The sequence below is a fragment of the Helianthus annuus genome, chromosome 3 (genome assembly GCF_002127325.2).
Source record: "Helianthus annuus cultivar XRQ/B chromosome 3, HanXRQr2.0-SUNRISE, whole genome shotgun sequence".
Taxonomy (NCBI): domain Eukaryota; kingdom Viridiplantae; phylum Streptophyta; class Magnoliopsida; order Asterales; family Asteraceae; genus Helianthus; species Helianthus annuus.
In genome coordinates, this window is record NC_035435.2 from 18,251,894 (window position 1) to 18,323,982 (window position 72,089).

The 72,089-nt window shown below is 37.6% G+C and overlaps 2 protein-coding genes and 3 long non-coding RNA genes across 25 annotated transcripts; all 5 read left to right on the forward strand.

Moving 5' to 3' along the window:
- Positions 1–32,061: 32,061 nt before the first annotated feature.
- Positions 32,062–32,544, forward strand: LOC118490372. Its single transcript, XM_035987972.1, has 2 exons — positions 32,062–32,215; positions 32,312–32,544. Exons 1-2 carry the CDS (start codon positions 32,062–32,064, stop codon positions 32,542–32,544), a joined length of 387 nt encoding a protein of 128 aa, XP_035843865.1.
- Positions 32,545–41,725: 9,181 nt separating this feature from the next.
- LOC110927558 lies at positions 41,726–41,946 on the forward strand. The gene is made up of 2 exons (XR_002585720.2): positions 41,726–41,803; positions 41,878–41,946. It is a non-coding gene; the product is annotated as an uncharacterized LOC110927558 (long non-coding RNA).
- Positions 41,947–42,850: 904 nt separating this feature from the next.
- LOC110927556 lies at positions 42,851–44,269 on the forward strand. The gene is made up of 2 exons (XM_035987437.1): positions 42,851–43,786; positions 43,874–44,269. The coding sequence occupies exons 1-2, from the start codon at positions 43,631–43,633 to the stop codon at positions 44,138–44,140; spliced, it is 423 nt and encodes a 140-aa protein (XP_035843330.1). The 5' UTR covers positions 42,851–43,630; the 3' UTR covers positions 44,141–44,269.
- A 4,788-nt stretch (positions 44,270–49,057) lies between these two features.
- Positions 49,058–57,506, forward strand: LOC110928714. 21 transcript variants are annotated; one of them, XR_004888352.1, is made up of 17 exons: positions 49,061–49,765; positions 49,904–49,976; positions 50,319–50,358; positions 50,491–50,588; positions 51,281–51,482; positions 51,890–51,979; positions 52,551–52,665; positions 52,795–53,830; positions 54,334–54,504; positions 55,048–55,156; positions 55,233–55,354; positions 55,436–55,560; positions 55,636–55,770; positions 55,838–55,916; positions 57,027–57,185; positions 57,268–57,422; positions 57,492–57,506. It is a non-coding gene; the product is annotated as an uncharacterized LOC110928714 (long non-coding RNA). The 21 variants fall into 21 exon arrangements; XR_004888351.1 differs by having other exon boundaries at positions 50,319–50,588; XR_004888350.1 differs by lacking the exon at positions 51,890–51,979 and having other exon boundaries at positions 50,319–50,401.
- Positions 57,507–57,661: 155 nt separating this feature from the next.
- On the forward strand, positions 57,662–58,289 carry LOC110928715. Its single transcript, XR_002586603.2, has 2 exons — positions 57,662–57,790; positions 58,023–58,289. It is a non-coding gene; the product is annotated as an uncharacterized LOC110928715 (long non-coding RNA).
- Positions 58,290–72,089: the final 13,800 nt, after the last annotated feature.

Here is a 72,089-nt window from a genome sequence, read left to right on the forward strand (position 1 = left end):
TCGGATGTATCTACGGAAGAACTATGTGGCCTTTTTAGCACATGTTACAGCAGATAAAGGCAAGGGTAAGTCTATTTCAGATATTCCTGTCGTTCGGGATTATTCTGAAGTTTTTCCTGAAGAGTTACCTGGACTACCTCCAGCACGCCAAGTCGAGTTCCGTATTGATCTCGTATCTGGTGCAAATCCCATTACCAGAGCTCCATATCACCTTGCACCGTCCGAGATGCAAGAGTTGTCTAAACAGCTGCAGGAACTTTCTGACAAAGGTTTCATCCGTCCTAGCTTTTCACCTTGGGGTGCTCCCGTTCTTTTTGTCAAGAAGAAGGATGGATCTTTTAGGATGTGTATCGATTACCGTGAGCTTAACAAGCTTACCATCAAGAATCGATATCCCCTACCTCGCATTGATGATCTCTTTGATCAATTGCAAGGCGCTTCTTACTTTTCAAATATTGATCTGCGATCTGGATATCATCAACTCCGTGTGCATGAAGAAGATATTCCCAAGACGGCATTCCGTACTCGTTATGGACATTATGAGTTCACAGTCATGCCATTCGGTTTGACTAATGCTCCTGCTATTTTCATGGACTTGATGAATAGGGTCTGCAAACCTTATTTGGATAAGTTCATCATCGTTTTCATTGATGACATTTTGATATATTCTAAGACGCGAGCTGATCATGAACAACATCTTCGTCTTACATTGGAACTCCTAAGGAAAGAGCAACTTTTCGCCAAATTCTCCAAGTGTGAATTCTGGCTTAAGGAAGTTCAATTCTTAGGACATATTGTCAACGAACAAGGTATTCATGTAGATCCCTCCAAGATCAGTGCGATTAAGGATTGGGATACGCCTACTACTCCTACTGAAGTTCGTTCTTTTCTTGGTCTAGCGGGTTATTACCGCCGCTTCATTGAGAACTTCTCAAAGATTGCAGTTCCTCTAACTGCTCTAACTCAGAAGAACAAGCCCTTTGATTGGGGAGTCAAACAAGAGGAAGCGTTTCTAACTTTGAAACAAAAGCTTTGCGACGCGCCTGTCCTAACATTGCCTGAGGGCAATGATGATTTCGTCGTTTATTGCGATGCATCTAAATTGGGTCTTGGCTGCGTCCTGATGCAAAGAAACAAAGTCATAGCATACGCATCGAGACAGTTGAAGATACATGAGAAGAACTACACCACTCATGATCTTGAGTTGGGTGCAGTTGTATTCGTTCTTAAAATCTGGAGACACTATTTGTACGGTACAAAATGTGTGGTTTTCACAGACCACAAAAGTCTTCAACATATCTTCAATCAGAAAGAGCTCAACATGAGGCAGCGACGCTGGGTTGAACTTCTAAACGACTACGACTGCGAGATTCGCTACCATCCTGGTAAGGCGAATGTCGTGGTCGATGCTTTGAGTCGCAAGGAACGTACTAAGCTTCATTGTGTACGTGTTCAATCTGTTATTCAAGCTCAAACCGATATCCAAGCCCGTATATCTCAGGCTCAACAAGCTCGTGTTTCACAAGGTTTAATGGATAAGGAATTTCCTTATCACATAACTCCTGCTCTAGAGCTGAAGGACAATGGATCATATTATTTCATGGACCGCTTGTGGGTCCCAAGCCAAGATAATCTTCGTACCTTGCTTATGGATGAAGCCCATAAGTCTCGTTATTCTATTCATCCTGGCTCAGATAAGATGTATAAGGATCTTCGTATTCAGTATTGGTGGCCTGGTATGAAGAAAGACATTGCCTTATATGTATCCAAATGCCTTACTTGTCTTAAGGTTAAGGCTGAACATCAGCGTCCTTCCGGATTATTGGAGCAACCAGAGATCCCAGTTTGGAAATGGGAAAACATTACTATGGATCTCATTACCAAACTTCCGCGCACAAAGAAAGGTCACGATGCCATCTGGGTAGTCGTTGATCGTCTTACCAAGTCAGCACATTTCTTGCCAATCCGTGAGGATTTTTCGGCTGACAAACTTGCTCAAATCTATGTAGATAAAATTGTAGCTCGACATGGTGTTCCTTTGAACATCATTTCTGACAGGGATGCTCGTTTCACTTCTCATTTTTGGAGAACCATGCAATCTGCTATGGGGTCTCAACTTAATCTGAGCACAGCTTATCATCCGCAAACGGATGGCCAATCTGAAAGAACAATCCAGACACTGGAGGATATGCTTAGAGCTTGTGTGATCGATTTTGGTGGTAGTTGGGATTCACATCTTCCGTTGATTGAATTCTCCTACAACAACAGTTATCACTCCAGCATCAACATGGCTCCTTTCGAGGCTCTCTATGGTCGAAAATGTCGTTCACCAGTCTGCTGGAATGAGATCGGCGAGGCTCAACTTACTGGACCTGCCCTCATTTTAGAGACAACAGATAAGGTAAAGAAAGTTCGTGATAACCTTCAGACAGCTAGAAGCCGTCAAAAGCGTTACGCGGACCTAAAACGCAAACCCTTGGATTTTCAAGTCGGTGATCGTGTATTACTTAAGGTCTCACCTTGGAAAGGTGTGATCAGATTTGGAAAGAAAGGAAAACTTGCACCTAGATACGTTGGACCATTCAAGATCGTCGAAAGAATCGGTAAGGTAGCCTACAGACTTGAGTTACCTCCTGAACTTGGAAATGTTCATCCAACCTTTCACGTGTCCAATCTCAAGAGGTGTTTAGCTGATGAAAACCTCCACATACCGCTTGACGAAATTCGTGTTGATAAAACACTGAAATTTGTTGAGAAACCGGTGGAAATCATGGAACGTGAAGTTAAGTGGCTGAAACGCAAGCGCATTCCTTTGGTCAAGGTTCGCTGGGAATCTAAACGTGGACCCGAGTTTACTTGGGAACGTGAAGATCAAATGAAGGCAAAATATCCGCATCTTTTTCCACGAGTTTCCTCTAAATAAATTTCGGGACGAAATTTCCACAAGTAGGGGAGACTGTAACATTTGTGCTTGTAATCATTATGAACAGTTCTATTATCAATAAAACAATGTTATCTGATCCCAATGTTTGTTTGGTTGTGTTTTACATTTTTCATGTTTTGACTTTTGCTCAATTTCAAACTCTACATCGATTTCTGGAGAATTATACGCAAACTGGTGCGTAAACGTACTCAGTTTAATGCGACAAATACTCCGGAACATCAACATATACTCAACATACCTTAAATAACCCTTACATAACTTAGAAATAAGTTTTGAAGGCTTTGGTATGGCAAAAACAAGTTAATTCGCTTACAGGGACTAAACTTGACAAACTGCGAAAGTACGCCAATTTGAACTGTAACAAACATTCCGGAACATGTCTATAAGTTAAACATACCATAAATATCCTTTACATAGCTTAGAAATAGGCTTTGAGGGGTTTGGTATGCTAAAACAAACTTTTGGATCATTCAGGGGCTAAAAGTGTCAAAAAGTGCACAAGTTTGCACTTTTGCGCATAACTTACGTTCTGAATACATCCGGACATCCAAAAATTTATGTAAGCATCCTTATATTATGCCTTAGTGTATGGCATGAGAAAAATCCATTCGTCGCGCAATTTGGATCGTCTTTCGCGCTTATGCGCATTCCGTCGTAATTAACCGAACATCGCGACCGTACGGCCAAACGAACCGACATCCGGGATATTTTTGAGCACATTTTAAGTTCCCTATACTTTAACTTCATTTTAGAGCTTTGAAATGGGGTTAACGGGGCTTAAACGTGCCAAAAATGCATCAAATACCAAGTTTTGGAGCTGCAGGGACCAAAACTGTAAATCTGCCAAACTAAGGGCTTACGGACCGTAAGCCACAACCCATACGGTCCGTAAAGCATCCCCAGTACAGCAGATTCAGCTTTAAATGCAGTTGCCTCTTCATGAAGTGAAAGGGCAATCTTGCCCTTGTCTCTTCCAGCCAATTAGGGGCAAGATCTGTTGTACCACAATAATTCGACAAGTGTACGGGCGAGATCGTGGCACGTTATTCAAGAAACGATTCTAACGGTTCTACTTTTCCTATAAATACCCCCCCCCCTTGGTGTAAAACTCACAAGAATCTTATCTAAAAGCTCTAAGTTGAAGTATTGCTTCATACCTGAGTTTCTTTGATCAAGATTAGCTTTCGGGGATCCTTTGTAAGTGTTCCTTCGTTGTTTTATCGCTTTTCGAGTCCGAAAGTCGAACTATGTTTGACTTTCTGCATTAACCAGTTTATGGTCGATGCGAAGTTCATTGGAACTTCATAACGTGAGCGTGATCACGATGGTTATAGTCCGTAGTGACTATACCTACTGATTACCACGTTATCTAGGCTCAGTGACGAGTCGTAGTTTCGGCCAAAATGCGCATTCTTGCGTATTTTGTAACCAAACTACTCGTGAGCATCAAAGCCGTTTGTTTTGATGCCAAACCGGTTTTCTAAACTTAGTTAAGCATGTTCTAACATGCTTAGCTCGTCACTTTTAGTTTAGTGCATATATAGGGTCGTAAGGTAAGCGATCTAAACCATCGCTTATACTTTCGAACCCAACCCATTTGGTCGATCATTAGGATCCGACCAAACACATTAGGTGACCATAGCTATAACCTTCCGAGGTTATACCTTGTGGTCACGATGTTAGGCGTTCCAGACGCGTTCTACGCGAACGACGCGTAAGGTAGCATAAGCTACCTAAACGGGCCGTAATGGGTCGCAAGCACTTAGGTTAGGTTTCATTTTAGTATGTAGGCTTTGTTAAACCATATTTCACGAGTCTCCATACTCGTTTGGTTTACGAACCCGCATACTATCCGATCCTTCCGATTTTGGTCCGGTATATTAATATAGCTACCTATTAGGTGCCGTTTGATATCCCGTGATCTCTAGCATTGTGAGATTATTACACAAGGAATTCAAAGCAATCTCAGGTGAGTACATAGAACCCCATCTTTTACTGTTTTCCAAACTGTTTTGGGGTGAATCAAATGTGCCTATCTGTTACTTTCATGCTTTCCATGTTTTCACATCATATGCCTGCTATGTTGTTAGTACATTATAGTACACGATTTCATTACATTTCATGCTATGTATGCCCATTGTGTGCGTACTTAGTACATTGATTTACATTACATTTCTGTTGCATATATTTACTCAGCATATGGACACATTGATTTACATGAACATTTCTGTTGACACATTGATTTACATGAACATTTCTGTTGCATATGTTTACTCAGCATATGGACACATTGATTTACATGAACATTTCTGCTGCATATGTTTACTCAGCATATGGGCACATTGATTTACATGAACATTTCTGCTTCGTATGTTTACTTAGCATACTTAGTACAATCGTTTACATCACATGCCTTCATTTTGTTATGACATTTGGTTTGTTTAACATGGGACAATACATTCATTAACATTAGCTACGCCGTTCGTTAGTAGGTAGTGGTACCATAGGAATTGACAACTCCCGTTCCTGAAGTCATGGGTTTGATAGGATTGTAAGGAATGACCGAATTCGATATACATAACTTAGATAAACCTTTAATTTGTGTAAGGGTTTATCGCCACAGTCTCAAGGCTTGGATGTATGCATATTTCACAATACCGCATAAATGTTAATATCAATAGAGCATGCATTTTTCCACAGAACATAACGTTGATTTAAACCACGTTTTACTTCAACGACTTGTTTTGTGCATTTTACATATGGTTTAAGTTGATACATTTCGCTTACCGTACATGATACATTCTGGGATACACATTACATGATTTACATTGAACATAGACATTTCGACATGGATTACACAATAACACTTGACCTTTGGTTTATACATGAACAATTTACATGGTGGTTGGTTTGGGTAAATGATTTGAGTAACGTGGCGTATGTAATATGATACAGACATGGTGGATACGCCGCTGGTACTTCCTATATATAAATGTTTGTACAGTATTACATATCGTGGCGTTATCTAAATCATTTCAGTTTAGACATATAACATTTTATACAAATAACATACCTTTCATAAAACATTGTCTTACAAAACAACTTATCTTATTCAACTCATTTTACTAGGTTATTCATTTAACCTTACGTTCATCTATACATATCATCTGATATTATCGTTTTTCAAATGGTTTACAAAGCAAGACAAATTACAAGGTTCATAACTGACTGTTATTAAACATTTCTTTAAACTCAAGTCATGAATCCCACTTTCACAAAACCTATGTATCTCACAGGCATTTTTATGCTGACGTGCCTATTTTCACATGTGTTTTCAGGTGCTATCGTGTAGGATGACAATGGTGACACTAGGGCGGACCTGTGCCTTAGAAATTAAAAATGAAGATAGACTAGTCTAATTATGTTATGAACTTTGTATTTCCTGTTTTAAAACGATGTAACACTCATGTTTAATAAATAAAATGTAACTTTAATTTCCATGGTTATGAAACAATTAATTCTGTCCCAACACTCCCCGGCGTTTCCGCCGTGGTTGCATGTTATACGCGGCCGGGGTGTGACAAGTAGAGTTTTAATGATGACATTTGATGAGTTTTATTAGAGTTTAAGTCTATAGTTATTGAGACTCTTAACTCTTCATATGGTGAAACTCTTGAGTAGAGTTTTATTGTTAGCATTTGATGAGTTTTAATGATGACATTAATGCTTTAATTTGGTCATGTTTTGTATATATAAAATGACTTAAATTTTCTAACACGTGGGTTAGAAAATGTGTATCACGAATACGAGGTTATAGATTGTTCATAATGAACATAAATGTATTATGTAAACATTTAATTGCCTCTGTGTGCATTAAAAATGATGAGAAATGGTTTATTTTATAAACTATATCTTTGAAAAACGTTTTATGTAAATGTTCGATTCTATAATGTGCTTGTTATAACATTTTTTTTTCTAACATGCGTGTTAGAAAATGTTTAGTACATGTGTAGTAAGACTAAACAATAAAAAAACCATTTGATATTTTGGGTTTGATCTATGTTTTCATAACCCTAATTGATATTATTAATATTGTATATTGCAAAACTAAGAAACTGATTTGAATTATTTTTAAAACAAAGTTTTGCATAACATTAATAATTCAAATGGTTCGCTACTCTTACTAGAAGTAGCATATGGTGAACAAAGTAACAGCCTGGTGGATGTTATTTGGTGAAAAACAACTTGGTGTTGTTGTGAACAAATTTAATTGTTCAAGTTTATTAATTTAATGTAGTATTTGTAACAACTTGGTGTTGTTTTGAGCATAATTGTCCAAGTTTAAAGTTTCAAGATGAAATGAGGAACTTGTACTTACAAGTGCATGGAGTCTTATTGAGGGAGTACCCCAAGACATGCCATGGGACAATATTGTTGAGAAGATTTCGGTCAGATTATAAAGTGTTGAAGATAAAAAGCACTTTGCTATTTGATGTCTACATATTGTCTATGCTTCCGTTTAAATTTCAAAAGAGATTGGCACTGATGATTTAGTTTCCAATGTATTTTATTGTTTTGTGTTCAATATATTCGGATAACACATTCAATTTTTTACAAAGAAATAAATCACTAATGGTTGTGACGTATAAATTATTTTTGTGGAAAATAATTATAACGTCGGTTATACATTGTTTAAAAGAATATGGTTTTAAACGGATAGTATATGAAAATACTTGGACATAAACAACTTGAGAGTTGTTACATTGACTAAAAGTCAAAGACGAAACATCAAATGTATAACCACATCCTGAATGAGTAATGAAAGAACGTAGTGAGTGTATTGAGATGAAATACACTAACGACATTCATGTCGCATACTTCATTAGAAGTCATTGAAAAATTCACAAGTGTGAATTCTAACATATGAAAGTAAAAGTACTACATGTTATTGTATACCTTTAATAAATATTGCGAGATTTATAAGTAGATGGGTCTACCACTTGATTATTGTTAGACCTATATGGAGATTTTACCTTCATTTGGGAGAGCATCCTAAATATACATATCTCCTAATGAATAACAATAGATGTGTGCAAATCACTTAAGGCAAAATTATGAATGCCATGTTGTTGAGTGTCGATCTAGTTGACTCTATCTCACACATAAAAGTGATTGTATACGAGAAACATTTATCTTGTTAGTGATGAATGTGTTCACTAAGTGACTTGGATTAAGACTTATGTTTAAGTACTTATGAGTCAATGGTAGATTGTTAGAGATCAAAGGTAAACAAGTTATGTTCCTTAAATGAATGATGAAATTTGTGAGACCTTCCTAAATATTGATGTTTTAGGATTATGACTAAGTCTCATTATTTTGTCTTAACAAGGGATGAATGTTGCAAAGTGATATTATGATATCCTTATGGCTGTGAAGAATCAGAATGATGCATCTTCTGTTCACATGCTAAAGTATTGTAGTCTAAAGCATGCTAGACTAGTACTTGGTTAATTATGGGTCTTGAAGGAGACTAATTAACTCTAAACATTCAAATGTGTATGAACACAAAAAGAATTTGTGTACAGACAAAATTAAGGGAGAATTTTCATTCATTATAAGGAAAAGACATGTAACTTTTGAAAAGTTTGTTCGAAAAGCTAATGAGGAGAACTCATTGTCTAAGCTTATTCTAGATGTTAAATTAGAATTATTCTAAGTTGGTGACAAACACTTGACAATGGCATGTGTTGCTTTGGTCAACTCGGAATACAATATGAGTTGAATTCACACAATGAGGTTGATCCTGTTCAATCATATGTGTATAAATGTCATCATAAGTGAAGTTACGGAAATGTTGATCAAATGGCAAGAAATGTGGGGGAGGATCCATTTAGAAACAACCTTATAAGGGTATGTAGAAATGGTTTTCATTACCCCATTTGGATGATATCCTATAACACTTAAATGTGGGGGTGTCTTGCATTTGTATCATAAAAGTTTGGCAATAAGGATTTTGTAATCCAGTCTAACATTGCAAACAGACGACTATGTGGAGGACACAAAGGTCGATGTGTATAATGGAGATGTGTTTGCCTTAAATGATAAGCGTATCTTACAAAGACATATATTATAACCAGATTCAGATGGCCACTGAGGTTATAGTCTTAGAAGTTGATAATAGGCAAAATTAACTTACGAGTTAAGAACACATCATGACAACTGATCTCAAATACGCAAAGTTATTTGTTAATGTTATGAATCCAACAACCTGAGGATTTATTAGAGATCAAGTTGTGGAATGAGACTGAAGCCCATGGAAAAAGGGTATGTGAAGGACACCTAACTTAGTTGACTGGAGATCCCAAGATCTAAGTTCAATAGGACAACTAACTCATATGCCTAAAGGTGGTCACCGTGGGGGCATAAATGATATACATAAGCTAGTATATATGGTTATACATACCCCCAAAGTATAAAAGGGTGTTTAAATACGTCCTAGTCTATTCCTATGATATTCAGTGACAAAGAGTGAGGCTAAGCATAATATGTGGTAAATGATTTCGCTAAATCATGATAACCACAATGCTTTTAATGATCTAAGGAGAATCACCTATGTTAGAGAGAAGTGGGGTCACTTCGAATGGAATTGGGGGCACAATTCCTAGAGCTCTCGCAGAACCAGGAAAGTGTTCCACGACCATTATTGAACACGACTATGAGGAGATGACCCGGCGAGGGAGAGTCTTGTGTGAAGTGTATTGTCGTCTACACAAACGGCAGACGAGTTCAAAGACATCGAGATCTACTCAGAGCTAGTGGGCTAAGTGCATTTCATGAGCGAAGGTTCAAAGGGTAACACCTACCTATCGTATGCAAAACTCAACTGTCGAGGTTACATTGGAAATTTTAAGTGTTTTGAACGATCTCCATTCATGTGGGGGATTGTTGGAAATTTGGTGAATGGATATTTAATATATTTATAATTTAATGAAATTATAAATATTAATTAGAATCTTCATGTGGTAAATAAAAGAGAAACTCTTAAGTAGAGCTTCTTAATGACATTTAATTAGTTTTATTAGAGTTTTTAAGTCTCTAATTAAGTGAATAATTAAGTGACTAATTAAGTGAAACCTTTCACTAATCCTTAAGTCTTGTACAAATAGTAGGCTATGTGCTTTCTTTTGTTACATCAAGAATATGGTATAGCTTGATACATGAAGAATACTAGAAGTAGGATGAACACTTGAAGACCAACTAGAGAGATGAGTACTCTCTACTTGTTTACCACCACATGAGTTCAAACACTACAATTACCGGATGTAACCTTGGGCCCGTGAGCCATCTCCGGCAGTACAGACTGCTTCGGCTGTTGTACCCTGGGAGACAAACGCGTTATCTTTAGTAGAGGCGTGAAATCTGTTTTAAGGGAAGCGTGTTGAACACGTGCCTCAACCAAAATCGTCAACGTTTTAGTGTGCTCTTTGTTGCAGTCAAGGAGTATTTTTCAAGACTCAAGATGATGAATACTCGAGTTTAGGATGCTATCAAGTGCGCGTGAAGGACCCACCAGAGATGCTGCTTGAATCAAGATTGGTATATATAATTATATTTTATATTCTTTTTATTTAGTTTTTACAACCGGTATTGTACTATGATATTTCCTACGAATAACGAGAGTCTCGTTATTATATATTTTGTAATTATTTTTTATAAAAGGTGAACCTAATTCTTACAGTATCTATGCACACTGTGTAGGTCCCTAGAGGAGGATCTAGATCACCTAATCCTTGTTGTTTAACACAAAACCAAGCGCGGAATCCTTGATTATATGCAAATCAAGCCCAAGAACACAATCAATACACAAAGAAAATCACTTCAAACATTCATATATTGATTCCAGCAGAGTTACAGTACAATATTCAACAAAAATGCTCAAAACTCTCTGGGTGTGCTCTCTGAGGAAAACATAGGAAGATCACTGGTATTTATAGTCACACCAGTGATTTACAATCGAAACATGACCCCTAGACATCGAATCATATCGAAATAGAGCAAGCTACATCGAAATACAATTAATTATATGAGGCCACATCGAAACATGGTGAAACAAATCCAAACCCATCGAAACAGCATATATGGTTATTTCGATATGTATCAAATGAACAAAACAAGCTTATTTCGATGATGTCCTTTTATCCTGTTTCGGTGTCCACATAATCTTTCTATTTCGATAACACCCAAACAACACTAACTGTTATATTAACTTGTCACAGGAGGAAGTCACACTTAATATAACTTACAAAATAGTCAACACTTAACCATTTCGTAAACATTACGGGTTCTAGATTGACGCACAAAATAAGTAAAGAATAATACAAGCTACAGACACAAAGTGCACCAACACACTGGCGTGAATAATCCGTGTAGTAGGATATGTGATAGTTCGTATTTGAGAAAACATTGTTTCTGTGTCATAACTGAACCTGATCCAAACTCATTAGCTGTAATAGTTTATTTCGTTTGTTTAGTGATTTCTATGTTGCTATTTTTGCAGATCTACAAGTTTTTAAACTTGCAAATAATGCAATTGTGCATTGATCTTTTTTTAAACACATGTGTTTATTTTCTTAATTGCGTAGGAATGACAGTCTTGAAAGTAGCGGAGCTTGACCAAAAGTTCCGGCGGGTGGAGGGGGGGAGTTATGGGAGATATGTTTCGGGTCGGAAATTTGGTTCTCAAACAATAATAACTTAAAATAAAACTACATAATCTTCATTCATTCAAATGAGGCGTTCTTACACGTAAAAAAGCTAAATATTGTTTAACAAAAATAAAGACCAAATATTTATAATGATGCGAGATAAATGTTAAGTATCTGGACGAATAATTACAACTCAGCCCAACGATTTTTAAGATAAATGGTAAGTATCTTTAAGATAAAAAATAACCCTCAACTTTGATTTATATATAAAGTAGTGACAAACTTTACTTAAAGTTTATAAACAATTATAAAACTTACTAATAGCCCGTTCTTCACATTTTTTTAACTCAATACAAAAATATGTATAAATATTTTTGACAATAAACTTGGTAGAGACAGGGGATTTTTAGGCAAAATAAATGGCAGGGACATAACCTATACAATTTAAAAAAAATTGACGAAAAACCGAAAATGTTACACTTCTAACCGAAACATTCGGATAGGGGGGGTGCACCCCTAACGTGTGTCAGATTGTACGGATTTTTATCGTATTTTTAGTACCTTTTGACCCTTTTTATCAAGCTTTAAATTTATAAAGCACGATGTAAAACTATCACTCTCTACAACACGCTAGGGCAAATGCACCCATAGTTGGCATAATATAGTGATGGTAAGATACCGAGGCCGTCCAACGACACAGGAGCTTTTAATACCGGAATATCGTCGACGTCTAATCTAGCGAAATATAGAGAAAAATTTTATTTTTGTTTTTTAAATAAATAAAAATGAAGAAATAAAATAAATAAAACAGATAGACAGGATAGAATCACTTGGATCCGACTCGTCATTTATGTATCCTTTGAAGATTTCCTCGCATTGGGTTTTTTAAGAGATTATCTTAGTTATTGTGGCATGTCCCTCTTTGGGAGGCAACGCTACCCTCAGCTATATTGGTCTGGGTCAGTAGGGATACAGTCCCGTAAGGCCGGATTATTGAAAGATAATTAAGTAAGTTATTAATGCAAAATTTGTCATGTCCCTCTTTTGGAGGCAAGCTACCCTCGGCCATATTGGTCTGAGTCAGCAGGGATACAGTCCTCCAAGGCTGGTTTAAAGTTTTAATAGTAGTTAATTTTATAAGGGATTATAAGTCGTTCTTACTTCCCCCGATTTGATGCTATCTGGCTCAAGTGAAGTCCTAATAAGCTTGAATCAGGTCATCGCATGATCTATGTGACAATCCTCACTAAACCAGGTATCCGTACGACTTAATTAACTATTAATTGTTGCCTAATTACTGTGCTTAACTGAGATTTCTGATAAACTGCTACTTGATTGTTGATACTTGTACATATCTGCATCATACTTTGATTTTTCTGTCACTACATTATTTACTGAACTCTAGTGACAAACATGATGCACAAAAGCACAGTAGCATTTGGACGGATAACCTATTGAATATGCTGATATAGCCAGCATCAGGCAGACACTGCCTCTAAAGGCCTGAATGAGCCAGAAATATTTTACTACACCCATAGTGTGTGTAGGGATACAAGGGTTGTATAACTGCGTCTCTAGGAATAAGATACAGAGATTGGATGTGCCTAAAACGTACTCTAAGCACAAAACACAGCACTTTTATCAACACACTAGCTTCTAGCTAATTAATAAAGTGCCAAAACATGGGGAAATATTCCTGACACTTTGCAGAATAAATTGTGTCGCTAAAAATATTAATTACGACGCTTAAAGGATTACTTAAGCACTTTAACGGATTACTATCCAACCGAACAACCGGACTATACCCGGAACATAAAAATATTGCCAGAAATATTGTTAGCCTTTTTTCTGAGCCAGTTAGGGTCCCTGATTACCCTAACACCCGCTTTATAACGCGTCATGCAACTAACGGGGTTAACCTCTAAAAGTAACCAACTTTATGTAACTGAGCACTAACTGAACAATCGAGATCCAACCGAGTACCCCCCCCCCTTTTTTTGGGCCGGTTCCATCCTAATGGAACTAGGAGTACAAACTTTTGATTATTATATTAGATTTCGTGGATATCTAGAGAGCTTGAAATCCGTTGGACGATGAACCAAATTTTGTCTATAAAATCAACCTTGAGCACAAGGGATTTACACACACAAAACACCAACTCACTCTCACTCTCTCTTGCTCCCTATTCTCGGCCGAGAGCTCCTCACATCCATCCATCCATTTCGGTTTTGATCTTGCCATTCCAAGCTTATACAAGTGCCGAGGATCACGTACAAGGAAGCTTGAAGCAAGCGGAAGTTGAAGGACCTCGTTCATTTGCTTTTATCCATGCCATTTTCGCCAAAAATCTTCCCTAGCCCCGAGCTAGAGGTATAACATTTAAAACTCACTCTTGATCGTATCTAAAGTGGTTAATATGATTTTTAACGGTTAAAAGTTGGAATCATGCGTTTTGAATCTTTAAAGACTACTAAAACTAGAATATTGTTGGTTAAAAGCTTATAACGCGTGTAAAAGTCGTAGTATTCGAATATGTTGATTATTGAGGCCCGATCTACGATGTGGTGGCTCTTATCATCGTTTAACCCGACTTTGTTAAGATCACGAATCTTGACATACGCTTGTTTCTATCGGTACAAGGGTTAAAAGGTGAAACTCCACCACACGAGAAACATGAACTTGTGTAAAAGTATTTTGACTTGTAAAATAGTACTTAAAACGAGCCGGTCTACGTATGTACAAGTGGTATATTCGTAGAACCAAGTGTCGAGAAAATCATGTTTTATAAAAGTTGGATGACATGTTAATAAATATGATTTTTACAAACTACAAGTGTATAAACACTTGTGAAACAAAAGATCCGACAAAATAACAATTTTTACAAAAGTTGTCGGGAAGTTGTAAAGAATGATTTGTTCCAAAAACGGGGTTTTTACAAGACTAAACTATTTTATACATAGATCCACTAAATATAAGGTGATCTACACTATGACTTTCGGAAAAACTACAAGTTCATGTAATAATGCGATTTTACATATTAGTCTACAAGTTTAATGTATTGAAACTGGTTTGAAGTATCGGAAATTGATTGGTTGATTTAAAGAAGTGTTGAAGAGATTTTGTAAAAGAAAATGATACGCTTGAAAGCGTGGCCACCTCCAGTTACAGGGGAAACTCTGGCGAAATTTTTCTAAAATCTAGCACTTAGAATTATTTACAAGTGTTAAACTATTTTGAGATGTTTTCAAAATACATTTCGCCATGACTTTATTTATTAAATAATCGGAGGTGGGATTTTCACAAAAACTAAACGTGATAAATATTTATTCGATAAATATATTTTTCACCACACTGTTTATGATTATTTTGTGAAAATATATAAATATTATTTTTAGAGTAAAAATAATATTTACAAACTTTGTCGAACCCAAAATAATACCAACGCCTACACGACAAACATATAAGTTACAACGGTAATTACTATTACCACTAAATCGCCAAAACGTAACTTACGCCTTATCCGGAAATATTCATAAATACGGATATTGTCAACGTATTATTTTGGAAATTATTATGTGAAGAGAAAATATATTATTTTTGAGAAAAATAATTATATTTTGGAATGAGAAATAAAATATATTAAGTGAGACTTAATAATATAAATGCACATGTATTAATTCCCCCATCCTTGGGAAGGAGACTTATTACCAATTATGTACAAGGAACAGTTGTCTAACTGTTTCCCGAAAATTAAACTATAAAGCTAAAGCACGGCCATCCGTCTAATAGAATTAGCACATGTAGGTCGTTGCACAGCTTTCGGACATTTGGAGTGCTTGATTTAGCTACGCACTGACTGTGAGTTCTTGTCCCTCTTTTCTCTTAACTGTTTTCAGTTTATAAACTGCGGGGGTGAAATACATGTTACTATGATTATGAATATGTTTATACATGGTATGGTTAGCGTAAGGAGGTTTGTTACTTAGATCATGTGAGTGGGTAGGCGGAAACTTGAGGCCATTAATCCTCATAGTAGGACCGAGGGACAGGAGCGGTAGATCTATCTGGGTGTAGCGAGCCCAGCCCCAGGTCCATCTGAACGGACCTCGGGGTGACTTAGTGCCCGACGCATAAATCCGCTAGGTTTGAGTCATCCCTACTTGCACTTCACACATATCAATGGCCTTGCAAACCATTGGTGATCTCTTTTTCCTTATTTGCTACATACCAGGTTTTTGATAAAGATAAAGGTTTATTTACTCACTATCGCATTAACTCGCTCAACATTATTGTTGATTTTTCAACTTACATGTATTTCAGGAAACTAACGATCTGGCGCGGTATGGCTTGTTTTCCGCTGCATTAGGCCCGAGGTCATCCAGGGTTCGAGGCTTGTGACTCTTTCCTGGACAAGTCACAGTCCCTGAACCATGTTTACTTTAGGTTTGCATTTGTAATGTTTAGACAAGTTATGATGGTTGGGTGTTAACCCATTAAGACAATGTTTTACCATTTTATTATCAATGGATGATCTTGCATATTTTTAATTCATATAGCTTGTTATGATTAAGCTATGGTATTAAGAAGTCACACCAAATTAACCACGCTTCCGCAAAACCAGGGTGTGACAATCTATACACTGAACGAGGCAAGAATTTTATGTCACACCCCAACCGATGGCGGAATCATCGGGGCGTGGCACTGAGCGAAATAGATTGTTCATGAGAATCCATAACAACTATTTATGACAATATTTATAAGGTTTAATATCCCATACTGTGACAACCGTCACTTTTCCGTACATTCCGTACACTAAATGAACAGTGATCTGTGCCTTAATGAACATACATGATCTAGTTTACAAGAGAAATAAGTTTCTGAATTCCATACAAGTGAATTCATGTACGTTTTATACTACAAAATATTGCTTTATGCAAAAACGAGAGCGTTGCGTCAAAAATATTAGTAAACTCACCGGTAAGACACACTGTGTCAACGGAACTGCAGAAAGCAGTCAGACAATAAAATTGGAGCCTAGGTGTAGGTCCAATAACAAGAATACATTAAAACCCAAGAGTACATACAAGGGTTTAATATATATGCTATATGAAAGCAAAAATAAGCACTAAAAAGCACCCGAAACACACTTTAAGAGCATAACTAATTGCGACAAAACTGCGAAATGAACGTTGATGGCCGCCCGGATAATATTTAATCCCACAAATATTCTGTTATGATTAAAATTTTATTTTAATCAGGTTCGTGTTGAAAAATAAATTAAAACGCTTAAAAACGTTATTTTTCAAGTTTAAGCACGTACCGTGTGTTCCTACGCGACACAGTGCTTACACTGCAAAACGCAGACAACGCAGAAAACCTAGGAATATTCCAGGAATATGCTAGGAATATGCTAAGAATATTCCAGGAATATGCTAGGAATATGCTAGGAATATTCCAAGAATATGCTAGGAATATTCCAAGAATATGCTAGGAATATGCTAAGAATATTCCAGGAATATGCTAGGAATATGCTAGGAATATTCCAAAGAATATGCTAGGAATATGCTAGGAATATTCCAGGAATATGCCAGGAATATGCCAGGAATATGCTAGGAATATTCCAGGAATATGCCAGGAATATGCTAGGAATATTCCAGGAATATGCCAGGAATATGCTAGGAATATGCCATATGGAATGTCTATAAATACCTTGAGATGGCACACTAGACAATTCACCACCCAACACCACAAAACTACTCTCTCCTCTCCCTCAAAAAACTTTCGGCCGAACACCCCTTGATCGTCCATCATATTTTTCGATTTTGTTCTTCACATTCCAACATCATACAAGTGTCAAGTGTCACGCATAAGAAGGCTTGGTGCACTCGGATCTCGAAGGACCTCTTTCTCTAGCTTTTATCCACCACATTCGCGTCTAGATACTTCCCTAGCCTCGAGCTAGTGGTATGTTGCTTAAAACACATTCTTGAGCTATTTTGAAGTGGTTAATGTGATGTGTAATGATTAAAACTCGAAATCTTACAAAATGGTGCATTAAAGTCTACTAAAAACATGAAAAATGATGGTTAAAAGCTCACTAGTTGTGTAAATGTTGTAGTAATTGAAATTTGTGATTATTTAGGCCCGATCTACGTTGTGGTAGCTCGGATCATCATTTAACCCTGTTTGGTTAAGATCATGGATCTTGACATAAGCTTGTTTGAAATGGTGCAAGGGTTAAAAGGTGAAACTCTACCACACAAGAAACATGAACTTGTGTAAAAGTATTTTTACTTATGAAATAGTGTCTAAAACTAGCCGATCTATGTGTCCACAAGTGGTATTTTCAAAAGACCAAGCGTCAAAAGAAATCACATGTTCTAATCCGGATCTTACACAAACAAAAGTGATTTTTTGTGATCAAACAAGTGTGCGAACACTAGTGTAACAAAAGTTTTAACAAAGAAATAATTTTCGTAAAAACCGACTAGAAGTTGTGGAAATTCATATTCTTTAAAAATAAAGTTTTTTTTTTAAGAAATTAAACTTATTTTTAAAGATAACAAGACTTACTAAATGTGCTAGTAAATTACTACACATTTTTGTAAATATGCAAGTTCATGAAATGGGGAAAATTAGTGATTGTTGTTGATGATTATTGTTGATAATTGTTGTTGATGATTATTGTTGATAATTGTTGTTGATGATTATTGTTGATAATTGTTGTTGATAATTGTTGACGATTTAAAATAAAATAAACACATGTTTTGAAAACATGGGAAACCTCCATTTTTAGGGGAAACTCTGTCAAAATTTTTATAAATTTTGACACTTAGAAAAATATAAGTTTTTGAAGAACTTATTCCCTAAAAATGTATTTAAAGGTATTACCAAGGTTTCCCTAATTTTTGGTGATAAGAAATGAGGATTTCTTCAAAAATAAAAGTGGATATAAATATGTATATTTTTGAGAGAAAAATATATATTATTTTATCACCAACTTTTGTGCTAAGTGTATATAGTATGTGTTATACGTGCTAGCGTATTGAGACGTAAAGATACACTAAATACTCATGAGGAGTATAAACATGAAAATACACATACAACATGCTTAGACACATACAAGAGGATATATTTATGAAAATATATTACTTGGACAAAATACATAATTCGGGTGCAAAATACAAGATACGTATATTTATTTTTGAGAAAATGATATAAGACAAATAGTTAAAAATATAAATATTTTTAACACAAGAACACAAATACAAAAGATAGTGACTTGCACTTGTGCGATACAAGTCTAGTGACTAACGTTAATAAAACGCGTTTAGGTCACGACGCTAGATAAGCAACTCCGGTGAAGTTTACGACGCAGGAACGCAAAGTTGTGAGTTCATGCTCCCCCTTTTCTTTAACTGTTTTTGGTTTTATAACTCTCGGGGGTGAAATACATGTTACAAATATTATAATTTTTTTACAAGTAGTAAAAATACAAGAAGCACTCTTGGTGAGAACGAGTACCGAGTGCAATACGAATCGAGAATACAAAAATACGAGAAGCACACTTGGTGAGAACGAGAACCAAGTATGATGTGCTTTAAGAAATGCCTAGAAATTACTAGATCATGTGAGCATAGACTTAATACTAAAAATGCCATAAAGTCTTGGTGAAAACTAGTACCAAGCCATTAAAACATTCAGTAATTAGGGACGAGGGTTAGATCTAACGGGTACGGCCGAGCCCCACTCATGGTCCTTATGTGACCTCTTGAGTGCTTCGGTGTCCCAGTCGAGGTAAATCGACACAGTCGAGGTAAATCCACACAGTCGAGGGTAATCGACACAGTCAAGGGAAATTGACACAGTCGAGGTTAATCGACACAGTCGAGGGTAATCGACATAGTTAAAGGAGCCAACACTAATGCTCCATAAGTCCTCACATGCCTTAAAGGAGCCAACACTAATGCTCCATATGTCCTCACATGCCGAAATGTCTTTGTACAAACATTCAATTAGTACGTGGTGTACACAAGAAAACTTGATTTTTGCAAGAATACTTTATTTATACAAGATACATACCATGTTTTCATACTCGGTATGCAAAACGCATGAACTCGCTCAACTTTATGTTGATGTTTTCCAAAATTACATGTATTTCAGGTGACAGGATGGATCTTGGGCGCAAGTGTTGTAACTAGAAGTAGACTACAAGTTTAGATGTCATCCACTTTTGTTGAATTGTAACCTAGATGAAGGTTGTGTTTTAAAACTTAAATGACAAGTGTTTGTGATCCTCAAAATTTTCCGAATGGATGAACATCGTTTTAAATCATGTAGTTGTTTATTATGATCGAATGCAATCATAACAAGCTAGTCACACATCATACGCTTCCGCAAAAGACAGGGTGTGACAGTTTGGTATCAGAGCCTCGATTGTAGTGAACTAGGATTCCTTCTCGAGTCTAGACTACAATCACTAAAGTGCTTTCACAAAAACATTTTACAAAATGGTTTTCATTGCATTCACGAAAGCGCTAAGATCCACGAGTCAGACACTTTTCAAAGAAAAGACAAGGCAAGGACATTAGTGAGGAATACCCATAGAGTAAGGTGCCAACCAAGGCATAGTCTACAAAAGTTAGACTTGACAAAATGACCCCCCCCAAAACGAGAGTTATACGTGGTATCATGCATTAAGTTACTTGATTATGCTAAGTAGCATATTTGTTATTTGTATTCATGCATACGAATAAGTGTACGGAATGATTATTGACGTGAATAAAATTCTTTCGACTCCGACTCCTATTACGGTACGTGACTCGCACGATGAAGCTATCGACCTCGCGTCCTTTGCAAAGCTCGTGGCTGGGAGTGATTACCAGACAAGACTCTGAGCTTACTTCCGTAGGAGATGGCTGCTCTTCCCTCTCGAACGTGAAGATGCCAAACTACGGTGGTGATGACGAGGCAGAGGCGGCGACCTTGAACGAACTCTTAATCAACGGGACGAGATCCCTCCGGATTATGTGAAGCAAAACTGACAACATACTTGACTAGAAAAGGAAGATGAAGTATTCATCACGAAGGTGCCCCTCCAACTACTAGGAATTCTCTCCATTCCTATTCCATCTAATCATCGTGCCTATACGCGCATAACAGTAACGAATGTTAGCGCATGGACCTCCGCAATGGTCCTTTCCATGGCAAGGAGTGTAAGGACAGTAGTGTCCCCTCCTAGATCAATCATCTGCTTGGACGAGAGAAAATTGGGGTAACTGTGCAAGACAATTTATTATTACGGGGGCCCACGTAATAACGACTTGTAGTGCACAGAAATCCTGGTGGACTCTACGGGTCGAGCTAATGAAAACCACACCAAATTCAATGTATAGGTGTCCTCACCTTCATCTGGTAGAACATCACATAGATCAGTGCTTTAGCACGTAAGAAAGTAGGAAGCCTGTCTCAGCCTACTTCGTGACTGACACTTCTACCTGCGTACGAGACGTTTGAGGAAAACGACATTTAAGCAAGTGAAGATGAGAAACATTCAAGAGATTCAGCGACTTTGCACTCTCTATCACCCATACACGAGCAACCCCCTCTAAGGGAAAATGTACGCCCCAGTAAAGCCAAAAACCTAAGAAAACCAATGTAGCGGGAAATAACTGAAACCTAAATGACCGAGGCAATGTAACCTCAAGTTCGTTTTAAGCCAAGTTGGCAAGCCTAAGTGAAGGCTCAGTAACTGTTTTCCCGCTCATACATTGAGTATTTATGTATACATGTGAAATTGGGTGATTACATAATGGCTTATGGTGCTATGTACCTCATAGACACCTGGAATGTTGCCTAACCTACTTCATACCGTTTTGGCAGAAGGGAATGCCGCCCAGGCGAGACACCAACACCAGTACGCTACCAAGAACAGAAGCCAAGCTGCAAGAATGCATCTCGCAGGCAATTGCACGACATGAAGCCCTCCGCTCTAAGCACATCAATGGCACGACTGAGAATAACCCTCCAACTGGCTGCACCTATAAACAGTTCCTGGACTGCAAGCCTTTGAATTTTGATGGCACAGGAGGTGCCGTTGCATTTGTTCGTTGGACAGAAAAGACGGACTCAGTTCTAAGAATGAGTAACTGTTCACCCCAACAAAGCGTTACCTATATCTCAGGGTTATTTCTGGATGGCGCACTCTCATGGTGGAACCTTCAGGTTCAGACCCTTGGTGCAGATGCTGCTTATGCACTGAGCTGGGACGAGCTCAAGGTAATGATGGAAAAGAAATACTGTTCTAGGACTGAAATCCAGAAGCTTGAGGTGGAGTTCTGGAATTTGAAAATGGACGGACCGAAGATTCCTGAATACGTCCAGCGATCTCACGACTTGTCTAGGGTCGTCCCCTACCTAGTCAAACCGGAATTCAAGAGGATAGAACGATTCATTTGGGGACTTGCACCCCAGATTAGGGGCATGGTTACTACCTCAAAACCCTCAACCATCGCAGAGGCTATCGATACGAGTGTCACCCTTACTGAAGAGGCTCTACGTGCGGGAAAATTTTCGGAATCTGAGGATAACAAGAAAGAGACTCATGTGGAGTCGTCAAGCAACAAGAAGAGGAAGTCCTCAAACCTAAAGACGAGCACCCAACTCAACTATGGAAGCTCTAAAGCAAACAAAAGAAAGAAAGTGAATTCGCCACATGGCAGGAGCACTGATGGAGCCATTAATAGGGCAGGTGGTAATGTTTACTCGGGGACTAAGCCGAGGTGCAGAGAATGCACTTTTCACCATAAAGGTCGATGTCTGAAGCCTAGGTGTGGAAAGTGTGGAAAAGAAGGGCACAACAGGGACGCCTGTTGGGCGAAGGACCCAGATGGAAGAAATAAGAGAATACCCGGTTGCTACAAATGTGGTGAAGCAGGGCACTTTAGGAAAGATTGCCCAAAGAAGAAACAAGCAAGGAAGGGTTTTCACGATCGAAACTCGTGAACCACGCTAGGATCCAGATGCGGTTCCGGGTACGTTCCCTATTAACCACCCTTATGCATCTATTTCTAATACTGGCATCAACCTTAACCTTGCATGCTTAGAACTTAAGAAACTTCTTGGCCTAGTCTCAAGTAAGATAGACGTCCCGTATTCTTTAGAAATGGGCATATAGAAGGATAGCTTAAACAGTCGAAGCGATTAAGGATCGTGATTAGGCACTCAGAGGGCCGTAACCTTCTGTTACCATTGACTCGTGAGGTCATAATAATCAGCATGGATCGGAAATCCAAGTATGCAGCTGAAGTCGTCAATACGAGAAAATCAGACGCATCCCTCGTGCGAATGATGAAACCCAACTTTACTGTAATAGGCGCAAGGATGCTAGACCCCATAAGGCGGCAGATCTACGACATCCTTCATTGGTCGAAGAGGCATAGAAATGCCTCTGAGTAGACTGCAGAACCTGGGAACATCCCCGCGATGGAAGAAGTTCTAGTAGCCTTTTCAAAAGACTTGCCAGAAATGCCCCTTCGCAGCGTCAAGAGAAGTTTAGGATAAACCACGTGCCAAGAGCAGCACCAGTGTCGAATAATGTCTTACCGACTAACTTCGTCCGTAAAGCATGAGCTCCGGACGTAACTGCAAGAGCTACCAGACAGAGGAAGTTAAGGACATGACGCCTTTAGTTAGGGATATGAGGAGAAAGTTGGCAGTTCCATTTTGCGTAAATTCCTGAGAATTGAGAATCAGAATCCTTTGCCAACGACTGGCAACATAAACAAACAAAATCATAAGATCCTAGTTGCCACCCAAGGATCAACTTGAGGACAGGATGTCCATGACTGTGTATACCAGAAGGAAGTGTCCCTGAAACGACCTTTAGGACTCGCTTTGGAAGTTACGAGTTCCTTGTCGTACCATTTGGCCTAACACATGCATCGACAATATTCATGGACCTCATGAAATCGAACGTGTAAGCCATACCTAGATAAGCCATATACTTATTGACTACATTCTCATATGGCCAATGACCAAGGAAGGTCGTGAGCAACAACTGCAATTTACCTTGCAACTCTTAGAGAAAGAACAGTTAAGCGCTATGATGACGAAAAGCGGATTTCGAATTCGCAAAGTGAGAACTTTCAGATCCATGATGGATAAGAACGAGATTCATGCCAACCCTGCAACCAAGAGCTAAGGAGCTAGAGTTGCAATTATGTGACGCCTCTCGACAAAGTCTCGATTGTACGCCGATGCAACAAGACCACGACATTACATACGTGGCACATTGATTAAGGAATCAGGAGAAGAACCCTTGAGATAGGTACAGTCATTGCGCGCAGCAAACTGGGCGTTATTACCTGAAAGAAAACGTTGCACGATCTTTACTGATCGCAAGGGATTGCAGCACACCGATGATCGTAAGAACTCGAATATGAACTGAGCTGTTGAACGATGCAGACTGTATGAACAAGATGCGTGCTTGTGTGATAAACTTTGATAAAAAGTTGGAACACTCACTTACCCTTAGTAGAGTCTTCCTACAACAGTATTTATCACGCCGCCGTCTAAACCGCTTTGTGTAAAGCTTTAGATGGAACGTAATGAGTCAATTCCCGTTGTGTTGAACGGAGACCGGGAATAATGGATCAACTGGCCGAGATGGTCCAGGAAAAATCTAGAGGCAAGGTCGTTCATATATGTGATTATATCAAGACAGCCCGCAGAACACAGAAAGATTACGCCGATGAGAGGCAGAAATCGTAAGAATTTGAGACAAGAAGCACGACTAAATTGAGAGCCGCGCCTAGAAAGGGCGTAGTGTGAATTGGAAAACGAAAAGATTGAATCCCCGGTGTAGGGATCAGAACCATTGTTCACAAGATGAAGCTTCCAGAAAAAGATCAGTAGTGATCGCGACACATTCATGTGTCTAGTCTTTAGAGGAGTCTGACGCAAGGAACAGTCATAGTTCCCACAAATAAGATTCAAGTCAATGATATACTATACAACCTGTTGAGGTTTCGGACCAAGAGTCCACAAAATGCAGAAAAGACATGATTGATTTACTTGAGCATGATAAAATACATGACATGAGAACACAAAGACGTGTTTCAAATATAAGTGACCATATTGGTTTCACAACTCCCCTGCGACCGATGGCATCGCTTGAATTTCGGGACGAAATTCTTTTAACGGGGGGAGACTGTGACAACCGTCACTTTTCCGTACATTCCGTACACTAAATGAACAGTGATCTGTGCCTTAATGAACATACATGATCTAGTTTACAAGAGAAATAAGTTTCTGAATTCCATACAAGTGAATTCATGTACGTTTTATACTACAAAATATTGCTTTATGCAAAAACGAGAGCGTTGCGTCAAAAATATTAGTAAACTCACCGGTAAGACACACTGTGTCAACGGAACTGCAGAAAGCAGTCAGACAATAAAATTGGAGCCTAGGTGTAGGTCAAATAACAAGAATACATTAAAACCCAAGAGTACATACAAGGGTTTAATATATATGCTATATGAAAGCAAAAATAAGCACTAAAAAGCACCCGAAACACACTTTAAGAGCAGAACTAATTGCGACAAAACTGCGAAACGAACGTTGATGGCCGCCCGGATAATATTTAATCCCACAAATATTCTGTTATGATTAAAATTTTATTTTAATCAGGTTCGTGTTGAAAAATAAATTAAAACGCTTAAAAACGTTATTTTTCAAGTTTAAGCACGTACCGTGTGTTCCTACGCGACACAGTGCTTACACTGCAAAACGCAGACAACGCAGAAAACCTAGGAATATTCCAGGAATATGCTAGGAATATGCTAAGAATATTCCAGGAATATGCTAGGAATATGCTAGGAATATTCCAAGAATATGCTAGGAATATTCCAAGAATATGCTAGGAATATGCTAAGAATATTCCAGGAATATGCTAGGAATATGCTAGGAATATTCCAAAGAATATGCTAGGAATATGCTAGGAATATTCCAGGAATATGCCAGGAATATGCCAGGAATATGCTAGGAATATTCCAGGAATATGCCAGGAATATGCTAGGAATATTCCAGGAATATGCCAGGAATATGCTAGGAATATGCCATATGGAATGTCTATAAATACCTTGAGATGGCACACTAGACAATTCACCACCCAACACCACAAAACTACTCTCTCCTCTCCCTCAAAAAACTTTCGGCCGAACACCCCTTGATCGTCCATCATATTTTTCGATTTTGTTCTTCACATTCCAACATCATACAAGTGTCAAGTGTCACGCATAAGAAGGCTTGGTGCACTCGGATCTCGAAGGACCTCTTTCTCTAGCTTTTATCCACCACATTCGCGTCTAGATACTTCCCTAGCCTCGAGCTAGTGGTATGTTGCTTAAAACACATTCTTGAGCTATTTTGAAGTGGTTAATGTGATGTGTAATGATTAAAACTCGAAATCTTACAAAATGGTGCATTAAAGTCTACTAAAAACATGAAAAATGATGGTTAAAAGCTCACTAGTTGTGTAAATGTTGTAGTAATTGAAATTTGTGATTATTTAGGCCCGATCTACGTTGTGGTAGCTCGGATCATCATTTAACCCTGTTTGGTTAAGATCATGGATCTTGACATAAGCTTGTTTGAAATGGTGCAAGGGTTAAAAGGTGAAACTCTACCACACAAGAAACATGAACTTGTGTAAAAGTATTTTTACTTATGAAATAGTGTCTAAAACTAGCCGATCTATGTGTCCACAAGTGGTATTTTCAAAAGACCAAGCGTCAAAAGAAATCACATGTTCTAATCCGGATCTTACACAAACAAAAGTGATTTTTTGTGATCAAACAAGTGTGCGAACACTAGTGTAACAAAAGTTTTAACAAAGAAATAATTTTCGTAAAAACCGACTAGAAGTTGTGGAACTTCATATTCTTTAAAAATAAAGTTTTTTTTTTAAGAAATTAAACTTATTTTTAAAGATAACAAGACTTACTAAATGTGCTAGTAAATTACTACACATTTTTGTAAATATGCAAGTTCATGAAATGGGGAAAATCAGTGATTGTTGTTGATGATTATTGTTGATAATTGTTGTTGATGATTATTGTTGATAATTGTTGTTGATGATTATTGTTGATAATTGTTGTTGATAATTGTTGACGATTTAAAATAAAATAAACACATGTTTTGAAAACATGGGAAACCTCCATTTTTAGGGGAAACTCTGTCAAAATTTTTATAAATTTTGACACTTAGAAAAATATAAGTTTTTGAAGAACTTATTCCCTAAAAATGTATTTAAAGGTATTACCAAGGTTTCCCTAATTTTTGGTGATAAGAAATGAGGATTTCTTCAAAAATAAAAGTGGATATAAATATGTATATTTTTGAGAGAAAAATATATATTATTTTATCACCAACTTTTGTGCTAAGTGTATATAGTATGTGTTATACGTGCTAGCGTATTGAGACGTAAAGATACACTAAATACTCATGAGGAGTATAAACATGAAAATACACATACAACATGCTTAGACACATACAAGAGGATATATTTATGAAAATATATTACTTGGACAAAATACATAATTCGGGTGCAAAATACAAGATACGTATATTTATTTTTGAGAAAATGATATAAGACAAATAGTTAAAAATATAAATATTTTTAACACAAGAACACAAATACAAAAGATAGTGACTTGCACTTGTGCGATACAAGTCTAGTGACTAACGTTAATAAAACGCGTTTAGGTCACGACGCTAGATAAGCAACTCCGGTGAAGTTTACGACGCAGGAACGCAAAGTTGTGAGTTCATGCTCCCCCTTTTCTTTAACTGTTTTTGGTTTTATAACTCTCGGGGGTGAAATACATGTTACAAATATTATAATTTTTTTACAAGTAGTAAAAATACAAGAAGCACTCTTGGTGAGAACGAGTACCGAGTGCAATACGAATCGAGAATACAAAAATACGAGAAGCACACTTGGTGAGAACGAGAACCAAGTATGATGTGCTTTAAGAAATGCCTAGAAATTACTAGATCATGTGAGCATAGACTTAATACTAAAAATGCCATAAAGTCTTGGTGAAAACTAGTACCAAGCCATTAAAACATTCAGTAATTAGGGACGAGGGTTAGATCTAACGGGTACGGCCGAGCCCCACTCATGGTCCTTATGTGACCTCTTGAGTGCTTCGGTGTCCCAGTCGAGGTAAATCGACACAGTCGAGGTAAATCCACACAGTCGAGGGTAATCGACACAGTCAAGGGAAATTGACACAGTCGAGGTTAATCGACACAGTCGAGGGTAATCGACATAGTTAAAGGAGCCAATACTAATGCTCCATAAGTCCTCACATGCCTTAAAGGAGCCAACACTAATGCTCCATATGTCCTCACATGCCGAAATGTCTTTGTACAAACATTCAATTAGTACGTGGTATACACAAGAAAACTTGATTTTTGCAAGAATACTTTATTTATACAAGATACATACCATGTTTTCATACTCGGTATGCAAAACGCATGAACTCGCTCAACTTTATGTTGATGTTTTCCAAAATTACATGTATTTCAGGTGACAGGATGGATCTTGGGCGCAAGTGTTGTAACTAGAAGTAGACTACAAGTTTAGATGTCATCCACTTTTGTTGAATTGTAACCTAGATGAAGGTTGTGTTTTAAAACTTAAATGACAAGTGTTTGTGATCCTCAAAATTTTCCGAATGGATGAACATCGTTTTAAATTATGTAGTTGTTTATTATGATCGAATGCAATCATAACAAGCTAGTCACACATCATACGCTTCCGCAAAAGACAGGGTGTGACACATACTATTAAACAAATAATGCAAAACAGTCATTACGGATATTCAGTCTCAAAAACAAATTCCACTCCGACAACTCAGATTTTATTTGGTGAGTTTCTAGACTTCCTAACTTGTTTGCAGCATAACATCCAATCAACCTGTCATATACGTAAAATAAAGTCAATACATAAAGTAAAGGTGAGTACACAAGTTTGCATAGATATAGTATGAAAATTGTTTACGCATAACCAGCATGTAACATGTAACACGTAACGGGCGAAGCATGTAACTACCAACAATGGTACAACCTAACCACGTGACTGCGATGTAGAGCATGCGCGGCACATGTTCACCGAAGTAAACACGTGAAGTAAAGTAATGTGATCCTTAGCAACCCCTGTTCACAACAGGTGCTGAGTCCAAACTATACTACTATCGTTGCTAAAGGCGGACTAGTGTAACACTGTGTAAGCGTAGTAATAAGCATTCAACAAATCACATATAGCTAGGGGTGCAAACGAGCCGAGCGGCTCGTGAGCTACTCGAGATCGGCTCGAGAAAAAGCTCAAAACGAGCCGAGCCTTATCGAGCCCGAGCCGAGCTTGAGCCTAAAATAGAGCTCGTTTGTTTATCGAGCCCGAGCCCGAGCCTTAGTGTAAACGAGCCGAGTCGAGCCGAGCTTATATAAACTCGTTTACATGCCGACCTCGAACCTAAAAATAAGCTTATTTAGTAAACGATCCCGAGCCTGAGCTTCACTTATCGAGCTCGCGAGCCTAAAAAGTCTACTATTTATATTATTTTTCCTTAATATATTAATTAATAGATAATAAACGAGCTGAGCCCGAGCCGAGCTCGAGCTTGAGAAAATACCAACGAGCCGAGCTCGAGCTTTGAAAATAAAGCTCGAATCGAGCCGAGCTCGAGCTCGAGCTCGGGCTTGGCTCGGCTCGTTTGCACCTCTACATATAGCATACGGGAGCGGTTAACGTTTATAAAGTGTTTGTGTTGTGTGTTGTGTTTTGATAGAGAAAGTATGTAACACCCAAAAGTGCGTTAAACGAAAATGGGTTCGAGTATACTCACAGAGCGTGTACTAATCAAGAAACACGATCCTCAATGGATTGAAGGGAGCGCCGGGTCAGCCTGCGTACGGGAACAAAAGCATAAGTCCTCCAAAGTGCTGAAACGGTCGAAAATCGGATTGTCGGTGGGAAACAGAAGGTTTGTACGAAGTTGGTGCCTTCGTACAAAGGTGTGCCTTCGTACGAAGGTGGGTCTTCGCACACGTGGGGCTTCCGTTGTCCAAAATCGAGTGTCTTCGCGTCGTCTTCGGAAAATCGAGTTTTCATCCCTCCAACCTTAAGCTATTGATTGAGCTTAGAGTCGGAGAGGTCTTTGATTGTGTCACGAGTGGAAATTGGGCTGTGTTGTGTAAAACCAGGGCCTTCGTACGAAGGCAGCGTCTTCGTACGAGGCCATCTACCTTCGTACGAAGGCAGTGCCTTCGTACGAAGCTGGCTTCGCACAGAACAATCCAGTTCATAAACGTGGCTGGTTTTGGCATTCAGTGTTGTGTTTTCGCCTGAATCGGATGTGTTTCTGAGTCCTATCCAAGCTGGTTTCGATATTACCTCAGCTCGTTCCACTATTCAGTGAACGAAATACATGCCGTCTTAGGTCCGTTTAGGGTGAAAATCAAGTATAAACAGGTTCAAAAAAGTTTCATCTTAGGTTCTAACACTTGGTGAGTACGAAATCAACTGATTTCTAACTTAGGAAGCCATGGCTAGTCCCAATACACTCGGTTAAGTGTAAAACCGTTGTAGATGGAAGAGATTTGATGAAAAAGATGAAGAGTTTCTGTAAAAGCAGGAATTTATGGAGAAAAGAGAGGTTTAGTGAAAAGATGAATGTTTTTAAGTGAAATCATTAGAGTTTAGATGAAAACATAGTGATTCTTGTGAAAATCGAAGTGGAAAATGTTGTATAATTGAAGAAAACTGTTAAATCTTACTTGAAAATGGTCAGACAGCAATTCGACAGAGTTTTGGTATGAAATCAGCAAGTGACAATGAATGAGAAGGGGCTAGGTATTTATAGAGAAGCTGGGTTCGCACAACAGCCCCTGGTTCGAACTGGCTGCCTTCGTACGAAGCTGCCTAGCTTCGAACAAGGGTGTTGTTTTGTGCAACGAAATCCTCGTTTAACGTGTAGGATGCTCGTTTAATGCGTTTGTTGCGTTAGTTAGTATTGTATTGTATCGTATCATATTCCATTGTATCATGTTGTATTGTATTGAATTGTGTCATATTGTAACATATCATATTATATTATAACACAATACAATGCAATAGATTACAATACAATTACAATGTAATGCAATACAATAGTGTAACCTCTCATATTACATTATAACAGAAGATATTAATTGTCACTTAAAACAAGTATAAAAAGCTATGAAGACATACTAAAATAACATTTTCTTACCCTCTACTTATTGAGTTAAAATCACATCAAACATGGCACAAACTTCTTTGAAGATGGCGTTCATAGTCACTTTATTTCTTTCGGTTTATGGTAAATCTTTACCTGTTAATCCCTTTTTATATAGAAGTTTACTACTTTATTGCTCAGGGTATATATGTTTTAGGTATGAAGATATCATTTGCTTTTGCTGAGGAACGATCACTAGTAAGTGATCAAAACGAAGTTAAAAACAACGGTGTTGATAACAAATGTAAATGTAAAAGAAACGTTGAATGTTACCGTTGTTGTGAAGATGGGGTGTGTTTTTTTGGTCTTTGTCGTTGTGTTGATAAGAAGTTTTATTGATTAGAAATTAATTAGAATTAAATAAGGTTTGAAAACCATGACTTATGTTGTTCCAATTATGTATTTCAATAAGTGGAATTGAAATAGACCATTTCGAGGTTGTTTGCAATGAGATGGGTTTAAGTTTTGTTTTTTGTTTTTTTTATTTTTATTTTCACTCTTTAGTCCACCCGTAGTGGGGAGTGACTTTCCGGCAGAATCATCCATGGCGCCTTATAGCGCCGCGCCATACCGCTACGGTCGGCGCTATGAGGTATTGAAATCGAGTCCCTGCAAAGACGATAGCGGCGTGAGGGGGTGTTTATTTCAAAAATCTGTCCGTTACCAACGGTCCTTTACATTAAATTAAAATAAATTCCTAAATATCTATATATATTTTTTTTTGAAAAGCCTAAATATCTATATATACCATTTATCTTTAACATTCACCTCAACCAAACTCTCATTCATCAAAATTATACTCCCACTTTCTTTTAAAATATAATGGGATCCCCATCCGAAGATTCGTTCACCGATATTTACCTAATCCATGCAACACGTTAGTCGTTCTCCTCCACGCCCCATTTTGAGGTGCACTTTTATTTTGCCAGACCGTGAAGCCCCAAACGAACGTTTGATAAAAAACTATTTTGATCCCACACCAGTTCATGGGCCCGATGTTTTTAGACAGCGGTTTAGGATGAGCCAAAGGTTATTTTTGCACATTAATGATGATTTTAAAGCTTAGTATGACTACTTTAAGCAAATAATGGATGTGAGAGGATATCCAGGGTTCACCTCAATTCAAAAGGTAACTTCCGCTTTACGTATACTAGCCTACGGAAACACGTACAACATCAACGACGAGTATTTGAAGATGGGGAAGAAAACAACACGAGATAGCGTGGAACATTTCAGCTTCGGTCTTTTTTACTCACTTTTGTAAATTTAATTTTATTTTAAAGTACATCACTAGTAAAACTTTTATATTTAATTTTATATATTTAATTTTATTTTAGATATATGCAAGTTATATGGAAAACGTTACTTGAGAAATCCCACTTGGAACGACCTTCAACAAATATACAAGGTGCATTTAGAAAAACATGGAATACCTGGCATGATTGGTAGTTTGGATTGTCGTCAATGGCGTTGGTATAATTGTCCAACCGCATCGCGAGGTCAACATACACGCGGTGACCAAAAAGGACCAACTTTGGTTTTACAAGCGGTTACGTCATACGACCTTTAGGTATGGTCGGCTTTCTTTGGTGTAGCCGGGTGTATGAACGACATTAATACCTTCGGGTGTTCACCATTGTTAGAGAGCTACATTTCTAGCACGATACCGAAGGCAGGTTTTCATGCAAACGGGAATGAGTACGAGCATGGATACTATCTGGGAGATAGTATATACCCGGAGTATTAGAATATTGTTAAAAAGTTTTCTGAAACGCTCGATGTGGAAAGACAATATTTTAAAAAGCTACAAGAGTCTTTGCGAAAGGACATCGAGAGGTGTTTCGGGGTTCTTCAACAACGATGGCATTTTATTAGAAATCCTTTTCGTATGTGGAATAAAGATAGAATTCGAATGGTCATGTATGCTTGCATCATTATGCATAATACGATCATAGAGGACGATGGAAGTGCGACATGCCAAAACTATTTTCCGGAAGATGTAGTTGAAGGAACCGACCCAAGCAACAATGGAAGAGAGAATCTTAAATGCTCAACTATTGCGATCTAAAGATATACATAACGCGTTAAAGGCGGATTTGGTAGAGCATGCTTGGGCGATTCGTCCAATTCGACACGATGGTGACGTCGAAGAAGACTACGAGGAAGAAAAAGTTGAAGAATTCAAAGCTGGGAACTTTGCAGACGGAGGTTTGAATGATGGAGAAAACGAAGAGGAAGAAGGAGAGAACGACGATGAAGATGAAGAATAATTGTATTGTTTTCTTTTATTGTAATGTTTTTTTTAATTAATAAAAGTGTTTTTTAAATAATCTAGAAATTAATTAAAAAAATAAAAAATTAATGATTAGGTAATGATGGGTATGAGGCTTTATGACTACACCCTCTTGTGATATAAGACTACGGGGTGGGAAGCTTGGGTTGACATGTGGCGGAGGTGGGCTCCACATGGTGCGGCTTGGCTGGGCGTGAAATTTTTTGGGTGTGGGGTGGCGTGGCTTTTTTTGTGGGGTGGCGTGGTTTTTTTGGGTCAAATATGCCCAGGCAGTCCCAGCCATCCATGTCATCTCCACCCCGCCCCACGCCAGGCTTCATAGCCACGTTAGCGGGCAACGTCGCAACCCACGCTGGCCCGGTGTGGCTGAACCGGCGTTGCTTGGCTTCGCCCGCCCCAACCCACGCCCCACACCCCACGGTCTAAAGCCTCATAGAGCTCCCCTTATGCATTTTTTGACACTTGTCGCATAACAACCCACAAGTGGTTGTGAGTGGAGGAGAGATAAAATGTTACTGTTCATCTGTATATTTTGGGAGACACTGTTCACACCCTATAATTTTTTAATATATTTTGAAACTAGTTGTGAGTAGAGAAGTGAGAAAATGTAATGATAAAGTTATAAAAAAAATATTATTTAATTGAAAAGAAAAGAGAAAATGTAGTGTTTTTTAGTGTAATTTAGGTTGAAAATATAATGGAGTTATATATAATATATGCTGTTTAATTTTCTAAGAACTTCATTTTTGTTAACTAAAAAAAGGGAATGCGTGACTGTCTTTAGTTTTTTTATGAACCCTTCCATGTAGTTTTTGTTACATAGAGTTGTATTCAAAGCGAGTATTTTTTTTTGTATTGTAGCTATAACGAGTGTCAGTATCGTTGCAATAGCGTGACAAACCCAACCGCTTATGAGCGAACAACATCGTTGCCCGTACAACATCGGCGTTCGTCTTTCTTGTCTTTTGACAAGCCAAACCTATAACCGCATTTCGTGCAAAAAAAAAAAAAAACGATCACACTTTCGTCGCGAATAGACCTGGCAAACGGGTCGGGTCGGGTTGGGTCATGGGTCAAAATGGGTTCGGGTCAAAACGGGTTCGGGTCAAAACGGGTCAATTACAAAAAAGGGTTGCTTTGGTTCGGGTCAAAACGGGTTCAGGTCGGAACGGGTTCGGGTCAGAACGGGTTCGGGTTGAAACGGGTCCGGGTCAAAACGGGTTTCGGGTCGGGTCGGGTCAGGTTGGTTAAAGTTTGCTTTCTTTAAAAAAACGGAGAGATTATATATCAAGGGGCAATTTTGTCGGGTTGAAACGGGCGCAGGTCAGAACGGGCTTCGGGTCAGGTCTTTTTTTCTTTTTTTTATGATGATTACTAATATGCATTAATTATTCATATACCAATGGCCATCTTTAAATGCCTATCACTCAACAGCATAAAATATTGTTTGAAAATTTGTTAAAATGGTAATACAAGCTGATATAAACTTGCAAAGAGGCCAAGAGTCCCTCACTAGCCAAAAAAACGTGATTGAATCTTGCAACATCTAACCTACAGATTAGGCAACACATGCAAATTAAAATCATTCAATATTGCCAAGTGCCAATCAACAGAGCTAGTCATGCTGCTGTTCATCACCTGAGCCACTGAACCTCAAATAGAAAACAAAAAAGAATTGAACTTTTGATCATGGTTAAGATAGCGATCAACCTAATGCAAAACAGAGGAACATCAAATAGATAAACAATGATAGCCCACGCATTTGTACCACACTTAATCAGGTCGAAACGGTTCGATTCGAAACGGTACTGGTCGAAACGGTTCGCATCGAAACAGTTCGATTTGAAACGGTACTGGTCGAAACGGGACGGGTCGAACGGTTCGCGTCAAAACGGTACGCGTCGAAACGGTTCACGTCGAAACGGTTCAATTTGAAACGGTACTGGTCGAAACGGTACGGGTACAAATGGTACGGGTCGAAACAGTTCGCGTCGAAACGGTACGGGTCGAAACAGTACGAAACACGTCCCGACCCGAAATCGTCTCGCGCGGAGCGCGGAAACTCTTGTCGGCCCAAAATCCGTTGCGATCCGAAACCCGTCCTGTGCAAAAACCCGTGTTGGCCCGAAACCCATTCCGATCCGAAACCTGCCACGTTTCTTTAAGACACTAACCCACATCGACCCATTTCTTTAATGTTGTCAACCCGCTTTGACCCGAAAATAATAAGATGGAATTTCAAGTGACCCATTGTGACCCATTTAGTTAAAATATATTACCTAAACCAACCCATATAGTTTTAAAAGCAACCCAAAGTAACCCACTTGGAAGGCTTTGGGTCAAGATTGCCCCCTCTAGTCGCGAAGCACGTGACGAAAACCTAGTTATCCTTTAAAAATAACATCTAAGAGCATTTACATCCAATCCATCAAATTATACATACATTCTACTAAAAAACAACTCCTATATCAATATATTTTCACTAAAAACAAATATTTTTTCTCTCTCCTTTTCAATTAAATAATATTATCATTACATTTACAGTGTCCCCTCAAATATACAGATGAACAGTAACATTTTCTCTCTCCTCCACTCACAACCACTTTTTATACCCTTTATAATATAAAAACTCCCCCTACGTATTTTGATGGATATTGATGGATAGAATGTGAATGCTCTTAAAAACTGTGGTCAGACGAACTTGTCCAAAACCCTAGCTGCCGGAGAACTTGTCTCCAGTGGCGTTTGTTGGCGTAGCAACCACTCTACTCTCCCGTCTCCGGCGTCTGTTTCAACTGTCTCCGTCACTGCTCTCTTATGGTACGATTCTTTATCCTCTTTTGCTCATCCTTTTGTGTAACGGAAGTAGGTATTAGTTGTTTTTATGTCGTTAAACTGAACTGCATTTGTTTATATCTGCGATTGCTTGTTAAATTTGACTGTAATTATTAAATATGAAATCAAGTTTAAAAGCCAATTAACAGACAACTTCGGTTTTGGGTCGTACAGACCTGATCCATGCTCTATCATCGTGAAAAATATGTGTAATAGGATGTTTAATAGTTCCTATTTGAGAAAACATTGGTTTTGGGTCATAACCGATCAGCTTTTTGCTATTTGTTTGTTGTTTTCTCACCGAGAAAGATCAGAAAGTGTTGTGATAATGCTTGCCATTTAGGGGGCAGGGCCGTTCCTACATTTTTGAAAATCCTAAGCGAACTATGAAGTGGGGGCCCTAACTTCGTCGATAAACTCTCCTCCAATCCCGAGCCATGGGTGATTACCCTTACGTTTTCATCTAGTGATAGCCAGCCTAGAAACTTGGCTTTTTTTGCTAAATAATATTTATTTTGGGTTCCTTCCATGAAAAACCAGTTTAGTTTTGAAATAAATGTATTTATTTGGGCTTGGAAGCCCTTATTTTTTGGTCGCCCTAGGCCCGTGCCTAGGTTGCCAAGCCTATGGAGCCGGCCCTATTAGGGGGGACGGGTCGCCCCGTTATGGCTCAACTTTGACGCGTGGACCGACGTGAAACACAGCCGCCGGTGCCAACTTTGAAGCGTGGTGAAAATTTAGCGTGATGATGAGCAGCGTGGAGAAAGAAATGAAAGCAGAGGAAGTATTGATCCGATCTTTATTATTCTTGCTGAGCTCCATTGTTGCAACAACAACAGCAAGACCCCCAAACACTATCAAGTAAAAAAGCTCCATTGTTGTTGATTCTGATCTAAAATTGGATTAAGATTAAGATTAAGATTTCGATCTCGATCTGGGTATTTTGGGAGAGTGTGAATGGAAAAAGGGTAGACCAGAAAGCAGAGATCTTGGATAAGTACAAAGGGTGTCGGTGAAGGGTATGTGATCTAGATTATTTTTTGTTTTCTTGGATAAGTACAAAATACTGAAATAGTAAACGTGTTTATGTTCTAAAAACAAACATTGGATGTTGTTTTTCTAAATGAAATTTATAATTTATAATTTTATTGTTTTATTGTTAATTTATAATTTAAAAATAAAAAAAAAACCATCATTATCATTAGTGATGGGCATTTCCACTAAAATCATCACTAGTGATGGAATAATGCTCGATAACATAACATGGCGAAAATTGATTGGATTTTGTGAGTGATCAGTGTGTGGTGAATGATGGGCGCCCCTACCCAGTGTTTTCATGTGGAGCTACTAGCTTTCACACTTGCATATTATTAAATTTGTTTGAAATAAAAGTACAACGACATTAGTAGAGGAGGATGAAGTGCTTTTATTGCAGCTTTGTTTTACATTTACATTTATAAAACAATGGTACACATATCAATTGAAAAGCAAAATGATGCATTTTCAAATGGTGCCAATGAATTTCTTTTTTAAAGAAGTTTTATTATGCAGATAATTATGGTGATCTCGTCATGCTAAGGGAGGATCTCATACTCGATCACCAAAAATAGCAATATTAAAGTGTTCTAATAGTGGACTAAATTACCTTCATAAGGACTTCATAAGGATGTTAACAACAAACAATGGGGCTTCAATCGTAACATCAAGAGCTCTAACAATTGCCTACGTAAGTATCTTTAATGTTTAATATTTTACCATTTTTATTTTGTGCATAGTTGTCAAAGGCATGAGATGCACTTAAGGTTCAAAGGCCTCACTGGGAGCCTAGGCACACGTCCGAGAAAAAAACAATATATATATGGGATGGTTCATATGAGAACCGGCTTGAGTTGAGAGAACTCGTAGGAACTCGACTTCTATTTTTTTCACCAAATATCATTTTTTTTTAAAATAGCTTTTCAAGGGAAAAATTTTTCCTTGCCACTTTTTTACAGTGGCAGTTTCACCCCCCCCCCCCCCCAGGCGTTATAGTGATTTATGTTGGGGCAATGATTCTTACATGTGGCAAAAAATTGACTCGTGATTTTTTTTGGACTTTCTTTCATAGAGGGGCTTGTTTTGGTTATTAGACATCTATATAATTCCGTTATTATACATATGTAAACTTCATTTAACATGTAGGAAATCATAAAAATACATATAATAAATAATGAAAGTACCCTAAATATAAAATATATCTATAAAATGATTGTTTGTTAAGAGTTTTAAAAGTTCTGCAATTAGTTAGCGTTCTGAAATAATCCTTACCCTTATATATATATATGGGAGGGTTATCTTGAGAACACCCAATTTTGTGTGAACATTAGGAACAATTTTCATCCATAGATCATCCTAAATTAAGGGCTAAGATTAGATGGACTAAATTAAGGGCTAAATTAAAACATAAAGGGTATTATTGTCAAAAGTTAAAACACAAAACCCCCAATCAAATTCCCTCCCCAAATCCCCAAACGACGCAACGAGCATTTCTATCTTCTCCTTCAAGAAATCGAAAACCATCCATCTCCCTCAGCAAATCGTCGACAACAGAAGCATCACCGTTCGCAGCCGTAAGCACTGTCGTTCGCAGCCATTAACACCGTTCGCATTCGTAAGCATCACCGTCTTCATCTACGTTACTGTTTTCGCTGTTATGTTCATTACAATATTAAAAATCGATACAGATTCATAGCTTAATTTCACCGTCAAATCGATTGAACTTGTCCTCGTGCTTCAATTGTTCAATCGGTTCGATTTGGACAGTTTTGTTATGAATTATCGGATTATACGCCTGTATTTTTCGCTTTATAGTTGTAACTGTTTTGAAATTGTTATGTATTTGTGTGGTTCTACTTTTCTACATGTAACTGATATACATCATCATTACTCATATAGATATCGCAATTTTAGGTTTAGGTGTAGAGTACTTGAGGTTTAGCTCTGTATTTTGATAAATTGTTTGCCAACTTGTTGAAAATACTCGTATATAGTGTTAATGATTGATATAATGTCATATGGAATTTTGTAGTCCATTCGATTGAATTTGTATTTGTGCTTCAGTCGGTTTGATTCGAATAATTCTTTTACGATTTTTCGGATCATACACTTGTAGTTTCCGCTGTTGAGTTGTGACGGTTTCGTAATAGTTGTGGTTTCGTAATAGTCGGTTTGATTTGACGATATTTGACTATAAAATCATGTCTAATTGATGTTTTAATTCCAAATTGTGAAATCGATGTTGTTACTAGTTGTCCAGTTCATATTAGCTTTAGCACAACTAGTAATATTAAGCTATTTTATCATTTTTTGTATTAACTGCAATGAACTGATATAGCTCAGTTATTTTACTTCAATTGCTATGAATTCTTATAGATTTGACGTTATTTGACTGTATATGCATCTCAAATTGTAAGTTTATGACCTGGATTGGATCTGTGATTCAGTTTTCCGTTAATGTGCAAAACCTAACATCGGATAATGTGATTCTGTGATTGTACAACAGAATTTGTACCTTCATCAACCATCAGTCTCGTGTTTGAATGTTTGGGCCATGCCTTAATTAATGAACCATCAATATATATGTTTGCTAATATTTATCTGTTTACATATATTTTAGCACATCTAGCCGTATAAAGCGTCAGCGGTGTCAAATATGTTTAATAACAAGGCTATACGACTCGTATAATTAAACTAAACAAATGTACATTATATAATTTTTGAAATGGTAATATTTTTTTTTAACAAAAGTAAACAATTATCAGACTTTGTAATAAAACTGAACAATTTTTTTTATATAAAACTAGAACTTTTTAGTAATGTGTTTTTTTGCAAATGGATAAGCTATGTGACTCCTATAGTTCTATCTGAGTCACAAATGAGGATCTATGTAACTCATATAACCGTATACGACTCGTATAGATGTCGTGTCATACTAGTCATATGTCTTCATATGTGTTGTTTAGGTATATGACTCGATCGATTTGATAGAGTTTTGTTGGAAAACGTGGGCCTATAATAGTCATATAGCGCTATACGATTTGTATACATGACACCTCCCATGAAAATAAAGGCGGTCTGTCATCCATATCCAAATCGGTAGTCTTACAACTACCACGAGTCATCCCACTGCCAGTGGCCCAAGCACTGTCCGCCACCTTGACATTGTTTAGTCGTAAGTGTTAACCCCATCAATATTGTCCCCCATCCATAATCATTATCATAGTAAATCATCAATACTATTTAAATTAAACATCTTAACCCGAACACGACGTTTTAATAAATTGATTAACTTTGTTTCCCACAGTTTGTAGTAGTTTGTTACCTGGAAGCATAAAGAGAAGTTTCTTTGTAGCCATAGTCAACAAAAGTAGTCCACAAATAACCAAAATGAAAAATTCCACATCAAAAGAAAAGACTTGTAGCACGCATTCAGGATTGACTATTTCTAGTTTTTGATATAAATATAGTTCAAATACTCTCGCATTAAATGCATAGTTTTCAAAGGCACAAGGACACTCAAGGCGCAAAATGTGAGCCTTGGGCCAAGGCACAAGGCGCTTAAAAAGCAAGGGGCTGGAGATAAGCAAGACACATAACATAAACATACCGTTGTTTTAGGTTTTAGGCGTGTTTAGGGCTTAGTTTAGGCTGGTTCTAGACCATTTTCTGAATGCTTCAAACCAATTTGCCTGGAGTTTGTAGAAATCACACTTTTAGTTTTAGGTCATCGATTACTTGAGGTTTAGCTTTATATTTTGGTAAATTGTTTATTAAACTTAGACAATCTGTTGGAATCACTTGTATGTAGTGTTACTGATAAAATTCAAGAGCAAATCATTGCAGGAACATGCTCTAATATCATCAAAGGATTCATGATTATCAAAACTTAACTTAACTGAAGCTTGTATAACTTATTTGACTTGATTTCAATGCTATGTTTGTCCATATAATCATATGCCTTCGTAATCTGTTTCAAATGACTTATTTCTACACCGTTATTGCATGATGTCAAATGAAAACACTACACAAATGCTATCATAACTTCAGTTCTTGGTGTGATATGACATTGAAGCCGATTCGTTAACATTTTTGTTGTTTAGTGTTGTCTATCTCATCAAACATTTACCACTAGTGCTATCGTAACTGCAATTCTTGGTGTGATATATTTTATTGTTTAAATTTCGATGTGATCGTGTTGCTTTCTTGCTGAGTTTTCTCATATATTTACTGATGACTTGACTTGAATAGAGTGCTTTTGGAAGTCTAATTGTATTGTTATTAGAAGATTCTAGAGAAAAAAAGGAAGAATGGCAAGTAAGCATCCTAAAACATTAATCTGGGATTTATAAAGATATATTGTAGACAATGATGTATTAATACACTATATTTCCAGGTCGGAAAAGTCCACGAATATTAAGGATTAAAGCAAAAAGTTTCTCAAATACGATAACAAATCCAGACATACTTGATGACGAGAGTTCTGAGAACAATGAAGAAATAGGCAAGTAAAAAAATTATTTTAAATCAAATAATTACTTGAATAACAAATTGAAAGCAAACAATAAATTTTGTCAACATTTGGTTATAGATTTTGAAGTGTCATTGAATGTGGATCGAGTTAATACATTATCAGAAATGGATGCTGAACTAGAAAGACAATTAGGTATGACAAATGCATTTTCATAGATCATTAAATAAATAAAATAAACTTGTGGACAAATTCTTTGATTTCAACAGAAAGTTCAACGAATCTGAAGATGGTTTTAAGAAGACAAAGGAATGAGATGATGAAAGAAATGCTTGCAGGTTTGTAATAAAACACATCATAAAGTTAGATGTTTACACATGTGTAAATAGTCATAGTTAATATTGAATTTGTGTAATTAAGACACTTACACATGTGTAAATAAGTTGTTTACACATGTGTAAGTAAGCTGTTTATACATGTTTTTAACTGTTTTCCATTGTTTTAACAGAAGAAAAAAAGGGAAAAACAGATGGTGAAAAAGATTACTGAAAAACAGACAAATAAACTCGAAGTTGCCACATGTGAAGGTTTGTAATATAAAAAACATATAATAAATTTTACACATGTCTATATAAGATATTTACACATGTGTAAGAAATCTGTTTAACATTGAATTAGATTGATCAATCAATTTACATAGTGTAAATAAGATGTTTACACATGTGTAAGTAATTTGTTTACACATGTGTAAATCATCTTGGTTAGCATTGAATTAGAGTGATCAATCAATTTACACATGTTTACACATGTGTAAATAAGGTGTTTACACATGTGTAAATAAGTTGTTTACATAAGTGTCAGAAATTTGTTTACAAATGTGTAAATCATCTTGGTTAGCGTTGAAATAGAGTGATCAATCAATTTACACAACATGTGTAAATAAGGTGTTTACACATGTGTAAATAAGTTGTTTACATAAGTGTCAGAAATTTGTTTACAAATGTGTAAATCATCTTGGTTAGCGTTGAAATAGAGTGATCAATCAATTTACACATGTGTAAGTATGTAAATCATCTTGGTTAGCATTGAATTAGAGTGATCAATCAATTTACAGATGTTTACACATGTGTAAATAAGATGTTTACACATGTGTAAGTAATCTGTTTACACATGTCTAAATCATCTTGGTTAGCGTTGAATTAGAGTGAGCAATCAATTTACACATGTTTACACATATGTAAATCATCTTGGTTAGTAATGAATTTGAGTGATTAGTCAATTTACACATGTGTAAGTAATCTAAGTTAATGATTAGTGATTATGATGTTTACACAAACTGCTACTAATGCATATTACTTAACAATGTGGTTTAAAATAGTTTCGCGTATAATTTGAAATAGGAGGCAAAAAGAGGAAAACAAAAGAAGCGATTACAAAGAAGGCAACAAATCAAAAAAATAAAAAGACTACTGAAGCGGTTACAAAGAAAGCGAAGACTACGAAAAACACCGGATCCACCAAGAGGAAACTGCAAAAAAATGTTAGGGACCCTTTGCTTTTCAGCATAAGAACAAGATCATCCCCAAGAAAGATGTATGAATGTGTACATTCTTTGACTGAAAGACAAAGGAAGATAGTCTGCAACATGGGATTTGGCAAAATACTGTCATTAAAGATTTGATACAATCCCAGGAAAGTTGGCATACTTTGTGGTTGACTATTTCGATCCAAACACAATAGAAATAAAATTTGGAAGGATAGTTATCAAAGTAGATGAAGAAGCTATACACTAGCTGCTAGGTCTTCCAAATGGTGGGTTCGATTTGCCAGCCCTTACCCCACCCAAAGAGAACACGACACTTGGAAGAGCTTACAAAAAAGGCATGATAACAAGTTGACAATCAAAGCAAAAAAAATTGTCGAAAAGATATCTTTCGGAGAAGATAAGGAGGGTTTTATGTTCAAGCTTGATTTCATTGTTTTGTTCGTCAACACAATGGTCGAATGCCATCTTAACAGATTATGCAAAGCTGGAATGTTGACTTACTGAATGAAGATATGGACTTCTCAAAGATAGATTGGTGCAAATATATTGTACACATTATCAAAAGATGTAAAAAGGTGTGGGTACCAAGGGACATTTCTTCGTACTTTCGCGGCGCACCAACTATTTTTACGGTATAACTTCATTCTTATACATTTTATATTTAACATTCTACTTTGATAAAAAGCAGTAATAATAAGTATTTGAAAACTGTTTTGCAGCTCTTATATGTAGATAGTGTGACATGTAAAGGAATTAATGAAGAGCGAACAGTTTTAGCACTGGAATATTGGACATCGCAAAGGCTGCAGCTGAGAGAAGACATGGAGATTGAACAAGGGGGGTTTGGAAGAGGAGATTTCAGGGGGTTATTTGTTGCTGAAGAAAGTACTAATGCTGAGGCAAGTGAAGAAACCAACTCCGAGAAAACAGAAAGTGAAGAAACTGAAGAAAGTGGACCAGGTTTGACAGATCCAAACAGCTTGTAGGTATTTGACACAACTAGGTGATAAATGAAATGTACATTTTGCTGTTTAAAGTTGTAGTGTCAGATAATCAGGTGTGCTGAAATCTCTGATTATTTAAGGCACTTAACAGATTAAATGACCGGAATTAGACATGGGCAAAAAAAAACAGTTTGTGGTTTGAAACCTGAAGAAAAAAACGGATTCAGTTTTTTTAAACCCGGACTCAACCCAACCCAACGGTTTGTAGGCCAGTTCATATTTTTGATATTTGAAATAGGTTTAAAAACTAAACCGGTTGCGCAAAAAAAAAAAAAAAAAAAAAAAAAACGGTTAACCGAGTTTTTTTTTGGCCCAAACCGGTTTTAAACCTGGTTTGAACTGGTTGTTACCAGCTCGGGTTTCCATCACTTCAAATCGGTTTAAAAACCGAACTGGAATATACATTATTTGCTAAAAAAACTAGATATGGTTTGTGAAATGGGAATGGGCATCTCTCAAATCAGGTTATAAGAAGAATAAAGCACGATTATTAGATAACAAGAAGCATCAATGAATACGCTCAACGCTCAAACACATTAATAAATAATGATATTTGAGGTCAAACATTCATCATGTCCTAGCAATTCTCATGTGAAAGGACAATGTGGGACTAATTTTCAAAACTGAGTGGTTTTAGATAACGGGTTTCAAAAATACAAGTGCCACAATTTGAGGTTGATAAGTAACTTCTATCTTTATATAAAGATCCAAAGTGTTGGATGACATGATTGAACGTTTTTGTTTTGGGGAGGGGACGGAATCACTTCAAAATTATTAATGTAAAGAATGAAATAATAAAAAACTGAAATAGGCTAGCCCGTTCTGTGACAATCCCCTGAGACAAGACAAGGCTAGCTATCTACACTAGGCCTAAGCTACATGTGTAAAAAATGGGTTGGAGCCTGATGACCCAGAAACCGACCCAGACCTGACCTACTGAAAAAACTGGTTTGGCCCAAACCGGTTTGGGCCCGACCCAGCCTGCAAACCAGTTTAGTTTGTGACTTCATATTTAAGAGGTGGTTTGAGCCAGAACCGGATAATTTGGCCTTAAGTCCAAATAATTTTAGTTTGATTCTAGTCATAGTTATTTTTTGTTTGTTTATGTTTCTTATTTACACACTTACACATGTGAAAAACAGATGTTTTTCTTTTCTTTATAATGGCATGTAAAACAAATGACTTAAATATTTTTTAATCTTTAAATTGCATATATCAATGTTGGCATAACACGTAGTGTCATGTGGAAGCTTCTAATTGGCTTAACTGATTCAAGAAAAGTCAAATAATATATTTATAAAAGAAAAAAGTAAGACTATTTTGTCATACACATATATCAAAATGATTATTCCGTTGGTGTTTTGCTATTTACCAATGTTCATAGCTAATTTTTACGTGTATTTCCAACGTTGAAATAATACTACAATTTGTGTGTATATACACAAACATGCACAATTGTAATCATCTCAATACAAACAACTACATGGCTTATGTTACTGAAAGCCCTTTATGGTTTGTAGTGAATATGACAAAGACAAGTAGTCTACTAAAATTCAGTAGACGAAAATTTAAAACAGTTGTCTCAACTAAAATCTTCAAACCTTCTTCTCCTACCCCACCGTACCTCAAAACTTTAAATCTTTTGGTTTGTGACCAATTCATACCAAGCATATGTTGGTAATTTTTGTGTTATCAACATGTATTTTAGTGTATTGGATTAACTTGTCGATCGAGATAATAATTTCAGTGATTAATTGAGTTCAGTGATGAGGGAGTGCAGGATCGTTTAACGCTATTGTTATTTGGGCGTTGTAATTAACAATTGGTTTGATTATAAATAATATTTTGTGCTTAATATATTTTATAGTGGGGTTCCATATTATTGTTTTTGTTAAAAGTCCATTAAATTGTTAAAGTACATCAAATCGTTAAAGTCCATTAAATAGACTTTTTTGGGCCGTTGATCACATATTTGTTTACTTCTTAGCATAGAAATTGTTTCATTATTAGGGGACGGGTGCGATGCGGCAAACCCATTCAGTGGCGGATCCGGGGGTGTTTTGGGGGTTTCCAGGAACCCCCTCGGTTTGGAAAAAATAGAAAAAATTTGTGGAAACCTTGTATGATTTAGAAAAAAATATTGAGAATTAGTGAAAATCTACCAAAAGGAACTTGGTGAAAAACATTCCTGGATCCGCCACTGAACCCAATTAGGGTTCGAAACCAACAACAATGCCACCCCCTTCCCGTGAGGCTTGGGATTTGCGATAAACCTTTGCAGCTGAAAAATTGAACATTTGATGTGATGTTTGAGAGTTTAAGGTTTAGGGTGGGTGTGATTGGTGGGTGAGTGGAGTAAAAGGATGAGGTCATACGCGATATATAAAGATATGCATCTGTTTTTGGTTTGATAGTTACGTTGATATTAATTTACAACTAAGTAGACCAACTATATTTCAGTTGGGGCTGGAGAGGAGAGGAGAGGAGCCACATGATGGGGCGGGTCGGACTTGGAGAACTTGAAGTCTGCAATCTCCTTATATAATTTTAAGAGATGTGTGCAGGTGGCGGGGAGATAACAACGGTGTCTTTACGGTAGCGTCAGTTAAGAAATGGTTACATCACCCTGACCTGATTCAGAGTAATAAAATTATGGAATGGAGCTCGTGGGTTCCGCTGAAGATAAATACATTTGGATGGATAACTATTCTTTGTCGCCTCCCCACCTCAGACGCCTTGATCTGTATACTTGATATATAAAGATATGCATTTGTTTTTGGTTTGACAGTTACATTGATATTAATTTACAACTAGGTAGACCAACTATATTTCAGTTGGGAGTGGAGAGGAGATGAGCCACCGGATGGGGCGAGGTCGAACATGGAGAACCTGAAGTCTGCAATCTCCTTATATAATTTTAAGAGCGGGTCAGATGTGTGTAGGTGGCGAGGAGATAACAACGGTGTATTTACGATAGCGCTAGTTAAAAAATGCTTACATAACCCTGACTCGGTTCAGAGTAATAAAATTCTGGAATGGAGCTCGTGGGTTCTGCAACCCGCTGAAGATAAATACATTTGGATGGAGAATATTCTTTGTCGCCTCCCCACCTCAGACGCCTTGATAAAAAGAGATATTATTCATGGGCCTTTAGCTTGTTATTTGTGTTGGTCGGAAGAGGAAACCGGAGATCACCTATTCACGGGTTGTTTAGTTGCGACTTTAGTGTGGTAGGAGGTCTCCTGATGGTGTAACATACCCCAAATATACGCCTTCTCCACAAGCGATCTGCTGCAAGTTCACAAGTACATTCCAGGGAGTGAGACGAAGAAAAAGATGGTGCAGGCGGTGATTTTAATTAGCTGCTGGAGTCTTTGGAGAGCTCGGAACAAGTATGTTTTCGCTAACGAAACGGTGGCTAGTAACATTATTGGCGAAGTAAAATCGTTGGGTTTCTTGTGGCTGAAAAGTAGAGCTAAGGGGGTGACGTTGTATTGGGATAGATGGAAAAAAATCAATGTGTAATCTGGTTCTTTTTCTGTTGTATGGTTCCGGCTCCCTAGCTCCTTGTTAGGGGGTTTTCGGTGTTGTGGTTATTGAAAGTTGCCATTCGAAAAAGAAAAAAAAGGTAGACCAACTATATGGCTATTACCTTTTTTCCAACTGTTTTAACTGTAATATGCATGTGAAACTCCCTTTAATATCGGTGTTTATGTAGCTTTAATTCACTTCTCAAAGTCAGAACATGAAGCAAAGACGCGACAACGTGCGATAGGATTGCTCTTTGTGAATTGATATATTAGTTGTTTTAGCGAATTGGTATTAAAGATAAACTATGTGAAACTCGTCATGCAATATGGGCTAAAAAACATAAGGTACCCGCGGCAATGCGTGGACATTCCCACTATTATATTATATAAGTATGTTTTTTATTCAAATTTTCAACAACTACAAAGTACAGTGTCGGCGGCAATAGTGCCTGCCGTCTATTGGATTAAATGGGCGGTAGGGGGATAGTGTCAGGCAGCTGCCTGGCACTCCCCTATTGGCACAACAAATTTACGATTTTATCCCGCTTTAAAATTACGATTTGCCATCAGTTCAGAAAAATATGTTTTTACCCCCACTTAAAAATAAATTTGCACTTTTGCTCCCAGCTAAATATTTCGATTTTGCCCCCGTTTCAAAATTACGATTTTGCCCCGTTTCAATTTACAGTTTTGCCATTCGTTTTTTCCCTTAAAAATACGATTTTGGCATCAGCTCAAAATTATGTTTTTACCTCCACTTAAAAATAAATTAGCGCTTTTGCTCCCAGCTAAAAATTTCGATTTTGCTCTCTGTTCAAAATTACGAATTTGCCCCGTATAAATTTATAGTTTTGCCATTAGTTTTTTCCTCACAACCAAGTTACGATTTTGCCCTCAACTTAAATTTACATTTTTTCCATCGTTTTTGTTTTTTTTCCTGGTGAAATTACAATTTTGCCCCCAGTGTAAAATTACAGTAATGCCGGCAGCTTCCTGGCACTCCCCCATTGGTCCATTTAATTTACGATTTCATCCCTGAATTAAAATTATGATTTCGCCCTCAGTTAAAAATTACGTTTTTCCCATCGTTTTAGTTTTTTTAGCAAAACTATAAAGGTTTTTTTTAATTGGTTTACTCAATTTAATTTTTTTTTCGTGTCAAGGAGCTGCCTAACACTGACTCATTAGTGCTGAAAAATTACAGTTTTGCCCTGAGCCCAAAATTACGGTATTATCATCGTTTTTTTTTCATAGCAAAATTATAGTAGTCTTTTTTTAATTGATTGAGAATTATTCGGCTATTGCCCCACAACGCGGACGGGGCATCTATTAGTTTATACATATTAATAAGGAAACTGAATGAACAGTTAATGAAGGCATTTTAGTAAACGAGGGCATTTTGAAGAGGTGGAAGGTGAGTGTCAAAGCAGAGGGCACGCATCATTTGAGGGCAGTGGTGGGTTGTTCAAATATAGATATAGCCATATAGGGGGAGAGAGAGAGAGAGCGATAAAAGAGATGAGAGAGAGTGACGGTTGACGGCCATTTTCTCCGGCCGACCGTCTTAGTACTCCGACGAGTAGCTTTAGACTCGAGTATCACACTCGATCATCCATAGACAAACCCCTTCTCGATGGCGGCTCTAGGGTTCGGGCTATTAAACCCGGCGGCGACCACAACCGACGGTCCACAGATGCGTCGTACATCCATCATGATGAAGGGCTTTTCAGGGATTTAACCGAGACACGTGGGTGTCTCCCTAACCTCCACAGCTTCCCAATCCCATTAAGTTATACGGTATCAAATATCAGGAGAGAGACAGATTTGAGAGAGCGGTGATGAGGATACGGCCGTCGTCTCCGGCCGGCCACCCTCGGGTTAAACCGGTGGTGATGGTCTGGTGGAAAGATGATGGGGTTGCAGCGGCGCCATGGCGGCCCTACGGCGCGTCACCTCCTCCTCTGTTTCTTTACGTTTTAGTTACACAGCTCGCTCTTCTTTAGCTCGGTGTTCTACGACTTTTGTGAACGACATTAATGGCGCTTCATGGCGGCGATGGTCGTTGGTTGCTTGCCAGGTATGTGAAACGCTCTTTGTACGCTTTGTTGTCTTCCTTTTTCATTATTTGTCGGTGTTCTTTGCGTTTCAAATTCTTGAATTGCATTTGATAATTTGGTGTTGTGTATACTAATTTGTTGACTGATTAATGTTGTAGGGTTGATATTGTTGTTCTGTTGCTGCTTCAAGTTCGAATAGGAGTTTTTTTCCTGCCTATGCAGTTGATTCAGGTGATTTATAAATTTTAGGCATTTAGGTTTATTCTGTTTTTGGTGTCATTTTGTTGTTTTAGGTTTTGTATTTTTTAAGGCGTGTTGAATATTGTTTATCCGACGTTTGATTTTTCGTTTTTCTTTCTGATTTGTGTGTTTGGTTTTGTTTTGGTTAGCTGATGATGTCTAATAAACTATGGTTTCGGGTACAATATTGATGATTTTGTTGCTGTCGTTGTTTTTAAGCGTTGTAGAGGATATTTTAGGTTGTGATTCAAGTTGACATTTAGTTAGCGAGTAATCCGACAAGTCATACTCTACATTGAATCCATAGTTGCTTTGTACAATGTAATTAATCAGGTGTTGCTTGGCGAGATCCAGAGAGTATCCTCGAGGGAAGGTAGGGCTGTCATTAAACTTCATTGATAATGGGTTTTTCAACAGTAAGTTCGTTAGTTTCAATGAAATTATATATTTATATGTGTTTTTCTTGAGATTGTGTTTGCTTTTTGGATATTTTGACTTTGTTCAGGTGTATGACATCAGATTATGATGTAATATCCATCATATTTGATGTTCATAAATATGCCAAAACACCAGAAGATGCAGTTGCAGAAGTGGTTAAAGCAGGTGTCTGTGTCTTATTTACTACTTTTTATTATTTAGGTAACAAAAACATCTGCCCAGTGATTTAGAAACTGTTAGACCATGTGTAGTGGTACAAATGAATAATGCCCTCACTTATGGGTATTGTGCGACACGTGTCATCCCAATCAGAAAAGGGGCATTATGAGCGTTTTTCACAAATTGGCGTAGTGGGATAATGCCCAATAATGCCCCATTGATTGATTACCCAATTATTTAAAAAAATAAAAATAAAACAAATAATATTAGTTAGAATATGCTTATTGGACAGACAAAAATGAGAAAGCATGCACAGGCGTTTTTTAAATGAAGCGGAGGACCATTTTTTGGAAAAAAAAAAACGCTTAAACACGCCTAGGGGGTGGGGGTGGGGGTGTTTGGGCGTGATTGATGAGGAAAAACGCCTACCACTACGCATGGTCTTATTGTACTGGCTGGGATAAGTGGACGTGGTAGCTTCCCTATGCATGTCGACAAGTTTTTTAAGGTTGATGCTTCTGTTTCTGATACACTACCAGTAGCGTAGTAAATTTTTCCGCCTTTACTTGCGAATGGGTCATATTTGGGTTATGCTTTATCTTAAACGGGTCAATAAAATTTATTGTATACTTTTGTACATATAAACTAACGAGTAAACAACTTAGGCGTTTAAGGTTGCTTCTATTGTGTTGGCTCAGGGTCCTCAACACCTCCCTTCTTTCATATAAGGTTTTCCTCTGCCGCGCACAGTTAACAGTGTCGAATGTCTGTTGCAAACTGGCGACAGAGGCTGGACGACAAAGAAATATAAACTCTTAGACTGGAAGGAGCTATACCACCAATAGAAGTCCAACTTCTACGCAGCTCGTCAAAACATGCTACACACTGGTCAACTGACAGGTAGACTGGTATACCTCACATGTTTACCCATATACAAAAAATAACACTATTATCATTGCATTACTACACATTTTAAGCTTAAAAGCATGTACACGTCTAAGAACACGACTTGGGTTTTAGTTATTAGGATGCAATAAGCTTAATCTACTACTATTTGAACTAAGATAATAATGTTAAATCATCTGCATAATCAGCCATCACGTGTAGGAATGAGCTCGGTACCATAACGGTACCAAAAATACCGGTCCCAAAAAACCTACTTTTTCCGCCTTTACTTGCGAAGGGGTCATATTTGGGTTGTGCTTTATCTCAAACGGGTCAATAAAATTTGTTGTATACTTTTCTACATATAAACTAACGATTAAGCAACTTAGGCGTTTAAGGTTGCTTCTATTGTGTCGGCTCAGGGTCCTCAACACCTCCCTTCTTTACCTCTACAACACTAGAGCACATGTCCTTCTTTCAAGACCTTCAACCTGGACTAATTTGAGCTCAAGGTGAATATAAGTATTGTTGTATGCATTGAAATATAATACAAACACTATAAGATATAAAAAGGTTAACGGTAACCTTTAAAATGTTTCAAATAATAGTGATTTTTTAGGGATGTTAATGAGTAGTGTTCATGTTTTTACGAGTCGGACCTGACTTGAACACGACATGGACCCGGATATCATGTCACACATGAAAAGTTATTTTTATTGAAAGAAATATGTTAAATCATGCTTATTTGTTTTTAATAATTTTGAGCTTTCGGATAAAACTACCCAAAATAGTTTTAAGTTATTGTTACATAAATACATTTCTAACAAGTAAATGAATGGGTCAAATGGGTACCTCAAACAGAGCCCGTTTAGTTAAACGTGTATCCAAGTTTGACTCGAACTTGTATAGACTAAACCCAAATCCATAAGACTATAGGGTGTGGAGGGGCTTGAGTTGGGGGCAACCGCCATCCCAACCCATGCCCCACACCCCACGGTCTAAAGTCGAGCTCATAATAAGTTTTTTCACTTATAAATTTAATTTTAACAAAATGAATAATGCATATGTGGTGGTATACTATAGGAAGTTGCAAACTTTTTATCTGGAGTTATCACCAGCAAAGAGAGTACTAAAGTATACGCAACCTATGGTAAATGCAGTGAAAAGTCAGAAATGCTAAAACGTCATAACAAAGAAGGTAAAACCCAACTATGTGTTGAGACCATCAATTTTCTTATGAGAATGATTAGCCAGTTTCAACCCTAAGTTAGGTGTGTTTCTGCTATTAAAATTATTCCTAAAAATTAAAGCTTAATATTTTTTTTAGGTTTTAAAGGCACCAAGGCTATTTGGTTTCTACACCTGAGTAAGAAAGCCAAATAGATTAGTAAATAATGCCAGACAACTCACATGTTCTAATCCAACCATGTTTTTACCCGTTACCAAACCCACCCATACTATGGAACACATATTTGATAAATTACAATTATACAAGTGGGGCCCTTGACGTTACATGTCGAACTCACGATTATAAGTCACGAGAATCAGTTGGTGATTCAACACCAGAATTCTACAATGACATCCTCTTCTTTGGTGTAATCAACATATTAGAGGATTTTGACATCAGCAAAAAAGCTTGAGCACGCCTATAAAGCATTCTAATACGACCCGACTTCCATTTCGCTCACATGCATACAAAAACTCCGGATGACAATTAGGCACTCTACTACAGATGAAGAAAGCAGCAAACGCCACAAAGGGAAATCGCCTTGAAGGGTCAACACAAAAGTCCTTTTGCTTCTAGGTATGCATGTGGACATGTAATCTTTTGGGTCCACTTCCTTAATATGTAATATTTTGGTTCAACTGAAACATTTTCTCCAATTCAACACAGATTGTGTGTATGTACATTGTATAAAGTCCAATTCACACATATTAAAGAGTGGAATACATCATATCGGAACACGGCAAAAAACACATTGTAAAACGCGCAACGCGCGATGATGAATAACACTAGTTATATATATGAAGTTAAAAATTTTTATGTGAACAATATTAAAATTTTAAAAACTATATTCACGTTCATATCAATTGTAAACTCATATGAATTACATATACTTTATTTATTATTATTGATTAATTAATTAATTAACTCACTATTGAAATATCAAAGCAAATCTTAAAAACAAAAACTAAAACATATATTCTTGCTGCTTATATATCGGCATAAACTACTTTTTCACAAACCCTAGCAGCCCCCAAAACCTTTCGAATTACCCACCCTTTTTTGATCCGCACTTAACCGGCAGCAACCACCCACCGGTCTACTCTCTTCCGCCATGGCGCCGATCTAGCAGTCAATGGTCAGTTTCCCTCTTCGTTGCTTGAAATAAACTTTGTTCTATATGTGACTTTACTATTTCGGTTGCAAATTCAACATTTTGGCCCTTTTAAACACTGTTATTCTAGATTACGGATGGACATTTTCTTTTACTGAGGACCTGTATGAGTACGATTTTCTTTTTTTATCGTTTGGTTTTTGGATTCGATATATCTTTTATCAGATGGTTTTCTTTTTATTAATCATTCTGTTTGGTTAAATGAATTGGTTAGGCTTAATGAATTCGATATGTTTTAGGTTTGGCATGTTCTAATTTGGCAATTAAAGTTTTAGTTTGTAAAATTGAACATTCCTAAATAAGAAAAAAATATTTAAGCAAGTTTTAGTTGTATTAAGGCTCTTTTTAATAATGAAATATACCAAGTTAATTAATTTAGTTGGGCTTGAACAATTGAAAATGTGTAACACTGATTGAAATAGGTAATTTTTTGTAAACTTAAGTTTTGTTATTCTCAATAATTTCAGTATTCGTGTACTCTACAATACAAGGCATCTTTGAAGAACCAACTATTGGAATGTGGGGAATTAGAAAGGTGTACAAAGCAGTACATGTTACTGTACATTGCGTACAACTACTAAAGTTGGCGATAAATTCTACAAGTGGATTAGACTACTTTCATAATAACTCAACGAAAGGTTTGTTTTTATTTCTAATGTGTCATTGTGATGATCTTTAGTTACACCATATATGATCATAAACACAAACCTAGATGCTCTTTAAAATGGGTTTTAAGATCTGCCAAGTGGTTTAACTAATTCTCATTCAAATTGTTTTCTTGTTGTTCTAAAAGAAATTTGCTCATCGTTTTTCTGCAATGTTCAAAAAATTTTCCTATATAGTGATTAATTTTTAGTTTTGAGGTTTTATGAAACCCGTCCATGATGGACATCACATGTGAGGTACTTGTGATTTTTTTTCTTGTATTGTTTTGAGTTTTTGGTTTCGTTTGATTTTTTCAAGGTTGCTTCTTATATTTTTATTTGAGTTTATTCTTAGATGTGTATGTAGCATATGTGTGTGTATGTAGCATATGTATGTGTATGTGGTGTGTATGAACATGATGATGAGATTGAGGAGACTAGTGCTTTAGTAAATGACTGTGTTGTTTGACTATATAAAAGTAATTTTGTTTGATTTGTTAATCTTATAGTCGAATGTTTTTACTATACTTTTTATAGTACCGAGAGGGGTAAAATATGATGGTGGATGGAAGTTTGATTCAACTCGAATTGCTGGACCAAGCTGCATGACCTTCCACTAGATTTTAATGAAGATTTCAAAATATTGGTAAATAGTTGTGTTATTTCGTTATATAAAATTAAATATATATTAGTCAAATGGTTTAACAAATATTTTTTTATAGTACGAAGAAGAGCAAAAAGTGATAGAAGATGACAGTTTTTTTTCTAAAGAAGGAAGACCCACTAATTCGACTTTTGGGACTCGAGCACGGGGGTCGAGCACGGACGATATCCGATATTATAGGTAATGACTATGTGTGTGTATATATATTATTAGTTAAATATTTTAATAGAACTTGATTTACTTTTGATGTTGAGTTTATAGGACATACTAGGGTTCATGGTGGATTGTACAAAAATGTGAACCATAGCGTAACCAGGACAGATGAAGTTAAGTATGTTAAGGGTATGTTTCATGAGGTCGTTCAGTGGCCAAGACATGCACTAAAGGTATATTTTGTTTTTATATTACACTATATTTTAGTATATTAATCTTCACTTTAATGTTTTTTTGTTAAATTGTAGCATTGTAGCTCGTGAACAAAGAGACGGCGAGCAAGTCAACTAGTGCCACGAGAATGGCCTTGAGTGCTGGATCACCAAATTGTACAGGCGCCTCGCTACAAATCCCTGTTGATGATACCGCGATGACGCCAACAGGTACTTTATATTAAACTATTTTGTTTTGTAACTTTTTCATAGTAAAACAATTTGTTTGTAATTTTAGGCTGAGGTAGTCAACCAGTATCTAGAACTCCAAACTCAAGATGTCATGATGCAACCTGATAAGTTCAAGGCTCTTTATGGTAATTACTAAAAAACTTGCTGATTAGTTTGCTGATCAATTAATCAATTTAAATGCATTAGTTTGCTAATCAAAGAATCAGTTAGTTCATCAGCATACTATGTTTAATCTGCATCAGTTTGTTAATCAGTTATTAACCAACACACTATGATTAATAATGAGTTTGTTGCTGCATAAGTATTAATGTTTTTTTATATTTGTTTCTAGATATTAAACTTTAGTAATCCACAACCTGGTTTCCAAAATCCATTTGAGTTGCATGCCTTAAATCCCAAACCAAATCCAACTCCCGAGGCCAATCCCGAACACGAGCCCAATTTTGAGACTGAGGCCGAGGCCGAGCTTGCCACCATGGTCGAGCCTGCATTTGAAGATCCCACATTAGTTCCAGCCTTGGAATTAATAAAGGGCAGACCTCAACCAGTTTAATATTTTTTTTTGGGTAAAGCTCAACCAGTTTAATATTTAGTTGACCAGTTAACAATTCTCATTGGTGATAGATATGTCGTTCGGGTTGGTTCGCCTAAAGAGATGTATCCCGAGCAGGTTGTTGAGGCCATTGCTTATTTCTAATTGTTACAAATCTTTTTGAACGATTGGCTTCATGGTTTAAAAAAATGGTTGAGGCGTGCGTCTCGAGGCGCGCCTCAAGGCGAAACGGCCAAAAAACGATTCTGAGGTCTCAGGGGGTTTCTACTGTATGTGCGCCTCAGAGGGGCTGAGGCGCTAAAAAGGGGTTTTTGTTATTCGTTTTTGATGTTTTTGAGTTTTTGTGTCAATTTCAAGCAATTTATGTCTTTTATATGTGTGTTTTTGATTATTTTGATGAATTTAGTTAGTATTACTATTTTTATAAGATATATAATATTTATATTTATTTTTTAACTCCGCCTCGGGCTTACGCCTCGGTTCGCCTTGAGGCTTACTCCTCATGAGGTGAAGGGAAAACGCCTCGAAACTCGTTTCCGTTTTTTAAACCTTGACTGGCTTGATGTCAGCTTATTACATTGGTTTGCGATGTAAGTTGCTATTATTGTTTTTATGTACTATAACATTTTAAATACTATTTAATGTACTAACTTTGTCATACTTTTTTTGTTTTTGATTTTAGGCATTTTTTAGAAGCCCAATTCCCAATGCGCTTTTCTTGATCCCACGAAAATCAGTGGTCCAAAGTGTATTAAAGAACCTAAAGTTGTTGAGAGTTACATAAAAGATATAAGTTGGTTTCATTCCAAAAAAACTTCATTCTTGCACCATATCTACAAAGGTAATGTATATTTTCACACCATACATACACTTGCACAAACACAAATACCTACCTAATTGTTCTATAATTTCTTTTTTTGTAGTGGCCATTGGTCGCTAATAATTCTTCATCCTACTTCCTATCATGGCTATATTGTTGACTCCATGAGAACCGGAAAGACCAAGAAAAGTTACACGCTTGTCTCTATAATTAACAAAGTTTTTTGGGAAGCGATAATTTAAGTGGGAAATGGTACAGGTATGTAATCAATGATTTATTGAGTTTAAAATAGTTTAGTGGATATAACTAATTGTGAACAAAATGTAGTGCAAGCAATGAGAAGACACTTGGGAATGTGGCTATATGGTGATTAACCATATGAAAGAATTTGTTGAGCATATTCAATATGATATTGTTAAAGAGGCAAGTTTTTGTATATGCCTTGTCTATTGCGCTAAATTATATGTATTTACAATCTCACCTTATTATTAAGTTATGTTTAGTTATGGAAAGAAGATGGGAAGCATCCACAATCAAAAATTGAAGAATTAGTCTTACAGCTAATGCCATAATTGATTCACAAGGCGTTTAATGGCCCGGAATGAAATCGCTAAAAGCGTCTCAAGGTTAGCCCAAATTCTATCATCTAACAGTTATTTTATCTCTAGCGAGTCAAATAAAAACTCTGTTTGCTTGGTTGGTTGGCCAAAATTAAAATTAGTATAAGACTCGATAAAACGTAAACGGGTCAAACTTGGTAAACATGTACCTATAATCCCAAAGTGTATTAGCGCATTAATTTTATATTTTTTAAGGTTCATTTTGTTAATGTCACGTTATGTTTTGTTGTTCTTTTAGGCGGTTTCAACGGATTGGGATGCATGGTTTGAAGAGATCGGTTGAGTCACAAGGCGTATGAAGTCGTCCGTTTGACATTTTTCGGTTGCAAACTTTTTTAGCTTCATTTGGAAAACATTCCACTTTCTCAAATTGTATACGTTTTGTGTTTTGATTCGGTTTTGTTTTGTTTTGTGTTTGATTCGGTAAACGTTGTTGAAACGTTTTTAATATAAGTTAGAATAAAAATATTTTTAATGTGGTTATCGCACCGCATTTTCAATCAAATTTCACCGCATCTTTAAAGAGTTTGTGTAGTAGTGTTAGTATTTTGGGTAGCGATGTATGATGAAAGAATAATTATAGTGCAGTAGGAAAAAAGATATATCTTTAGCGGATTGCTTGGGATTTTTTAGGAATAATGGATTTTAATAATTCTAACTATTCGCCGTTGACCGGTAACGATCCCAACTTCAAAAATAACCAGTGGTGTTCTTACCTTTTCATATATTGTAAACACCAATGGACCTTTACTAAACCGAAAAGGATAGCGGGACAAAAAGAAATTAAGGTTGAGTTAGTAAAGGTTTATTAGTTTACAATATGTGAAAAATTAGGACCACCACTGGTTATTTTTGAAGTTGGGACTGTTGTCGGCCAACGGGTAATAGTTTAGATTATTAAAATCCATTATTCTTTTTTTATAATCATTAGGTTTAATTTTACCAAATTTACCAAATTAACCAACTATATGTCATTCTGTTTGGTTAAAATGAATCGGATAGGCTTAATAAATTCGATTTTTGTTTGATTTTACTGGTTCTAATTTGGCTATTATACTTTTGAGTTTGTAAAATTGAACACCCCAAAAAAAAAAAAAAAAGAACAAATGTTTAAGCCAAGATTTAGTCCTATTAAGCCTGTTTGAATAATGAAATATATCAAGTCAGTTAATTGTTGGGCTTGAACAGTTGAATATTTATAACCCTGATTGACATTGGTGATTTTTGTAAACTTGAGTTTTGTTATTCTCAATAATTTCAGCATGGAGATTTCTAGATCTGTGTACTCTACAATACAATACAAGGCATCTATGAAGAACCAACTATTGGAATGGGGGGATTTAGAAAGGTGTACAAAACACGTTACTTTACATTGTGTACTAAAGTTGTTGATAAACTCTAGTGGATTAGACTATTTTCATACTACAGGTATATTTTTGTCGATGTATTACGAAAAAGTTTAAACTACAAAAGTCACTTAACACATGTTTGTATCATACCGATAAGTGTAACAAGCCAAACCGATGCTGATTGAAAATTTGCCGTGATCACATGGAGAATCCCACTACCTTTCGAAAAACATCGGTACCTGTGTTCGTTTTATGGTTTCGATTAAAGTAAACACATGTTGATTGTTATACCAAGTACCTCTATCTTACAAGAATGTAACAAACCGAACGATTGCCGAAAACCTGTTGTGATAGTGCGGAAAATCTCACTAGTATCTACAATCTCACTCTTTTATTTAATTGAATTGAGTTTGGGAATGAAGAAGGGCATCTTCCACGTTCACAAATTAACGATTTAGTCTTACGTTTAATGCCGGAATTTATTAACAAAATGTTTTGATGGTCCGGCATGAACTATTAGAGGCGTCTCAAAGTTGGCACAAATTCTAATATCTAATAGTTATTTTATATCTAATTGGGTCAATTAAAAACGAGCTTAAATGAAAACGGGTCAAATAGGTCCATATTATTCCAAAATGTATTAAGACTACTGGTTTGATATTTTTTTGGTTTCATTTTATTAATGTCACGCTATGTTATGTTAGGGGGATTGAGATAATGTGGAGAGGGATTGCAAAAATTTGAAAGACATCGAGTTGCTTATCATGTGTCAAGACGGATATGATGCATCTATGTTGCAAGTGTTTTAGCTCGGTTTAGAGTCTTTGTAATTTAATTGACTTGTCTCGTTTGTTAATAACTTGTGTATTTGAACTTCTATATATACCAAGTTAGAAATTTTCCTGTATATATATGGTCCCAAGTTCATGCATACATGGCAGGGACCACACCACTTTTATCCAGCATGGCGTCTACATCAGCAGAGCATATCCAGAAGCTTTCGGAAGAAATTGCAGGTGACACCAAAGATGCTCTCCCAGACAAAAAGGGCAACACGTCTCACCAGTAGTCGGACGCCAGCTGGACCTGCAAGATATTCCTAGGACAGGCCGACAACCACTGCTATAATTCTCCTATCTGGACGAATAAAGACGCGCCATGTCATCCACTACTCTGAGCACGACAGAGGAGAGCAAGAGGATATTCCTCTTGGTCGGACAGCTGGCATTCAGCGGCAGCTGGCAAGGCCCTCCTTCCCTCCTTCATCCTTCGGCTATAAATAGGGGACTCCTCCTTCAGGTTTAACATTCTGCTCCCTCTCTCTATTTCACCTATAACACACACTATTCTCCTCAGAACAGTACTTATTCTCACGCCGGAGGGTGGTCACAAGGAGAACCCCCCTATTCCCCTCCTTGTGGCGAGTCACCGGTGTTCTGTTTTACAGGAACCCATCAGTCAGCGAGTGGAGGAAGAGATTGAACCCATATTCACGAGACGACCCAGCTGGTTAGCCTAATGTTAACTAATGTTTCATCATTGGCGCGCACCACATATTTTTGCAACCATTTTCATCTCTTTTCTATTAAAAAACACTCTCTGAATGGCTGAACAAAACCCTTCTTTTTACGATGCCGGAGAAAACTCTTCCTTTGAGCTGCCTACGGACACCGTTCACGTCCAAGTGCACCAAAGGAACGGGACCGTTAGAGAAGAACAAGTGAACAATGAAATACCTGATTTCTTTGGAAGTTCTTCCAGAGTCATCAACCAAGCCACATCTGGAGATATCAACCAAACTGCCCTTACAGCCCCTGGAGTCATCAACCAAACAACTCCAGGAGTTCAAACGCCAAACCATGGTGCAGGTCCTTCAGCACCATCAGCTCAGGCACAGCTAAACTTCTCAGCTATATTAGGGCTACCTGAAGGAGAAACTCTGGCCTCCTGGTATGCCAAACAAACAACATCTTTAAACATGGTCTATGCGTAGTTAAGCGCACAACAAGCACTGCTCTAGGCACAAGCTGCTCCATCAGCCTCTGTTACTCCACCTCAAAGGCCACCAAGCACCCAAATTCCGCAACAGACACATGCGCATGGGCACGCGCGAAACCTACAACATGAGAAATCATCTACTATTAGGAGACAAAGCGTGCATAACACGCGCGGCACCTATGGTGAAACAGAAAGCAACTATGAACAGAAAGCAACAAAAGAAACCTCCATTGCACAACATCAACAATGAATGGGAGAGTTACAATGAAGAAGATGACTCGACTCTGAAAAAATCATAGTGTGTTTTTCAACCCGTATAATTGCACGGTCCTCCCAACCGTTAGGTTAGAACCTCGTGTATTATACGGGTTGAATAAAATAAATATATTTAATAATTATAAAATGGTTTTTGTGATAAGATATTATTGAATTTTTAATTAAAATATTAAATTTGAATCCGAAAGTAATATATCGGTAAACTTAATACACAAACCGAAAGTTAATAGCAAACCCGACCATGAAATCAAACCGATGACCATTTTGATCGGTTTCACTTCACGGTTTTAAATTGAATTGTGAACACCCTAGTAATAACTATTAAGGTTAATTTGTGTTTTTTATAATAGTTTCTTTTATAATATAGTATAGATAGATATTATTATCAAACTATCAATATATTGTTAATGTTATATTAATAATAACGGGAAAATCTCATGGAGATTACTCTATCGAATGACTTCTTTTGTTGGAATACAAAAGAAAAACATAAATGAATCTAGTTAGAAATGTAAATAATATTTGAATCTAAAGAATACATAATTGGGATATCATTTACCAAGCATTCACATCTCATCCCCATTTTTAACCTTGTTCATAAATTTGACCAAAAAATTCACACCTCTACATTGATCCCTTCCTCATACGTATTGCCCATATTTTTAAGGGAAACCAAACTAACACTCCATTCATTTAACCATTGCACACATTAGTGCGTGTGTGAGAGATTGAACCATCCGTGTCTATTACCGATGGAATGGGACGTTGGTAATACTTATTATAGAATCTCTTTAATGATGAGACCATTCCAGTTTCGATCGGCCTTTATTTGAAATTTAAAAATTAAGTTCCTTTATAAAATTAAAATATAAACTAGAATTACGACCCGCCGCAAAGTGGCGGAGATTCTTTAGTTATAACTAAGTCGATCTAGGACCCGTACGTTTATGTTGAACCTGTAAAACGGGAAAAAAATAGACGATGTAAAAACATTCACCCACATACACACGTTGCGTCGTGTTAACTCGCAAAATTTATAATGAAACATAAAAACTTTAAACCAAAGACGCACGTCGCGATGTGTTAAGTAACAAAATTTAGATTGAAGCATCAAACAAAAAATTTGCGGAAAATGAACTATAAATGACCAAAGTTGAAAGTAAAAAAAACTTGTGAGAATAGATTGCAAAAGATAAAAAGTTTTGGGTTAATAGTAAAAAAACAAATAATTTTAGTTTAAAAGTAATTTATGAAATACTTTTGAGTGAAAAATAAAAAAAAAATCAATTTTTTTTTGAAAAACTCTCAACCCTCGCGTTGCGACGGGGCATAAAACCGTGCCAAATAACGTCAATGCTACATTACCGCAGCGACCACCAACATCAAAGTTGCGGGGTGTTTATGTGAAGAAATTAGACCGAAACGCTAAACATGGAAATTAATAACTAAGTCGATCTAGGATCCGCACGTTATGTCGAACTTGTCAAATGGGGAAATAATAGACGATGTAAAAACGTTGAACCACACACGCATGTTGCGTCGTGTTAACTCGCAAAGTTTAGAACAAAACGTAAAAACGTTACACCACGCACGCACGTTGCGATGTGTTAACCCACAAAATTTAGAACGAAGTATAAAGTGAAAAATTTGCGAAAAAGGAAAACTATAAAGGACTAAAGTTGAAAGTAAAAAAAAAAATTGTGAGGATAGATAGCAAAAGATAAAAAGTTTTAGGTTAAAACTAAAAAAAACAAATAGTTTTGGGTTAAAAGTAATTTAGCAAATACTTTTGGGTGAAAAGTAAAAAAAAATCATTTTTTTTTGAAAATCTCCTAAAGCATTAGAAGCATTAGGTACAAAACATATATGTATAGAAAAGTTGCTTATTTATAGTGTTTTAATTTAATTTAATAATATAATAATATAATTATGACTTATCATGTTAGAAAATATATATAAACTAGAAAAGAAACCCGCGCGTGTTGCGCCGCGGCCAACGAAGTTGACGTGTAATTGATAAGATTTACAAACTTCAGATACGATTAACCTTATCATACTTCGTTTCTCATCTAAATCCGAATAACAGCTATAACTACAATGATAACGAATAAATCCAATAACTGTTTGACAAAAAAAAAAAAAAAATAAAAACATCAAAAACAATTATATTAGAAACCCCCTGAGCCAAGCCTCAAAACCGTTTTTTGGGCGTTTCACCTCGTGGCGTGCGCCTCACTCCTCAACCCTTTTTTAAAACCATGGCAGCGATATCTTTTTTATCGCCAAAATTTAGAAGTTCAACTATCAACTTATTTACTAAAACTACTACTTTTCCTCAAATTTAAAACAACTAAAAAAACATTTAAGCTAATCTAAACTCTAATAATTTACAAATAAAGTATTAAACCTTACCCTAAAACTTCATTAGGCTTATTATACAACTCTACAGCAACAGCCACCTTAAGAACCTTATGCCCCATTGCAGCAGTTGTCTAGAATCCCTCTCATCATCGTCCTAGTATACCTCCTCTTCGTCCAGGTTGTCATCATCTGCCAAAGTTGTCATCAACTTAAATTCATATATAATTAATATACCTGAACAACAACAGGAATGAACTTAAAAAGGGGGTTCTTACAGTTGAAAGTTAATTGCTTTGGCGATAATATGAAGAGTGCGAAAAGATTGTTCATTGGCTTTCTTCTTTTCACTTTTTGAATGTGACGAAAATTAGGTAAAAAAGTAAGATGTGGTTGCCCAAAGCATACAAATTGGTCACATTGATCCATGAATTACCCTGCTCACCTTAACAACCACTATTATGACTCATCATCGCTCACTCATTCACCACCATATGCATCACTACCGTAAACATCATTAAAACAACACCATCATTCCCCCATTACCACTGCTACCATATATCAACCAACATCATCGATCTCTGTTGTTCCGGCTGCCAAAAATCCCCATAGCTTCCTATCTCACACCCACAGTCTCATTATTCGTCGGAAAACCAAACAACACCATTATCAAATTCCTTAAAGTGAAATGCAACCATAAAACGGAACTGTTGTACTGATTTGAAAGAACGCTTAAAAAAGGGAAAACAACAAATGGTACGTGCGCGACTATACATATTTTTATAATGAAATTACACACGAATTAGTTTTAAATTTATAAAAGTGATTATTACTTTTACATCAAAACACACACGAAAGAGGCAAGTGTACCCCGTCATATATGTAGTAAAGTATTGGTAAGAACCAAGTATCGATCCACGGAAATGGGCGGAGAAATAGTACTAGACCTTTGTCACTAAATTACCGGTAAAAACATACGCTGTTTTGGTTTTAATTAATCTAAACTAAGCATAAATAAATACTTATAAAACATAGTAAAATATATATAAATAGCCTTGCTTAATACATAACCACAGCATGTCAACTAAGTCAGTTTTGGCATTTAGAAGCATTTGGTCAATTTTCCATTTCGAGACAATTAGTATCCCTTTCGGGAATCCTAACATGACAATCATTCGGAAAGTTAAAACGATAGACACACTTTAACCACCTAAAATTGTTCTTTAACGTGCGATTGATAAATGTCTACAAAAATCTCCTAAAAATAAGTTAGTCATCCGTTAGGAGTTTTCTAACCTCACTTAATCAAGGAAAGCAACACCGATAAACACAATGCAACCACCGAGACAAGCATAAACTAGATTAAATCACAACCGAGTTCATTTTACAAATCTTACACATAAATTCACCAAGATAGCAATTTTGGCCGAAACTACTAACTAGGCTAACAAATCATGGCAAGAATCCGTAACAACACCATCTAACCCGTTAGAGTCCTTCCGTGAGGGCAAGCTCTCTTGATTAATAATAATTGCATTTTATTAAACCACTAACCCGTTAGAGTATCATGGTGCCTACATTTTAACCAAGTTAAACTAGTTAACCAAATTAAAAGTTTACTAATACATGATTAAATAAGCTTCATTTTGCAACTATCTTACCTAACCAAGCACCAATCATCCAACACAATTACTTATAATCAAGAAATCAATATCAATAACAGGGTTGCAAACTAATCATCAAAGATAATCATAGAAAATACTTCAAAATGTCATTACAAACATAGATTAACATACTAATCAAGCAAGGGATTGTTGTGTTTTTGCCCAAAGGCTTACATTAATACATTATAATCAGTCTAAATGCTTGAAATGTAACAAAAGTATGGAAAGATTTGAGAAACCAAACCATAAACAAGCATAAGAATGAGAATCTGGATAGTAAATGAGCAAAACCGGGCAATGTGGCTTGAATCCGAGTGAAAGCAGCAGCCTTCGGAGCCTCAAAATCGCCTGCAGAGCTCCCAAAATGTCCAGAGTTACGTCTAAAATGCTTCTGTTCTGTTTAAATGGTTTTTCTGATCGGCACGGTCGTTCTTGATTTGGCACGACCGTGCACTTTAAGCATTATTGGTGGTGGGCCACCATACCGCATGACGTCACAGATCGTTGACTGGTCTTCGGACACGCACGGACGTTCCAGGTTTGGCACGGGCGTGCCAAACCGGCATTTGGCTTGCACGCTTTGTTCCTTGGCCGTTCAGTTCCGAGGTTATGTTGGTTCTCGGATACGCACGACCGTTCCACATCCGGAACGACCGTGCCTTTTCGGATTGGCCTTCAGAGCCTTGCACGCCGTGCTTGCACGCCTGGTTCACCGCCGACACTTTCTTGTTTGTCGGATATGCACGGTCGTGCGGATGCCCGCATGACCGTGCCAAACGCCCAGGTCAGTTTTGTTCACAGAATCTTCGCAGCCTTGTCGTTTTGTCCGGAAAGTCCTCGTTTTCGCTGTCATCTTGTCTGGTATGCTGTTTTAGGCCTGTAAACAAAAATGTAGATAATTAAGTATCCGAATGACGGTTTTACGGCCGAAAACGCATAAAATGGGGGTAAAACGGGGGACTAAAATATGTGTAAATTAGCGAATATCAAATCTCCCCACACTTGAACCTTGCTTGTCCTCAAGCAAGCTGAACTAAAAAGCAATAAAAGAAGGAAACAAACAAGTACGATAATTTACACACTATTTTATTTAAAACTACTATAAACGGTTAGCCGGTTTGTCGAAAGACATCATCAAAAGACTAAAACCCAACAAGCATATGCAATTATAATAGCGACAACCAAAAAGCCGTGACTTCACATTTAATTGACTCGACATGTTAATCTTCACACGACTCACAATATTCACACACACTCGGTTTTATTTATGAAACATACATAAAATGTGTATGTGCAAACACTCAACGCCTAGTCAATGAAACATGTAATATCATAAGCTTGTCATAAGATCTCGTCTCCACCAACTAACATGCAAATAAGTGTAAATCAAGAGGTCTTTACGGGTTGTAACGTTAGGCTTGGGCGAAGGGTATGGATGTAGACATTTAAAGTGGCGAAAATGGTTAAAACTCGGCTTTAGCGTTTAACTAGCAAGAAAGTAATACAACTATACATATAAACGCCTTAAAAGGGCGACTAAAGCGCAATCGAGCTTATCAACGAAATTTTAACATTTAAGCATTCAAAATCGCTCGATTTCTATCAACTTCACCCTATTTTAGGGTGTTTTATTTTCTGGGTTTTTTTTTTTTTTTTTTTTTTTTTTTTTTTTAACATACTATACAATAAACTTAAACAAAAGCTAGTTAAACGATTATTTTGTCCGAGTTTCAACACTAAAAAGGGGTTTAAAACATACAAAGGCTAAATTTGGCTAAGTGGGTGATAATGTGGGTAAACAAAGGTAAACGGGAAGGCTCGACATGGTTAATCCTAAAGGGTAACATAAGGTGAACGGGGAGCACAACACAAAGAACAAGGTTTACAACAAAGGGGTAATCTAAGTGCCTCTATCACTTTTACACAAATCCGCATATTCATGGTCTTAACAAGCATACTAGTGACAAGTTCTAAATTACACATAACATCCGGCTCACTCCTATATCCGAAATGAACAAATATATAACAATATCAAGGCTCAAACATGCTCACGTAACGGATGGAATGGGTAAAAGTGTGAAAACTATCATGTAAGTCTTTCTTTGTTTGTCACGCTTTCCGGTTTCCTTTTTCAAAAATATTTTGCTTGTCAAGTTTTTATCAAGTCCGAAGCTTTCTAAAACACAACCAACCGGTTTATTTACTAATATATATACAAAATAAAGGTATTTTTGAATGATTTTTCTGAATTTTCTGATTTGATTTTTTTTTTTATATATATATATATTGAGGACAAACAAAGTTAACAAAGTTAACCCCCTCCCCACACTTGAACTTCGCATTGTCCCCAATGCGAAACCCGAAATATAGAGAAAAAGGATAATAATACTCCCCTCAAGATGATGTTATGAAACGAGACTTCCAAAGCTGAATCTGTGATCTGCTCCGGTCAAAGACTTGATAGCCAAAACCTGTAAATATGTCATATGGCACAGCAACACCGAACAGCAACAGAATAAATACAAATAGACCATAATATACATGAATACTAATAATCCAAATAAAAACATACATAAAGAAAAGTGTTTAAAAGTACAATATAATCCGAGGGTGTTCGAAATAGTATGCAAAAAGAACACCCGAAATAACAAATACTAATAATAACCATAAAAACCACCAACGAAAATCACCACCAACGCCTACTCGTCATCGCCGTCATCATCTCTCGTGAATGAGGGGCCTGCACCACCGTAACCAGGAGGGTTCCACGGTGGGAACTCTGGAGGGTTCTGGAAGTAGTTAGGATATGCATGGTGCATTTCCCCAAATAGGTACGAAAACCCGGCACTAACCCCCTGATACAAGTTCTCCTGGTTCTGCCTCAGCTGATCCTGTGTGGCCCTGAGCTGATCCTGACCAGCTCGGATCTGGTCCTGACTGGTCCTGATCTGATCAATGTACGTAACGTGCTGTTCCTGCGTGACACGCATCTGCTGGAACTGCTGATAAAAGTCAGGCCAGTCCTGGTGCTGGTAGAACTCATGGTGCTGCGGCTGGTGTGGCGGTGTCTGGTGTGGCGGTGTCTGTGGCTGATGCTGCTCATGCATCTCTACATCTTCTTCCTCTTCCTCTGATGGGAGCGGAGGTAACGGGTCCCAGACCTCGTTATTCAGCCCCCTCAACCTATCCCCCTGATCAGTCTCTACAATCAAACCCATTGCCTTCAGCGACCTGATGTCAATATGGACCCCCTCAGTGATCAGAGTGAGACTCTGAAGTACCTCATCAGTCATAAGATGCTCATTGTAAGCAATTTCGGTCACATACTGACCGCCATGTATTTGACTGCTAGTAGTCCTCCCTGAACAGTTCACAAAGTATTCAGCCATACGCGCCGCCAAGTTGATGGGCGCCTTATCCACCAATGCATACAAGAAAATCAAATCTGGTGTTGGACAGTTACCGAGACTGTCCATGCGCCCGCATATGGTGTGGCTAAACACATGGTGCATCACCCGCACCAGAGGGTCTTTAAGGCGTGAAGCCTTTGATATCCTTGGGTTGTATGGGTCCCCAACAGCGTTTTCAGCCCAAAACTCATCCCTAGCTGCATCAGACGGGAAGGTGAATTTATCTGTGAAGACATTGGGATCATCCATGTCTCCCCTAGTGTAGATCCCAAGTCTCCTTCCCAAACGACCGACTGACCACTTGTGCCATCTTCCACACAATCTGAAAGCTATGCGATCCTTGTAGCGGAATTTGGGTCGTCGAGCAGCAACTGGCTTCTCGTAAGCATACGATGCAAAGAACTCGATGGTAAGCTCCAAGTAAACGGGTCGGTTGCAACCGACCAGATTTACTAGTGGACGACTCATCATATTTTCCAAACGGTCGTATTGATTTAGTTCTTGCATAACTTCCCAATCAAGCCATCTTGGAACTCCGAATTGCCCCCTTCGGGCCCATAATGCATCTCTTTTTGGAATGCATAAAGCTTCACGCTCGTCGTTGGGGTCAAACTGTAAGAAGGGATGATTCATCTGCAATGGGGAATATTGTTAGAAAGACAGAAACAGCAGAAAATGAATTTGAAAATAACCGAGCAGCACATTATGAAGCTACTGTGAATCTGATCTGGGCATCATGCACGGTCGTGCGGCCATATGCACGGTCGTGCATCACCGACGACGTGCACCTTCTGCCGATCAAGCTCGGATCCGCACGGCGTGCGGCTAATCGGCACCACCGTGCAACACCGAGATAATGCTGACATCGTGGAACAATCCGGAACGGCACGACCGTTCCAGACAGGGAACGACCGTGCAACTTCTGATCTGCAGATTTCGAACCCCTGAACTTTGAATAGCGTGATTTTTCCAAAATCAACAACTTTTTTGTACAAACAGGGGTCGGAAATTCAACCGGTTGTTCACGATAAGCATGATTCAAACAAGGGTTAGGGTTTCGATTTGTTTATGAAGAGAACCCTAAGAAATCCCTTGTTGAATCGGAGAAAACCTACCCTAGAACGCAAGAAACAGGAAATCTAACACTAGAGACGTACCGTGCGAAGTTGGGCGCGAGATCGTGCGAGGAAACGTGCGATTTCGTGTGAAAACGGCTCTGGAACGGCTGCAGTTGCTAGGGTTCGCGAATGAGGGCTTTTGCAACAGGTTATGGTATATATAGTGTGCAAAATGACAAAAATGCCCTTAGCGAGCCGCACGGTCGTTCGCCGAATGGCACGGTCGTGCGGTGCCGATGACTTCCATTTTCCTCGGTGATGCACCGAGGGTGCGAACTACCGTGCCAGAACCCCGGAAACGCACGGTCGTGCGGATCCTGGCACGGTCGTGCATCAGCTGCAGATCAGAATTTTCTGCAGAAGCCATTTCCAGCAACTGTTTCGGCCGTTTTTCGCCGTTTTTTCGACACCCCAACTGTTCTAACAATATTGCACTACAGAACCTTCGCCCGGCACGAATCGAAACTGTACAAACTAACGGGAACAACCTAACTAACCTAAATTACGCTAAAACTACAAAAACATAAAAATGGACAATTTTGCCCCTATAGCGCCAAAGACGCTCCTGCTACATTTTTGTCGGCGAGTCAGTAGCGTAGACTCATGCTAAATTTTTGTCGACGAGTCGATAGCAAGACTCAAAGCTAAAACTAGAAAAATAAATCCTAAATGACTAAACTACCCCTAAAGCGTAAAATACGCTCTTGCTGCATTTTTGATCCACGAGTCAGCAGCGTAGACTCTCTCCTCCCCACACTTATGATGTGTGCGGGGTTTGGAGTTCAATAACCTCCATCACCGACTCTGTCGGCCCGGCAACGTATAACTTCAAGCGATGCCCATTTACTTTGAAAATAACGCCGTCCGCGTTCTCTATTGCAACAGTCCCATACGGAAATATCTCTTTAACCGTGTATGGGCCTGTCCAACGTGAATGGAGCTTTCCGGGAAATAAGCGCAACCGCGAGTTGTAAAGAAGGACAAGATCGCCCGCTTGGAATTCTTTGTGGTCCTTCAAGCGTTTATCATGCAATTTCTTCGTGCGCTCCTTGTACAACACGGAGTTCTCATAAGCGCATTGTCGCAACTCTTCCAACTCGTGAATCTGGAGGAACCGGGCTTCACCTCCGGCTTTTAAGTCCAGATTTGCGGTCTTTAGCGCCCACATCGCTTTATGTTCCAGCTCAACCGGTAAATGGCATGCCTTTCCGTAAACAAGCCTAAAGGGAGTAGTCCCAATAGGCGTCTTGTAAGCCGTACGGAAGGCCCACAACGCTTCATCAAGCTTATCTGACCAATCCTTGCGGTTTGCACCTACTGACCGCTCAAGGATTCTTTTCAGCCCCCGGTTCGTGACTTCCACCTGCCCGCTTGTCTGTGGATGATAGGGCGTGGATAGACGGTGATGCACACCGTAACGGGACAAAGCTCTCTCGAGCTGAGTATTGCAAAAATGCGTCCCTCTGTCACTGATAAGCGCTTTCGGAGCGCCGAACCGGGCAAATAAGCTTTTCAAAAATCTCACGACCACCCTGGCATCATTGGTGGGTAAGGCCTGTGCCTCCGCCCACTTCGATACATAGTCAACTGCGACCAGGATGTACTTATTACCTCGTGAGGGGGGAAATGGTCCCATGAAGTCTATCCCCCAGATATCAAAGACTTCACAAACCTGAATCCAGGTCTGAGGCATTTCATCACGTGCCGATATATTTGTCGCTCTCTGGCAAGCATCGCACGCTCTAACCCAACCCTGCGCATCACGAAATATAGTAGGCCAATAAAACCCGGAGTCCAATACTTTCTTGGCGGTAAAGTTGGCTCCTTGGTGGCCTCCAGTAGGTCCCTCGTGACAGTGGCGCAGAATATCGGTCGCCTCCTTTCCTGAAACACACCTCCTAATCACCTGATCAGCACCAACCCGGAACAAGTAAGGGTCATCCCAAATGTAGTGCTTGACATCTGAAAAGAATTTCCTCTTTTGCTGGTGAGTCAACCCTTTAATCAGAATCCCGCAAGCGAGGTAGTTCGCAATGTCAGCGAACCATGGCGACTCATCGCATATCTCAACACTCATCAAAGACTCGTGTGGGAAGTTGTCATTTATGGAATCCCAACGCGCGTCCACGATG

What these genes read in the sequence shown, in the direction of transcription:
- LOC118490372 (XM_035987972.1), top strand. Translation starts at nt 32,062, where the DNA reads ATGGATGTGAGAGGATATCCAGGGTTCACCTCAATTCAAAAGGTAACT. An exon ending in CGTGGAACATTTCAGCTTCG is followed by an intron (nt 32,216 to 32,311) that starts GTCTTTTTTACT and finishes ATTTTATTTTAG; the next exon opens with ATATATGCAAGTTATATGGA.
- LOC110927556 (XM_035987437.1), top strand. Translation starts at nt 43,631, where the DNA reads ATGCAAAGCTGGAATGTTGACTTACTGAATGAAGATATGGACTTCTCA. An exon ending in GCGCACCAACTATTTTTACG is followed by an intron (nt 43,787 to 43,873) that starts GTATAACTTCAT and finishes ACTGTTTTGCAG; the next exon opens with CTCTTATATGTAGATAGTGT.